The sequence below is a fragment of the Oncorhynchus gorbuscha genome, linkage group LG21, assembly GCF_021184085.1.
Source record: "Oncorhynchus gorbuscha isolate QuinsamMale2020 ecotype Even-year linkage group LG21, OgorEven_v1.0, whole genome shotgun sequence".
In the NCBI taxonomy this organism is placed as follows: domain Eukaryota; kingdom Metazoa; phylum Chordata; class Actinopteri; order Salmoniformes; family Salmonidae; genus Oncorhynchus; species Oncorhynchus gorbuscha.
In genome coordinates, this window is record NC_060193.1 from 22776403 (window position 1) to 22848491 (window position 72089).

Genomic DNA, 72089 nt, shown 5'->3' on the forward strand with positions numbered 1-72089 from the left:
GCTGGGATAGAATGGCTCCCACGCCTACCTCTGAAGCGTCAACCTCGACAATGAATTGTCTAGTGACGTCAGGAGTAACGAGGATAGGAGCGGACGTAAAACGTTCTTTTAGAAGATCAAAAGCTCCCTGGGCGGAACCGGACCACTTAAAACACGTCTTGACAGAAGTAAGAGCTGTGAGAGGGGCAGCAACTTGACCGAAATTACGAATGAAACGCCGATAGAAATTAGCGAAACCTAAAAAGCGCTGCAACTCGACACGTGACCTTGGAACGGGCCAATCACTGACAGCTTGGACCTTAGCGGAATCCATCTGAATGCCTTCAGCGGAAATAACGGAACCGAGAAAAGTAACGGAGGAGACATGAAAAGAGCACTTCTCAGCCTTCACGTAGAGACAATTCTCTAAAAGGCGCTGTAGAACACGTCGAACGTGCTGAACATGAATCTCGAGTGACGGTGAAAAAATCAGGATATCGTCAAGATAGACAAAAACAAAGATGTTCAGCATGTCTCTCAGAACATCATTAACTAATGCCTGAAAAACAGCTGGCGCATTGGCGAGACCAAACGGCAGAACCCGGTACTCAAAATGCCCTAACGGAGTGTTAAACGCCGTTTTCCACTCGTCCCCCTCTCTGATGCGCACGAGATGGTAAGCGTTACGAAGGTCCAACTTAGTAAAGCACCTGGCTCCCTGCAGAATCTCGAAGGCTGATGACATAAGGGGAAGCGGATAACGATTCTTAACCGTTATGTCATTCAGCCCTCGATAATCCACGCAGGGGCGCAGAGTACCGTCCTTTTTCTTAACAAAAAGAACCCCGCCCCGGCCGGAGAGGAAGAAGGCACTATGGTACCGGCGTCAAGAGACACAGATAAATAATCCTCGAGAGCCTTACGTTCGGGAGCCGACAGAGAGTATAGTCTACCCCGAGGGGGAGTGGTCCCCGGAAGGAGATCAATACTACAATCATACGACCGGTGAGGAGGAAGGGAGTTGGCTCGGGACCGACTGAAGACCGTGCGCAGATCATGATATTCCTCCGGCACTCCTGTCAAATCGCCAGGTTCCTCCTGAGAAGTGGGGACAGAAGAAATGGGAGGGATGGCAGACATTAAACACTTCACATGACAAGAAACGTTCCAGGATAGGATAGAATTACTAGACCAATTAATAGAAGGATTATGACATACTAGCCAGGGATGACCCAAAACAACAGGTGTAAAAGGTGAACGAAAAATCAAAAAAGAAATAGTCTCACTGTGGTTACCAGATACTGTGAGAGTTAAAGGTAGTGTCTCAAATCTGATACTGGGAAGATGACTACCATCTAAGGCAAACATGGGCGTAGGCTTGTCTAACTGTCTGAAAGGAATGTCATGTTTCCGAGCCCATGCTTCGTCCATGAAACAACCCTCAGCCCCGAGTCAATCAAGGCACTGCATGTAGCACCCGAACCGGTCCAGCGTAGATGGACCGACATAGTAGTACAGGATCTAGATGAAGAGACCTGAGTAGTAGCGCTCACCAGTAGCCCTCCGCTTACTGATGAGCTCTGGCCTTTACTGGACATGAATTGACAAAATGTCCATCAAATCCGCAATAGAGGCACAGGCGGTTGGTGATCCTCCGTTCCCTCTCCTTAGTCGAGATGCGAATACCTCCCAGCTGCATGGGCTCAGTCTCTGAGCCAGAGGAGGGAGATGGTTGCGATGCGGAGCAGGGAAACACCGTTGACGCGAGCTCTCTTCCACGAGCTTGGTGACGAAGATCTACCCGTCGTTCTATGCGGATGGCGAGAGCAATCAAAGAGTCCACACTGGCGGGAACCTCCCGAGAGAGAATCTCATCTTTGACCACTGCGTGGAGTCCCTCCAGAAAACGAGCGAGCAGCGCCGGCTCGTTCCAGTCACTAGAGGCAGCAAGAGTGCGAAACTCTATAGAGTAATCCGTTATGGATCGATCACCTTGGCATAGGGAAGCCAGGGCCCTAGAAGCCTCCCTACCAAAAACTGAACGGTCAAAAACCCGAATCATCTCCTCCTTAAAGTTCTGGTAATTGTTTGAACAATCAGCCCTTGCCTCCCAGAGATAGCTGTGCCCCACTCTCGAGCCCGGCCAGTAAGGAGTGAAATGACGTAAGCAACCCGAGCTCTCTCGCTAGAGTATGTGTTGGGTTGGAGAGAGAACACAATATCACACTGGGTGAGAAAGGAGCGGCACTCCGTGGGCTGCCCGGAGTAGCAAGGTGGGTTATTAACCCTAGGTTCCGGAGGCTCGGCAGGCCAGGAAGTAACAGGTGGCACGAGACGAAGACTCTGGAACTGTCCAGAGAGGTCGGAAACCTGAGCGGACAGGTTCTCCACGGCATGGCGAGCAGCAGACAATTCCTGCTCGTGTCTGCCGAGCATGGCTCCTTAGATCTCGACGGCAGTGTTACGAACGTCTGTAGTCGCTGGGTCCATTCTTTGGTCGGATCCTTCTGTCATGCAGGTGAATGAGGACCCAAAAGCGACTTGGCGAAAACAGAGTCTTTAATCCAGAAAAGTAATTCTACAAACATAAGACATAATTCCACTCGTAATGACGAGAACAGACTGGAGACTCGATCAAGAACTGCAGGTTGCCTCGGGAAGGCACTTGAACCTAGCAGACTCAGACACCTGCTCTCCACGCAGCATCTGAGGGAAACACGACACGACAGGGCGATACACAGACACAGCACGGTGAACAATAGACAAGGATCCGACAGGACAGGAACGGAAAACAAGGGAAGAAATAGGGACTCTAATCAGGGGAAAAGATAAGGAACAGGTGTGGGAAGACTAAATGATTGATTAGGGGAATAGGAACAGCTGGGAGCAGGAACGGAACGATAGAGAGAAGAGAGAGAGGAAGGGAGAGAGAAAAAGGGGAACGAACCTAAAAAGACCAGCAGGGGGAAAATGAACAGAGGAAAAGCAAAATGACAAGACAATCTAAGACAAAACATGACACAACGTGCCATTGATTTCAACACCAGTGTATACTTAACAGACTTTGACTCTGAGGACAGGAGAGAAATTCTCAAATGATAGACCTACACAAGAATGTACGCATTCACACGTCAATGACCATCGTCATGTCTGACAACTAATTTGTCTTTATCAGTCTTCGCAGCTGCACAATGTGTCTCTCTATCCAATGACAACAGTAAATGAGGACTGTGGCAAGGGTTAGACATCAATCTCAATGAACAGACAAGCTCCCTGTCAGTGAGTGGCCCACTAGTGGGATGCATAATGATTAGCCTGCCTAGAGATAATCATTAACAGTCACTGCTGATTGCCTGACTGCAATTACCTCACCTGTTGGTTGCTGCAATGCACAGCCAGCTAGGTCAGCATGTAATTAATAGCAATGACTGTGTCCCGAATGGCACTCCATTCCCTATATAGTGCACTTTAGTAGGGAATAGGGTGCCATTCGGGAAGTAAACATTGTCTATCTGGCGTGCATTTCAGATGACGCCATTGTAAATTGGCATAGAGCTTGGTCAGTGTCCTCAGGTAATAAGAAATCAAACACATTTACAATGTGTTGTATAAAATGTTAAAGTTGCAATTGTCCAATCCGGCCTTGTGGTAAGGACCAATGACAAATAGGTCAAGGCAGTGTAAGGATGTAGGTTGAAGTGCAGCTACTTTATGTGTCTGGTAAAGTAATCAGGCACAGGGGAGGTTCAATGGCTTTAACTGCAAGTGATTCAAATGACTCCTGGCTCTTTAACCTCAGTTCACTGTTATTTATAAATGTAGAAATTCATTCAAGTGGAACTGAGTAGCAATGATAGCTTAGCAAGAGCAACTTCAATTCCTTAATGCATTGCCCCCGAAAAGCATGTATTTGTTAAGTAAAAACCAAACCATAGAAACTCACGACAGCAGATTGAACAAACGGCGTTGTACTTCCTCTTTGAACAGAAGAGGCCCTCTGAGTCCTATCGGTAACAGGCTGCTAAGAGGATTTTATCTTCAGCACAAAGAGCTTTCTGTTAGGCCGTGGGGATCCTGGGATCCCTGGAGTCAACTGGGACAGGTGGCTATCCCCACGGGGAGTGTATGTGGGGGCTGGGAGGGTGGTTGATGGGCGGCTGTTAGTGTAATCAGAGACCAGCCTGAGACATAAGCACTGTGGTGGTGTCGGCTGGTGTGTGGTGTGTTTCTTGAACGGTTTCTAAATGTTCAACAACATATTTACCTTGGTTGGGTCAAAGGTGTTCTGTTCACGAATGCCCACTCAACCAGAGAGGAAGTGTGTATATTAGCAGTAATAAACATTGGGACAGTTCAAAATGGCCGCTAAGAGAAGGTGGTTACAAGGTTAAAGAAGGGTTAAAGAGGTCAAATGTTTTTTCCATGCTTAATTGCTTCCCTCAACAGTAGGCAATGACTTATGGCCACTTAATAGGAGAAGATTTAAAGTAGTTATAACCAACTTGATTTGCACAAATCCGCTTAGTTATCTATCAGGCTCGAGTATCATTATGCATATGTACAACTCATTTTAAATATGGTTCTTCTTGGAAAAACAGAAGCCAAGTAACATGAGAGTCTACAATTCAAAGTCTCAGTGTTCTTTTGAGATCTGACCTTACTGGGGTCCCACACCACAGAGGTCGTAGATGGGTCGTTGGTAGGTATTTGAACCTACAGACATTACGCTGCTTCTGAGGTGGACACTCCAAATCCCCTTCATGTGGAAACAATCTTTTTCTTTCTTTTTGAAATGTCCCATTTGAATGAGGAGGCTTTAGACCGTGCCAAATAACCATTGCAAGTATCAAGGCCTAATCTGTAAGGACATTAGAGGTTCCTTACCTCTTGAACCAAAGCACTTGGGAAGAAATAGCAAAGGTCCTGTTACACATAGAGAGTCTTAATGGTTGAGTGAGGATCAGACCTGGGTTGAAATAATACTTGAAATAATTGAAAATACTTTATTTGTGCTTTATTGAACTTGTCTGGCTTAATGGACCAATAGAATAGTCTCAAAACAGTAAACCCATTCAAAGTATTTGAAAGATTTCAAATAGCATGTGGACCCAGTCCTGGTGAGGATTGGACGCCAGGGTAGCTTTTTTTTATATACTACATCTGTCAGAAATGTCTAGCGATAGAAGGGGATTTTGTTGCAATCTAGCCTCAAATTTGATGAGTGAATTCCTATTTTTGGCACCCTAAGCCACACCAGGGGCAGCGGGATGGACAATCAGACCTTTGTCTGTTTCGCGGCGTCACATCATCAGACAGTAACAACTGGAGGTCTATGAAAGAGGAAGACATATACTAATCCGATGGAGTTAGTTACACGATCACACCAAAACCACTCAGCCAGTAGTGCTAAGAGGATTTAAAACTTAAAGACACTTATATTGCCTCTTAGGCCTAAAACAAACCAGCTCCCATCTGATATGATTGGGAACAACTGTGGTGATGTAATGATTGCAAACACAGAAAAATGTACAATCCACAATTTACACTACATCACCAAACAGATCTGAATATGTGTAAAATGTTCGTACTGTCCATACAACTAAGGTGAAATGATATCAGAGGTATCAGCCATCGGTTGGAAGAAAATCCTGAAACACATCCTGTGATCGAGATCAGAGGGAGGGATCTTGTTGGGAAAGACAGTGAGGGGGAGTGTAGTTTGTGCATCTTCCCAAGGGGATCATATCCCGCCAAGCGCTGTCAAAACGTTCCCAGGCAGGAAGATGCTTTTATGAGGTAGTGCAGACAGACAGCTTGAAACAGAGGATGATGGGTGCCCCATAATGACCTACCTGGAAATCTTTCAAATACATTTAGTGTTTGGTATAGCCTGCCTACAGTGCCAGATTGGTGGGCTTTGCACTTTTCCAACAATTCTATTGGTCCCATTGTGCAAGGCAAGCTCAATCAAGCCCAGCACAAGTACACTGAAGAAAAATGTAAATGCAACATGTAAAGTGTTGGTCCCATGTTTCATAACCTGAAATAAAAGATTCCCGAAATGTTTCATATGCACAAAAAGCTTATTTCTCTAAAATGTTGTGCACACATTTGTTTACATCCTTGTTCGTGTGCATTTCTCCTTTGCCAAGATAATCCACCCACCTGAGAAGTGTGGCATATCAAGAAGCTGATTAAACAGCATGATTATTACACAGGTTCCCCTTGTGCTGGGGACAATAAAAAGGCCACTCTAAAATGTGCAGTATTTTCACACAACACAATGCCACAGATATCTCCAGTTTTGAGGGAAAAATTGGCAGAACATCCAAGCGGCCTCACAACCGCAGACCACTTGTATGGCATCGTATGGATGAGGGGTTTGCTGATGTCAACGTTGTGAACAGAGTGCCCCATGGTGGCGGTGGGGTTACGGTATGGGTAGGCATAAGCTACGGTAAACGAACACAATTGCATTTTATCTATATCAATTTGAATGGACAGAGATACCACAAATGAAGAGATCCTGGAGGCCCAATGTGAGGCCCATTAAGGTGTCTTTGACCAACAGATGCATATCTGCATTCCCAGTCATGTGAAATTCATAGATTAGGGCCTAATGAATTCATTTCAATTGACCGATTGCCTCATATGAACTATAACTCAGTAAAATCTTTGAAATTGTTGCGTTTATATTTTTGTGCAGTATATTTAAATCAATTTCAAATAGTATTTGAACCCATTTCTAAGTGACAATAAGAAGACCTGATCTCCTAGTCCAAATGAACACATTAATACAACAGCACTTACACAAGCCCAAAAGAGTGACAGAACTAAAATGAGGTTGTGCAGTCTTAAACTGTATATTGTTCTTTCCACCATGCAGAGACAAGAGCCACAAAATGACAGTACAATATATAGTTTAATGAGAAGCATTACTGTAATGAAAATTCCAGATTCTCTGCATAATCAAAGAACATTCAGCTCAGGCACCCATACATACACCACAAGATATGCCACCAGGGGTCTCTTTAGTCCCCAAGTCCAAAACTATGTCACGATCGTTATAAGGTGGACCAAGATGCAGAGTGGTATGTTTCCATCCTTTATTGTGGAATAGAAATCTTGAAAGAACAAAACAACAAAAACAAACCGTGATGCTTCTATAAAGCTCACAGGCAACTATATATAGACAAGATCCCACAATGCACAATGGGAAAATGGCTACCTAAATATGATCCCCAATCAGAGACAACAATAAACAGCTGCCTCTGATTTGGAACCATACTTGGCCAACGTAGAAGTATAATTCACCTAGATAACCCACCCTTAAATCACACCCCGACCTAACCAACATAGAGAATAAAAGCTCTCTAAGGTTAGGGCGTGACAAACTAATTCATGGCAACGCAGAGTCGTGATAACATGGAACTCCCTTCCATCTCCAGTTACTTAAGCAAACAGAAAAATTACCTTAAAAAAAAGATTCAACATCTCATGGAACGGCATGGACTTTGAGGAGACACACAAAGAAACACACACACCCAGATACACATCATTTTTGATTGTTTTATTATTATCATTATATTTTTGTTGTTGTATAGTTTGTGTATTATTGTATTTTAAATTTGTGTTACTGTCCTTGTCTATCAGTGTATGAGTGTTTTGTTACTTGTCATGTTTTGTGTTTTTTGTGGACCCCAGGAAGAATAGTTGCTGCCTCTGAAAAAGCTAATGGGTATATGCATAAACAAATATGGCGTTCTGGAGGAATTCTCTGATGGAATGAAATAAATAAAAAAATACACAAATGCAATGAAGGTATGTTGAATTAGAAACACATAACATTTCATATTTGTATGTGTAATGCGTTTGCCACGCGGGAACACAGGAACATTCTAGAGTTAAATATAATTTATTTACCATATCAGTACAGAGTCACAAGTGCAAGCGCCTTGTGATTCAGAGGGGTGGTCATCTTCTACAGATGTAGCATCTTAATTTGAGCCAGTTTGCTAAAGCAGGAAAACAATCCTGCAGCAACTGGCAATGTGAACAATTATGTGGATTATGGACATTTGTTGTAGGGGTTAATACATTTTTCGTTAGTGCAAATCAAGTCGTACATTATAAAGTGAAAATTACAAACTTTAGCAGACTTTTTAGTTTGCAAGAACATTTTCATCGACAAAAGAGTGTTCCAATAAAGATCCTACATCTTTATAATGCAGGAGAGATGACTCAATTGAGTTCACCCTGGAACCTGTCGAAAACCTGATCAAATTCACTTGATCTGTGTAAGCCTGTCTTTTTTTTGTGGTGTCTGGCCTAATTTCACCTTAGGTTCAAAGGTGTGTCTGTGGTGTTGGGTGGAATCCCCAGCTCTTTACACTAATGAAGTTACACCTTTCTGCATTTGTCGTAGTGGGCATGAGAACATTTCCAAGATCGTGGAAATAATTGGCAGAAATTAGATGTGAAGTAGGTCTAAACCATCTTCTAGTTCTTCAAAGTAAACAAACATCTCCCCTCCCTTCGCTGAAATCTATTCCTACTCATGACACATAAATTAGCTTTCAAAGAACAGCAAAGTCTAAAGATCTGAAGGGGCTAAAATCCTTGAAACAGAGTCTTTGATTCCGAATATAGCCATGTAAAGGTTTCCGGGCCTGATATATTTTTTTTAAAGATCAAATGCAACCGGGAGTTTGTTTTGTTCTCTATATTTTTGACAGTTGAAGCATCCTGGCTGATGTCCCACTATGTTAAATCTACACAGTTCAGTGGATTGATCCTCTGGATGTGTACTAAATGGCAGTCTTTTCCCTTTAGAGTAGCGTTCTTTTGACCAGGGCCCATAGGCCTGTGGTCCAAAGTAGTGCACTTTATAGGGAATAGACTGCCACTTGGAACAGAGCCTCAGTACAGCGTGGTAGAGGAGAGAGTGCATCTATCCCAGACAGAGTTCAAACAGGACAGACACAGAGGGTGTTGGGAGGTGACCTGACAAACATCAAGGTGAAAGAGGTAGGACAGAGGGTCGGGAGGGATAAAGGGGTGGGGGTGAGAGAGGCAGAGCGATAGGGAGAGGGTGAGGTGAGGGACTAAAAGAGGAGGGAGGGAGAGAGGAAGAAGGGTGATGAAGGAGGGGTTAGGGAAAGAGGAAGAGGGGAGATTAGAGGATGAGAGAGGGAGAGAGGATGAGATTCTCTGAAAAAAGAGAGAAAATGGGAGCGGGAAATAGAGTGGGAGGAATAAAACTACACAAGAGTGAAAGACAGGGGGAAGGCCATGTAATCATTTATCTTCTTTACCTTGACAGAGATGTATCACAACATATTCCATACTGACTCAATCAGACGGAGATGACCTCTTTGTCCAATATTTCTGACTGTCAGTCCACTTCAGTGCACTTTGGGGTTGGGGACATATAGATTTTAATCAAATGGATGAGTACTTCAGATGACCAGGGGCGCAACTTTGGTTTTAGAAGTGGGGGAACATAATGATAAACTCAGCAAAAAAAGAAATGTCTTTTCACTGTCAACTGCGTTTATTTTCAGCAAACTTAACATGTGTAAATATTTGAATGAACATAACAAGATTCAACAACTGAGACAAACTGAAGAAATTCCACAGACATGTGACTAACAGAAATGGAATAATGTGTTCCTGAACAAAGGGGGGGGTCAAATTCAAAAGTAACAGTCAGTTTCTGGTGTGGCCACCAGCTGAATTAAGTACCAGCTCTTGCTGTGAGATGTCACCCCACTCTTCCACCAAGGCACCTGCAAGTTCCGAGACATTTCTAGGGGGAAGGGCCCTAGCCCTCACCCTCCGATCCAATAGGTCCCAGACGTGCTCAACGGGATTGAGATCCGGGCTCTTCTCTGGCCATAGCAGAACACTGACATTCCTGTCTTGCAGGAAATCACACACAGAACAAGCAGTATGGCTGGTGGCATTGTCATGCTGGAGGGTCATGTCAGGATGAGCCTGCAGGAAGGGTACCACATGAGGGAGGAAGATGTCTTCCCTGTAATGCATAGCGTTGAGATTGCCTGCAATTTCAACAAACTCAGTCCGATGATTCTGTGACACACCGCCCCAGATCATGACAGACCTTCCAACTCCAAATCGATCCCGCTCCAGAGTACAGGCCTCGGTGTAACGCTCATTCCTTCAACGATAAACTCTAATCCGACCATCACCCCTGGTGAGACAAAACCACGACTTGTCAGTGAAGAGCACTTTTTGCCAATCCTGTCTGGTCCAGCGACGGTGGGTTTGTGCCCATAGGCGACGTTGTTGCCGGTGATGTCTGGTGAGGACCTGCCTTACAACAGGCCTACAAGCCCTCAGTCCAGCCACTCTCAGCCTATTCTGGACAGTCTGAGCACTGATAGAGAGATTGTGCGTTCCTGGTGTAACTCAGGCAGTTGTTGTTGCCATGCTGTACCTGTCCCATTGGTGTGATGTTTGAATGTACTGATCCTGTGCAGGTGCTGTTACACATGGTCTGCCACTACGAGGACGATCAACTGTCTGTCCTGTAGCGCCGTCTTAGGTGTCTCATAGTACAGACGTTGCAATTTATTGCCCTGGCCACATCTGCAGTCCTCATGCCTCCTTGCAGCATGCATCACACAGATGAGCAGGGACACTGGGCATCTTTCTTTTGGTGTTTTTCAGAGTCAGTAGAAAGGCCTCTTTTAGTGTCCTAAGTTATCATAACTGTGACCTTAATTGCCTACCGTCTGTAAGCTGTTTTTAAAAATATATATTTTATCAGGTAACTTGACTGAGAACACGTTCTCATTTGCAGCAACGACCTGGGGAATAGTTACAGGGGAGAGGAGGGGGATGAATGAGCCAATTGTAAACTGGGGATTATTAGGTGGCCGTGATGGTTTGAGGGCCAGATTGGGAATTTAGCCAGGACACTGGGGTTAACACCCCTACTCTTACAATAAGTGCCATGGGATCTTTAATGACTTCAGAGAGTCAGGACACCCGTTTAACGTCCCATCCGAAAGACTGCGGCACCCTACACCGGGCAGTGTCCCCAATAACTGCCCTGGGATAAAAAAGAAATTTAGATCAGAGGAAAGAGTGCCTCCTAGTGGCCCTCCAACACCACTTCCAGCAGCATCTGGTCTCCCATCGAGGAACAGACCAGGACCAACCCTGCTTAGCTTCAGAAGCAAGCCAGCAGTGGTATGCAGGGTGGTATGCTGCTGGCTAATGTCTGTTAGTGTTTTAACGACCGTTCCACAGGTGCATGTTCATTATATGTTTATGGTTCATTGAACAAGCATGGGAACAGTGTTTAAACCCTTTACAATGAAGATCTGTGAAGTTAATTAGTTTTTTTACAATTATTTATAAAAAAGACAGGGTTCTGAAAAAGGGACGATTCTTTTTTTGCTGAGTTTGTACAGTACCAGTCAAAAGTTTGCACACACCTTCTCATTCAAGGGTTTTTCTTTGTTTGTACTATTTTCTACATTGTAGAATAATAGCGAAGACATCAAAACTATGAAATAACACATATAGAATCAAATCAAAATATATATATATTTTTTGAGATTCTTCAAAGTAGCAACCCTTTGCCTTAATGACAGCTTTGCGCACTCTTGGCATTCTCTCAACCAGCTTCATGGGGAATGCTTTTCTAACAGTCTTGAAGGAGTTCCCACTTATGCTGAGCAAATAGGGCTATCTTCTGTATACCACCCCTCCCTTGTCATAACACAACTGATAGGCTCAAACACATTTATGAAGAAAATAAATTCCACAAATTAACTTTAAACCAAGCACACCTGTTAATTTAAATGCATTCCAGGTGACTACCTCATGAAGCTGTTTGAGAGAATGCAAAGCTGTCATCAAGGCAAAGGGTGGCTACTTTGAAGAATCTCAAATATTACATATATTTTGATTTGTTTATCACTTTTTGGTTATTACATGATTCCATAGGTGTTATTTCATAGTTTTGATGACTTCACTATGATTCTACAAGTAAAGAAAAACCCTTGAATGAGTAGGTGTGTTCAAACTTTTGACTGGTACTGTACATTTTTTTATCCAGTTGAAAAAACACTACAAACAGCCTACCCGACCTCTCTGAGGCGTCCGCATGGTCCTAAAGTACACCCTCACCCCGTTTTGGCAGCGCTAAACCCGAATCAGTTTTTTTTTCGGCTGTTTAACTCCTATATCATCTCCATATTGAATCGAAATATGAAATTACAAATTCTGAAAAGTTTATGGATGTATTGCTGGCTATTTTCAATGCAGAAGGCCTTATTGCATGTCATTTTGAATATGGTTGTGATTCATGTTGCTGCTACTCTAATGCATTACTAATCAAAGCCATGCATTACTAATCAACACTTTCAACCAATGCTTGAGACGGGCTTTACTTGTGCTACGCTTGTGCATATTCATGTGGTTTCTGTATATTCATGTGCTACTGCTTGCTAAACTGCAGATAGGTCTAGGGCTCAGACACAGTATCTGGTCTTAAATGTTTACCTTCTATGTGTTTACGTTGCATGAAGGGAGACGATATTTAAACCCAACGCTCCTACAGTGATGACACATCTATCATTCACACATGGCCATTGTCAATTCAAATCTGGATAACCACATTATGGCATACAGTAAAGTCACCTCCAGGGCCACGTAGCCAAACATTGTTCAACACTGCAGATAGAAATGTCACGAAGAGCCAACATTTTTCATTATTCTACATGTCAGACAGCCAGGTTTTTTTCTACATAGCATGTTTCTATCTGAACATTCCAAATCATTGAGTCCTGCTGTACGTGCCCCAGATTATAGTTTAAAAAGAGTCAGCTGTCTATATCTATTGGCCAGAGTTCACATCCTAAGCCTAAATTGTGTGACTAATACTGACAAATTAGCCCATCCCTAGTCCCATAGAAACGTACCAGAACGGCTATGTCTCCCCAGAAATGTTCACTTTACTTTATGTCATACACTGGTTCTCCAGCTGAGGATGGAGTGAGTAGGCACACATCAGAACCTGGATTTTACATGAGTGTCTTGCATAATAGTAAACATGATAAACTAGCAGTGGGGGAAAAATGCCTATCATCAATTATATTTCCTGCATCGTATAATGTCACATTTGATCCGTACAAGTGTATAATTAGGTTGAAATGATAAATTACCATCACTGTGAAATATTCAATATGCTGCTGATTAAATTCCTATATTTTTCTCGCTGCATGCTACATTACTACTATTGTTATGCAGCACCATATCCCACACTATTTGTAATGACCACAAATTGCACACAGTAAATGAGGCAAGCACTACTGATCATGTTAATGTCAAAGTAAATGGGTGAATAGGTAAATAAATATACTTAACAACTCTCAACTAGAGACCTTAAGTTAACCTTAAATACCAGAGAGGAAGAATTGACCTTTAGCATTTCCTATGTCCTTCCCTTGGGAATGTCTGTAGTACTCAAGCGAAAATTACCCACTCTAAAATCTGATAAATATCTGCTTGTATTTAAAAAAATAGTCTCACAGAAAATGACTGTGTCCGGAATTCACCACGGCAGATTTGAGGGTAGTATGTTCTCAGGGTGGTGTGCACTTGTATACTTGAGCTTCCCATAACTTTACACAATCTTGTTTACAAAAACGTACCAATGGGAATTGTAATAAACCTCAAAGAATTTAGGGTCCGAGTCTCAGACCCCCATTGTTAGTCTCGCTTGTATTGCAAAAGGGCGATGGATGACTGTACAAGAAAGTATTTTGAGACGATTTCTGCCATGCTTGGTGAGACAGTTCCCCAAACGGAGTAATGGGACTACAGCTTGGACAGTGTCCAACTGGGGCTGTACTCTACATTAGAGATGCATTAAACAGCCCAAATGCTTGTGGGCTTGTGGGCACCACAGTTTAGAGTTTTCCAGTTATGTAAGGGGAGTAATCTAATTGGTCTGAAATATTCAGCTTGGCTGTAAAGTTGACTGGTATCGTCGGGCAGAAAATTACATGACAAACATAACACTGTGAAGTGTGGTTAACCTTGACATTCAGTAAGTATTTTTCCAAGTAAGAAATAAGATATTATTGGTAAAACACATACCACAGCTTGATACATCTCCCAACATGCACTCCTTTATGTCTGGGAAAGCAGAATGGTTGACACGGTGGATCCGATTTACTGCGAGGATCGCGGTTGCAAAAGAGTTAGCCAAACCAAGACCTACGGAATAAAATGTGTTTGAGCTAGGCATTGACACTAATACCTTGTTCAGATATTACAAATATTCATCCAGAAATACATTTTCTACCACTTTCAAAAGTCTCTCAATGCTGGGATAACATTGCCCCATTGATGTAGCAGAGCATACTGACAGGCACCTAATTAAATGACTTCTAAATTGACTTTGGATTCTTGTTTGAGTAGTCTATATCTGTGCCTTCCTTCCTGTGTTCAGGGGCCCGTACCTTTGCTGTATGGAAACCCTTGTCCTGTTGATCCCCATACTCCACTAACCCATATCATGTTGATCCCCCAACTCCACTAACTAATTTCCTGTTGATCCCCCTACAAGTTCTGCCCCTGAACAGGCAGTTAACCCACTGTTCCTAGGCCGTCATTGAAAATAAGAATTTGTTCTTAACTGACTTGCCTAGTTAAATAAAGGTCAAAAAAAAAAAAAAAAAAACTCCATTACCTAATTTCCTGTTGATCCCCCTACTCCACTAACCCACATCCTGTTGATTCCCCTACTCCACTAACTCATTTCCTGTTGATCCCTACTCCACTAACTCATACCCTGTTGATCTCCCTACTCCACTAACCCACATCCTGTTGATCCCCATACTCCACTAACCACATCCTGTTGATCCCTACTCCACTAACTCATATCCTGTTGATCCCCCTACTCCACTAACTAATGTCCTGTTGATCCCTACTCCACTAACTCATATCCTGTTGATCCCCCTACTCCACTCACCCACATCCTGTTGATCCCCATACTCCACTAACCCACATCCTGTTGATCCCCCTACTCCACTAACCCATGTCCTGTTGATCCCCCTACTCCACTAACCCACATCCTGTTGATCCCCCTATTCCACTAACCCACATCCTGTTGATCCCCCTACTCCACTAACTCTTGTCCTGTTGATCCCCCTACTCCAATAACCCACATCCCGTTGATCCCCATACTCCACTAACCCATATCCTGTTGATCCCCCTACTCCACCAACCCATATCCTGTTGATCCCTACTCCACTAACCCATATCCTTTTGATCCCCCTACTCCACTAACCCATATCCTGTTGATCCCCCTACTCCACTAACCCAAATCCTGTTGATCCCCCTACTCCACTAACCCATGAACTTTTGATCCCCCTACTCCACTAACTCTTGTCCTGTTGATCCCCCTACTCCACTAACCCGCATCCTGTTGATCCCCCTATTCCACTAACCCACATCCTGTTGATCCCCATACTTCACTAACCCATATCCTGTTGATCCCTACTCCACTAACCCATATCCTTTTGATCCCCCTCCTCCACTAACCCATATCCTGTTGATCTCCCTACTCTACTAACCCATAACCTGTTCATCCCCATACTCCACCAACTCAGATCCTGTTGATCCCCCTACTCCACTAACCCAAATCCTTTTGATCCCCCTACTCCACTAACCCATGAACTGTTGATCCCCCTACTCCACTAACTCTTGTCCTGTTGATCCCCCTACTCCACTAACCCACATCCTGTTGATCCCCCTACTCCACTAACCCACATCCTGTTGATTCCCCTACTCCACTAACTAATTTCCTGTTGATCCCTACTCCACTAACTCATATCCTGTTGATCCCCCTACTCCACTAACTCATACCCTGTTGATCCCCCTACTCCACTAACTAATTTCCTGTTGATCCCTACTCCACTAACCCACATCCTGTTGATCCCCATACTCCACTAACCACATCCTGTTGATCCCTACTCCACTAACTCATATCCTGTTGATCCCCCTACTCCACTACCTAATGTCCTGTTGATCCCTACTCCACTAACTCATATCCTGTTGATCCCCATACTCCACTAACCCACATCCTGTTGATCCACATACTCCACTAACCCACATCCTGTTGATCCCCCTACTCCACTAACCCACATCCTGTTGATCCCCCTATTCCACTAACCCACATCCTGTTGATCCCCCTACTCCACTAACTCTTGTCCTGTTGATCCCCCTACTCCAATAACCCACATGCCGTTGATCCCCATACTCCACTAACCCATATCCTGTTGATCCCCCTACTCCACCAACCCATATCCTGTTGATCCCTACTCCACTAACCCATATCCTGTTGATCCCCCTACTCCACTAACCCATATCCTTTTGATCCCCCTCCTCCACTAACCCATATCCTGTTGATCTCCCTACTCTACTAACCCATAACCTGTTCATCCCCATACTCCACCAACTCAGATCCTGTTGATCCCCCTACTCCACTAACCCACATCCTGTTGATCCTTACTCCACTAACCCATATCATGTTGATCCCCATACTCCACTAACTCATATCCTGTTGATCTCCCTACTCCACTAACCCACTAACCCATATCCTGTTGATCCCCATACTCCACTAACCCACATCCTGTTGATCCCCATACTCCACTAACCCATAACATGTTGATCCCCCTACTCCACTAACCCACATCCTGTTGATCCCCCTACTCCACTAACCCGCATCCTGTTGATCCCCATACTCCACCAACCCATATCCAATTGATCCCCCTACTCCACTAACCCACATCCTGTTGATCCCTCTACTCCACTAACTCTTGTCCTGTTGATCCCCCTATTCCACTAACCCACATCCTGTCGATCCCCATACACCGCTAACCCATATCCTGTTGATCCCCACTAACCCATATCTTGTGTGTCCAGTGTGTCACTTGGTGACAGTTTCCCATATACCACATGCACAATACCGTGTCTAATTCGCTAAAGTATCTCCTCTGGAAGCCCCTTTTCTTAGACATATGTCAGTGTTATTAATTGCTCCGGAGAAAAGTAATTGGGACTATGCCAACTTAAATTAATAAATAATTATATTGGACTTGTGTGATCTTAATGACTTGGGAAATGGCTAGGCCCCCTGTGTTTGCTTCCCATGCGTATCTTTCACGTTCGGATGTAGTTCAGACAATGGCATGACTTTGCTCTTATGGGTTCATTCCATGTGAAACTGGAACTGAAATGCCCTATGAAATTGTGTATTTTTCTTCAGTACAAATATGTATTTTGGAGGAAGGATCTTTGACATATACTTGGCATTTCAATTCAAAATTATTATGGAGACATACACTACCGGTCAAAAGTTTTAGAACACCTACTCATTCAAGGGTTTTGCTTTATTACATACTATTTAATATATTATAGAATAATAGTGAAGACATCAAAACTATGAAATAACACATATGGAATCATGTAGTAATCAAAAAAGTGTTAAACAAATAGAAAAATCTATTTTATATTTGAAATTCTTCAAATAACCACACTTTGCCTTGATGACAGCTTTGCACAATATTAGTGATCTAAGTTAGGATATCCCAGAAAAAGTGGCCTTACCAAAGCCTTAACAAAATGAATACGGAATGATTCTTTGCCAAACAGGTCCGATTTATGACTTGTAGCATCCAAAACAATACTAATTTATCTGCTTTCTGACAGACCACATGGTAATCATACCATTGTATGGCATGAAGAGGAAAAACAGTACATAATACAACAGTCATGACATGACAGCACTGAAGGGAGATGATTATTAAGATAGTCTATTCAACCCCCTGGCTAGTTATAATGTGGGTCTTTAAGAACTCTGGCCTGCAGTTTGAGCTGAATAACACCTTATTGATAGAACAAAATACTCAAGATTACAGAGCAGAGGTGCCAAGAAAAAAGGTTCTGCACTTTTCAGTCGTTCTTAGCTCAAGGTTCGAGGGGAATTTATTAAAGAAGCCTTCATAAACCATGTTCAGTACGGACTTTCTTGAAATATAAATTCATTCTGTGTTTACAATCTTTAAAACAATCTTTTTTATCCTACAGGCCTTTTTACACAAACACAATATACCAAGTAAGATATGCCTTTCTTTGACATCAACTTTTCTGTTCACATGAAGTTTTGCTCAAATAGAAGAGGCATATGTCCCGTGTGATTCATTGGGTTGGCGCGCCTCTGCTGAAGGTGTATACTTAATTAACAAACTGTATATAAACTGCCACGCCCCACTCCGTGTCAAAGAAAGCCCTCTGTCTTTGCATTGTTTACATGAGCAACCAAGACGATGTTTAGCTGAGTCAGTATTTAAAGAGAGACTTGACTTGGTGAATGATTACGTAAAAGAGAGAGCTTTAGAATATTTTGTCACAAAGGTGCTTAAGGAATATGAGCACATGGAGAGAAAGTAAGCCTTTAATCTTTGTCTTGGAAAGCAAAAATAGCAATGACTGTACATGGGTATTATACCCTGTCCCTTTTCTCAGAAAATCCAACACATAGAAGGGTTATTAGCAAATCAACCTGTTCTTGTTTATTGAAATCTTTCAATTACTTTATGGGCCAATAGGTCTAGTCATTTATTTTTCCTGAAGGGGATTGTCAAAGAATTGCCAATGGCGACACAGTTAAGCTTGTTCGACAGGAAATGATGAGCAAATGATATCTGTTTTAATGGAAGATAGTCAACCAGAAGTCACACTGTCATTCATCACTGTCATTCAAGGCTTTCTGGCTTTCTGGGGTGGTTATTTTGGCTTTGTTTAGTCTTGACAGGTGGTTTAAGTGTGCCAAAGGCACTAAGAAGGTGAATTATACCTAATTCACATAGGATATTTGGTGTGTTGCCTGAAAAGATTATTGGGCATAATTAGTCCCCTTAGAGATTTTTTTTTTTTTACCACAATCTTGTCAGCATTCATCTTTTATATCGCCATTGCTTGCCACAACTGATCAAGAGACCTTTAAAGATGCACAAAATCACTCTGCCATTTTTTGATTGCTAAAATTCTACGACAAAACAAGCAGTCATTGTGTCATTTATTCCTCTTATGGTGAATAAAAAGTTGGCTACAGTTAAAGTCAAACTGTTGTCAGATAGGTTCTGGTAATTTTATTGGGTCTTTTTGTGCAAATAAAATACCACGTGATTTTGCTATTTGTACCAGGTTGCTGCGATGTCATACAGACTGCCATTTTGTTTATGCTTTTTCATAATGAAAAGGACAAGTTTGATGTCTGACAACAACAGCAGAATGTTCATGGTTTAATGCATGCCAAAGATGGTAAAATGAAAGGTGATGTTTATACTGAGGGGTTGACATTACCGCAGTCATGACTACAGGCTTTGTTGTCTGCAATACCTTTCAAGGCTGGTGGGATGCTAAAGTTGGCAGAAAAAGGTATATTAGCTAAGGAAATTAGTTGGAAAATGAGTTAGTTAGGGGAATCAACAGTATTCTCAATTTGACCCTTTCTTAACGCAAGTACAGTGTGGTTTCAGACAATAAGGTGTGAGGCTGAAAAAGATGAAAGAGCTATATTAAGTGATAAACAGTATGTGACCAATACTTTTGAAACCCAACAATTTAGTACACAAGGCATAGACTTTACTGCAGCTAAATCAATACAAATCCTTGTGGTATTGACTGAGATATAATGTAATTCATACACTTTCATCCCAATCCGTATGCAGTGATTAATAACAATTTCCTATTTCAGTTTATATGGTGATTCTCTGCACCTTCAATGCTAAGGAAAACATGTCATTTGAACCAGGAAACATTATCATGCCCCGTGCAAGGGTATTTGTATTTATTTAGCATGCTAACCATCCTCAGAATCATCTATGACTCAGAGGCATATGTGACTACAATGGCTGGCATTGTAGTTTGTCATTTATGCAAAAATAAAGGGAGAAGTGTCATAGTATGCAGAGTTAAATAGAGTACTGGAGAGGAATGTCCTGGGGCTGCTCATTGTACCACAAGGGCCTCTGCTTTCCAGTCTTGAAATGCACTTATCCCTGTAGAAAAGCAACAAGCCAGTGAGAATAATTAAAATGGACATAAAAAAGCACTGTGGTTAGCATTCCTTTTCTGTTTCAGTCTTCTCTCTGGCGTACATTTGTTTTGATTTACATAATCCGGCTATAATATTTTGTGATGAATACTCCCAAGGTTTATGTATAGTAACGTGATGCCTCGTCCATGAGAAGTTAAGTCATGTCAATCTAGAGTGTAATCCAAAATGGGTTTCCTTCCACTAATAGTTCAAATGTTTTATAAAAGAAAATGTACTTTAATTTCATGAATTGAGAAGATGTAATAGCCCTCTTTGCTTTGTGTTTTTTCCAAGTAAGGCTTAGATTTAATCAGATCAAACGTTAACCGGCAATAGCATACACCCGCATAGCTGATGTTTTGACGGTTTCGGAGGTGTTCCTGCGTTGGAGCTATCCAATCGGTGAGCAGCTGCTCTTGTGATCATTGTTACAAAGCCACACCCACCCCACTTGCATTAGAAGTTTAGAACGATAAAGAGTAGGCTATATAGAAATAATGATGCTCAAATTGAAAATCATTCGACGAAATAAGGGGGTTTTGTATCAGCCTAATCGAGGTGTAGATTATGTCTCACATTCCAGAGTTTAAACTTGTAAACAAGGCTGCATGGGATTTCTCTTAATGTGATTGCGATTGCGTGCAGCAAAGCTTTAGGTATAATGCTGGGAAACGCTTGTAGCTCTAACACAGTTCCACCTCCGACACGTAAAAGCAACCACTATACGGGTGTCAGCTAGTGCGAATCTGATAGAATCTAGCCCAAACTGAGCACAATTTTCCATTGTACATTTTTCAAACGACCACGTTGGAACTTCACTAGTCTGACAAAAATGGAGCAGGACTGTCTCAGCATAAAAATGTGCATATGAGCGCTTCTGTGGTCTTACTAAATAATCCAAAATGGAGTCAATTTCTCTCCACTAATTGCATGTTACCACAAACAGACTATTAGCTGGCAATCATGCGAACCAGTGTGTGTGTGTGTTAGCGTGTATGTAGATTAAACTAAACAGTACACAGAAACTGAGAAAGAAGAAAATCACAATATATTATTTTCCCCAACAGACTTTTCAACACCAATAAAAACAATAAGTTACAATGTTAAAAAAGTAGGCAACATGAAGGGCACAACACACACAGGTCATGTGAAGACACAGAAAGTGGAATTTAAAGCAAAATCATTTTGTACAGAAATTAATGGCTTTACTTTTGTAATTAACTTTGTCAGTTTACCAGTCATTAAAGTGTTGACTAGCTCAAAAATTAAGTTATTAAACGTAATCAAAAAAAATACCATATAGCAATTCAATTAATTAAGTGTTGTGAACTTCAAGATTTCCGCTTTGGAACTTCTTTGCAATTAATCTCTTGTGGTAAAACAAAAAAAAACAAAAATTGTTGACCTGGGCATGGCAATGTTGACTGCAATCTGTCTAAATAAAAACAAGTAAGAAAGAGCAAAGTACCTGTCCAATGTTTAGCATGTAAGCACATAGCTGTCAAAATCATTTTTTTTATTTCAAATTGCACTTGGATGCTATAGCCTGAAGAAAACGTAGTATTTTTGCCCCACTAAACCACTCCAGACGATGTCTCAGCATGGATCCGCTAATGCTCCAAATTACCACTAATTCCTTATATACTACATTACCTTAGTTCTGATGGATGAATGGCTAACCGAAGACATGGTATCTAAGTGAAAAGGGAAACAAGACACTGAGGTATCAGATTCTTCGGAGTACAGTCAGTGTGCACTGAAAGAAAATTGTGAAAAATTCATCTAACTTTTGCCAAGTGAGCTGTGTCAATAAAAATAAAACAAACAGCAAAATTATTATTAAGAAGGTGCAATTCGTAAGTTCGATTTTCTGTTTAAAAAAAAGTGGACTCCAACGCTCCTGGAGAGCACTGCAAGCAACCACCAAGAATGAGGAGGAAGAGGGTGCACTACTTAGCATTATTTTGTATTTGTTTTAGGTTGATTGTGGTTGCAGTTCCTCTTGTTGGGACAGATAACTTACAAATTGCACCTTTAACCTCCTATCAATATGACAATTCAATCCCTAATTATGTTTAAAGCTCATCCTTACTTGTTTTTGTGAAGGGACAAGTAGCTAAGGTTTAGTGAGGTGTACATGCATTAGACAAAAATGAATTTGGTTTTAAGATACAAAATAGCACAACTGTGAATAGTTGCCCTTTGTAAAACCACTTAAATGTCACTGTGACATCACTGTAGAACACTTAGCAGCAGGAAAAGAATGTAGGTCATCAAGGCAACAAATCCATGTTCTATATTTCACACAGCAACTCAATGAACAAGCCACCTTATGAAACATTTCTAAACTACTCAAATTTCAACCAGTTGAAGTCCTAGTTCATAATTTAAAAATGTTATCAAAGTTACCATGCCAACTGTATTTGATTTGATATGAATTTGAAATCTTGACAACGCTAGGCAAAAATAACCCTCTGGTCTTTGTCTGCGTTTGTATTAATTAGCCTCATAGCCACACAGAGCTATCCAAAGCAGTAGTACTCATCGGAGTCCACTCTGAGTCGCATTGTTGGCTTGCTGAAAGTCTCGTCCTCTATAACAGGTTTATCAGAGAATAGATCAAGGTCCGTCGGAGAAGTGTGTTCCGAAAGGTCTTCGGCTAACTCATCCAACGTATCCAGATAACTGCCCACGGATATCCCGTCCAATCCATCGCTGTGTCCGTCGTGCAGACTGGTGAAGCTGCCGCGTGAAGAGGTGTCATCTTGGCTGTCCAATAGGCTGTACAGGCTGCCTGTCAGGCTGCTTTCACGACTGGCTAGGCCCTCCTTGTCCTCCATCACCCATTTGATGGATTCGATGCCATCGTTGATGGACATTAGCTGCTGCATCAGCTTGACATCGATGGCACGGAGGTGGGCCTGCGTTTGGTGTGAGAAGGAGATACATTTAAGGCCTTTATCGTTATAGATTTGGACTAGAAACTGGACAACTTGAAACCCACATGTATTATAAAGTCACACAATAACACACTTCCAACAAGTAGGCCTACAATATTGTTTATAAAATATATATATATATTGCTTTCCTATTCCATTTTTGTGAAATGCCAACACCAGCATGTCTTTTGGTAATGGTGAAAAGCAAATTGCCCCTGGGGGATAGTAAAGACACCACTCTACTCTTTGGAAATGACATGTAGACAAAGACAAACAGAACAGGATGCCACAGGAAATCCTTCCATCCTTGGCATGTAACAGTAGTGGCCTGTGACTGCATAGAAGGACATTCTCGCCCAGATGCCTATACAGTACCACCATTGATTTACCACCGCAGCATGACAATCCCCATAGAGTCGGGGTGGGGGGAGGTTGTCTATGGTCTCATTCTGAAAGATTCTCCCAGGCTACCAGCGACAAATAGCCAGCCATTTACGCCAATGGATAGTTAGTGGCAGCAGTCAAAAAGCATTACGCCTGATGTCTGATACAATGTTCCCGAACAACTGGCTTTATAAAAAAGAGCCCTTTCTTGGGAGTGGATCGTGACAGGCCCCGTTTAGCTCATAATTCTGCCAGTGTTTGCTTTGCTGATATAACCCATCCTCTATGTGTGCACACATGTTGAGCTGGAGCCTAGTGGAATTTTACAACAGTATTAGCAGTGTCAATTAAAGTTGGTTCGAATGGGGTCTTGAATCACAAGATAGGTTTAGCTAATGTGATTTACTGCTGCTTGCTTTTTAGTTTGTTAGTCATTAAACTGTATCGATTTAGCCACCCTTCAACAATACTTACAAGCGTTACGTTTAAGATATTTTCTGAACTTCGCTTAAAACAAGTTTCATTATTCTGGGCTTTTGTCTAAAATGGGGCTATAGGCAATTTTTTTTCAACAAAATGTTTTATACCTATGTTATAACAATATACATCATTTTAATGCAATATTTGTTGAGGAATACACAAGATTTACATGGGTACAGACAACTGGTTGAGTACCACCATATGAGTCATAAAACCCGGAAAAGGTTCCAATCGTTTTTACCATTCATTTTTTCATGTGGGACTGCTTCATATAAGGTCTGTGTTTAGTGTAGGCTTACCCTGGAGAAAAGCAGCCTGATTGGATTAAAGAATACATTGAGATTGTAAGAGGTGACAACAGCACAAAAGCCTTAGATGGCCCAAATGGGGCATTCACTATAGTAGGGAGGGAACACAGCAGAGTACTCTTGTTGTTTTACAGTGCAATTAGAAAGTATTCAGAATCTTTGACTTTTTCCACATTTAGTTATGTTACAGCCTTATTCTAAAATTGATTAAAATATCACTTTTCTCATCAATCTACACACAATTCCCCATAATGACAAAGCAAAAATAGGTTTTAATCAATTTTAGCAAAAGAATGGATGTCATAAGGTGAATGCACCAATTTGTAAGTCGCTCTGGATAAGAGCGTCTGCTAAATGACTTAAATGTAATGTAATGTAAATGAAAACTGAAATATCACATTTACATAAGACCCTTTACTCAGTACTTTGTTGAAGCACCTTTGGCAGCGATTACAGCGTTGAGCCTTCTTGGGTAAGACAGGTTTGTGCCTATAGACAGGTGTGTGCCTATAGACAGGTGTGTGCTTTCCTGCCATTTAGACGCTTTTATCCAGACTTACAGTGTGTGCATACATTCTATATGGGTGGTCCCGGGGATCAGGCACTATCCTGTTACAAACGCCATGCTCTACCAACTGAGCTACAGAAGGAATCATGTCCTATCATTTGAATTTACCACTGGTGGACTCCAATCAAGTTGTAGAAACATCTCAAGGATGATCAATGGAAACAGAATGCAGCACGTGAGCTCAATTTTAAGTCTCATTACAAAGGGTTTGAATACTTATGTAAATAAGGTATTTCTGTTTTTTAAATATTTTTAATACATTTGCCAATATTTCTAAAAACCTGTTTACATTTGCCATTATGGGGTAGTGTGTCGATTGATGAGGAACATTTTTTATTTCATGCATTTTAAATAAGGCTGTAACGTAATAAAATGTGGAAAAAGGGGAAGGGGTCTGAATACTTTTCGATTGCATATATATTTCCTGCTGATATGAAAGATATGTTCCTTATGTTTCCAGAACCGTACCGCAAGCGATGCGTCTTAACATTTATAGCAAGTGTCAGGGCTCTTAACAAATCTCCCCCAGCCAGAAGATACTACCGTCAAAAGGTGCTAAAGGTAGTTAGCTTCTATGAATGGGCTAACATGCGATCACAATTATAAGTAATCCATAAATTTATGAGAAGACAAAAGTATAGCCTATGAACACAAGGGCAATAAAGTTGGATTGCCATCAGGCGTCTGGAAGTTATTGCATAACATGCTGAGTTAAGATATCACAGGTCAGTGAACGTTCAATATTGCCTAAAGCAAACAGCTGCAATAACCTTGGACAACAACCAGACTACTGCAGCTAAAAGCTCTTTTGTTAGCTTGGATAAATTCATATACATTAAAACCAGTAGACAGTAAAAGCCCTGACAAATCCACGTATTCCTCTGGAAAACTCACGATGGCGCTTGAAAACCGGTAGTATTTGAATTTGAAGCACGCCATATTGTTGAATGGCAAAAATTTGCAGAGGTGGCTGTAACTAGCAAAGGATCATGGTTGATGTAGTCATTTTCATCCTGCTTAGAGCTGCTAGATAAAAAAATAAAAATAATTAGAGCTGCTAGATGCAGCCCCTGTGTGACGTCACCTGTAGTAGTATAATGGATAACTATTTCATTAAATATCTTGATTTGTTGTAAAATAATTCACTGCGAGGATATAACTTGATCATAATAAACTAATTTTAGAGCCCAAAGTGGCCAACTATTATTTATATATTTATATATATATATTTTTTCACCTTTCTAGCGATCCTAATTTACATATTCTTTCTAGGAAGACCAGGGCTTTTTGCACCACTCCGTTGCAACCAATAATTTATATATACACTAGATGACTATTTGGGAGTGCTGTGTTGAAGCCACCATGCCTCCATCTTGGCACTCCCTCACCGATGTTAAAAATATTTTGGAAGCTATAGAAATGCATTTACATTCTACATTTTTTTTGTTGCCTAATTTGTTTTATTACAGACACCTTAATGAATATTATGTGCGCTAAACATACAATTAAAAAATGAAATAATATATTTTAATAAATGTCCTTAAAGTATAATTATTTTAAATTACTAATGTTACTCTTTCCACTACACCAACAAAATGCTTAAATACATGTTAATTTAGTCTTTAATTTAAATACTGTTTCATTAATTTCATTTAATTCATTCCTATGAAGGACTGCTCCTACTGGGGAGTGCCAATATGGCTGACCAGCGGTTCAAAGCCTCTCAATGGCCAACACATATCATCCGAAATCCAGGGTTTATATATGTCATTGGTTGCTATGCAGTAGCCGATTAGCAGAGACTTCACGCTCCAGACCAGACACTGGGGGGCTGGTGTAAATTGCACTTAATGCAATGCATCACTGAATATAAAGAAAGGTTTTGAAAATGCAGTGAACTGACTTGAAAAAGCCTGGTCGAATTGCAACAGTACCTGTTTTGGATGTCTGCTTCGGTAGTCAAAAAACGTTATCAAAGGCTTACTGTATGAAGCACAGGAGGCTGGTGAGGGGAGGATGTTTCATAATAAATGCTAGAACGGAGCCAATGGGATGGCACATGAAAAATATGTGTTTGATGTGTTTGAAACCATTCCACTAATTCCGCTCCAGCCATTACCAGGAGCCAGTCCTCCTCAATTAAGGTGCCACCAACCTCCTGTGGTATGAAGCAACTCACTGATCCAAACCGACAGGGACAGACTGAATTAAATATATTTGTAAATATAGACGCATCTTTGGGACAATCACTTACCATTTCCTGTCTCAAAAATAACATCTTGCTCTCCAGTCGTTTCAAATCAGCAGAGTTCGACTGGTTTTTCGGTGTCGCCAATTTTGTATCCTCATGTTTGTCATGATGATTATTTCCTCCTGCAAGGGAACGAATGAGACTTTCAGGAACTTTGCGACCCAACTTTGTCTCGATATCTTTAAAATCGCGTAAGACGTGTTCCCCGTCCATTGTAGAATTACAGTAAGACTAGGCCTAGAAAACGGAAAAAAAAATATATATATGCTACGTTTTTCAAAATGTGCAATAGGAACAACCGAGAGAGCAAATTATAGGGTTCAGTGGCTTGAGGACTCGCGCTGACTTCACGTTCAAAGAAAATAAAAGGTCATAGCCTTGATGGTTTTAAACTTTCGAAAAGCCTTCTTATCCGTATGCGTCTATGAATGTTTTAGGATGGTCTGAGATCCGAGGTTGAAAGCGACTTCTATATATCTATCTATCTATAGGCACACAGTTGCAGAGAAAAGTAATTCAAAAACAAAGTTGCCCCATCCGATTATTCTCACCAATTCAAAATATAGTGTGCAATCCACAACAAAATAGATACATATCCCGTTATGATGCCTACTGCAAAGCCACTACACTCCGTGAAAATTGTCGTTTTGGAAGTCCCGTCCGCCGGTGTCAGTTGTGTCCACTGAAACAATAGTCGAACAGCACAGTTGGATAACAGCCACAGAGACACCCATATGGAGCTTATGAACCCAGACAGGTGGGACTTTGAAACCACGCCTGTTTGCTGTAATCGTAAGGCAACTGTCACAGCATATGTTTTGGTTAATTGTGCACAAAATACATCCATATGGTAACCTACAGTAATTTACTAATCATCAGTTCAATTATACAAACGACTAAATTTACATTTTATGCTAGCAAAGTAGGTTACAGTAAGCGGTCTTTCGTGCTGGATGTATTTTAATTCAAACCAATAGGCCTGTAGCCTATTTGCATAGTTGTAGGCTACATCGTTATTAGGCTACAGTTTTATTATACCAGCATAATAAAATCAATACCTTTTAAAAGCTATATTTTAAAAGCAAACTAATTAACCTAAGCTTGATCTAAGAAAAAAGTATTAAAATGTCTGCACTCACTACTGTAAGTCACTCTGCATAACAGCGTCTGCTAACTGACTAAAATGTTAATGTGAAATCTAATTAATGATCATATATATGTATTCAAAGCAACACATTTGGCCTTGATTGACACTGTCCTCTCCCTCACTACTCTGTTCAAGTTGTATTCAACTTCACTTCTACCACCTTGTGGCAATTCATGGAAATGTACATTTACTTACACCAGAGTGTGAAACGAGGCTATTCAACTTCTTAGATATGACCCTGTTGTTTTTCTATTCTTTAAATTATATTTAAGGAGAGTGCTTATGTATGAATTATGAGATTACACTCCACATGTGTTGCAGAAATTATAATAATACAAGAAAAATTCTTAATATTTTCTTTTCTTTAATCAACTCATATTTTCAATGGAATTAAAAAGGTTCCATTTTGAACCAAAATGATTCAAATAAAATGAAATATGTTTACACATTTACAGAAAATCATTGTTATCCTCAGAATATATAGTTATACAGGTCAAAGCATTCCGTAATAGTAACAGTAGAATGAGTGTCAGGGTCGATTAGATTCCATATTATGAGTAATACAGTCAATTAGATTCTATTTTATGGACTACAGCAGTTGTGGTCAAACTTGGCCATGAGAGGATGGGCCGCTGTCTGCAGGTTTTTGTTCCCGACCAGCATTAACGCACCTAATTCTACCCACACTGCCACCCTCCATTGCCAACATTTGACCACTCCCGGAATATAGTTTGTGACGCATATTATACGGCATTTGAAATGATAAAAACATGAATTTGTAATCTAATTACATAACTGCAAACATGTGACACTCAGCTAAGCCTGAATCAAGTTCATTAGTCAATAAACAAAAGAAAACGGACCGAATACACATTTTCTGTTGTGCCCTAATGAGCTTGACCCTGTAGTTTCACATTCAGCTCAGACCACGGATTGGCTTTTGTCGTCGTCATAGCGTTGGTACTGTTCACCCAGCAGGGGCTGGCGGCCGTCCAGTTTGCTGTAGGAGCGGGCGCGCACAACACATGTGGTGGCAGCAAAGATTACAGCCACGATGACCAGGGCCGCCACCATGGCAATGGTGATGATCTCGGTCAAAGTGAAAGGAGCAGCTATAGTGAGGAGACAAGATTTATAACAGTTACATTTGTAATTGTATGGAATGTGACACTAGCAAAGTGTCACACACAGACAGACAGATGGACTCTAACCGTGGTAAAAAAAAATATATATATAAAAAATAAATGTACCAGTCAAAATTTTGGACACACCTACTCATTCAAGGGTTTTTCTTTATTTGTACTATTTTCTACATTGTAGAATAATAGTGAAGACATCAAAACTATGAAATAACACATGGAATCATGTAGTAACCAAAAAGTGTTAATCAAATCTAAATATATTTTAGATTTTAGATTCTTCAAAGTAGCCACCTTTTGCCTTGATGACAGCTTTAGACATTCTTGGCATTCTCTCAATCAGCTTCACCTAGAATGCTTTTCCAACAGTTTTGAAAGAGTTCCCACATATGCTGAGCACTTGTTGGCTGCTTTTCCTTCACTCTGCGGTCCAACTCATCCCAAACCATCTCAATTGAGTTGAGGTCGGGTGATTGTGCTGGCCAGGTCATCTGATGCAGCACTCCATCACTCTCCTTCTTGATCAAAAAGCCCTTACATAGCCTGGGGGTGTGTTGGGTCATTGTCCTGTTGAAAAACAAACAACTGTCCCACTAAGCACAAACCAGATGGGATGGTGTGTCGTGTAGAATGCTGTGGTAGCCATGCTGGTTAAGTGTGCCTTGAATTCTAAATAAATCAGTGTCACCAGCAAAGCACCCCCACACCATCACACCTCTTCCTTCAAGTTGGGAACCACACATGCAGAGATCATCCGTACACCTAATCTGCGTCTCACAAATACACGGCGGTTGGAACCAAAAATATCCCATTTGGACCAAAGGATAGATTTCTACCGCTATAATGTCCATTGCTCACTTTTCTTGGCCCAAGCAAGTCTCTTCTTCCTATCGGTGTCCTTTAGTAGTGGTTTATTTTCAGCAATTCACCCTGAAGGCCTGATTCACATAGTCTCCTCTGAAAAGTTGATGTTGAGATGTGTCTGTTTCTTGAACTCTGTGAAGCATGTATTTGGGCTGCAATTTCTGAGGCTGGTAACTCTAATGAACTTATCCTCTGCAGCAGAGGTAACTCTGGGTCTTCCTTTCCTGTGGCAGTCATCATGAGAGCCAGTTTCATCATGGCGCTTGATGGTTTTTGCGGCTGCACTTGAAGAAACTTTCAAAGTTCTTGAAATGTCCGCATTGATTGACCTTCATGTCTTAAAGTAATGATGACCTGTCGTTTCTCTTTGCTTATTTGAGCTGTTCTTGCCATAATATGAACTTAGTATTTTACCAAATAGGACTATCTTCTGTATACCACCCCTACCTTGCAACACAACTGATTGGCTCAAACGCATTAACAAAAAAATTGTCATCAAGGCAAAGGGTGGCTACTTTTAAGAATAGCAAATATAAAATATTGTTTAACAGTTTTTTTTGGTTACTACATGATTCCATATGTGTTGTTTGATACTTTTGATGTTTTCTACAATGTAGGAAATAGTACAAATAAAGAAAAATCCTGGAATGGTGGACCATCCTGGAGGTGTCCAAACTTTTGTCTAGTACTGTTTAACACGTGGACCACATTGTTATATACATAGTAGATAAGACAAATATCCATAATGAATTTATATTGACAATACACATCTGGCCATCCAGCCTGTATTTATATTGGCAATACACATCTGGCCATTCAGTCTGTATGTATATTGAAAATACACACCTGGCCATTCAGTCTGTATGTATATTGAAAATACACACCTGGCCATTCAGCCTGTAGTTATCTTGACAATACACACCTGGCCATTCAGCCTGTAGTTATCTTGACAATACACACCTGGCCATTCAGTCTGTATGTATATTGAAAATACACACCTGGCCATTCAGCCTGTAGTTATCTTGACAATACACACCTGGCCATTCAGCCTGTAGTTATCTTGACAATACACACCTGGCCATTCGGCCTCGTAGGAGTAGCCAAGGTTCTCAGGGGCTGTAAGAAACATCTCAGCGTTGGTCACTGGAGGCCAGAAGGGAACCATGTTGTACCCCCTATTGTGACCAATGGGGGCATTCTCTGAAGGATAGACTGCAGAATCTGCAAAATATATCAGCTAAGAGTCAGCCTCTGAACAAATGGCCCTGACATACAACAACAAAAAGCCTCCCAGAGCTAAACAAATGTTGCATAGTGGTGTGTGTATTATGAATCTTAGTTTACAAAGTAATCATGTCATTGATGTGTTATTACACTTTTACCATGTCATTTAGAAGTAACTACAAGGTAAAAAAGCAACCTGTAAAATACAGCATAGTCAACAAACACATACAGTGAGTGTACAAAACATTAGGAAATCCTGCTCTTTCTATGACATAGACTTTCCAGGTGAATCCAGGTGAAAGCTATGATCCCTTATTGATGTCACTTCACTTCAAATTCACTTCAATCAGTGTAAATGAAGGGGAGGAGACCAGTTACGGAAGGATTTTTAAGCCTTGAGACAATTGAGGCATGGATTGTGTAAGTGTGCAATTCAAAAGGTGAATGGGCAAGACAAAATATTGAAGTGCCTTTTGAACAGGGTATAGTAGTAGGTGCCAGGTGCACCAGTTTGTGTTAAGAAATGCAAAGCTGCTGGGGTTTTCATGCTCAACAGTTTACGGTGTGTATCAAGAATGGTCCACCACCCAAAGAACATCAAGCCAACTTGACACAACTGTGGGAAGCATTGGAGTCAACATGGGCCAGCATAAATGTGGAATGCTTTCGACACATTGTAGACTCCATGCCCGACAAATTGAGGCTGTTCTGAGGTCTAAAGGGGGGGGGCTGCAACTCAATATTAGGAATATGTTCTTAATGTTTTCTACACTCACTAGTTGGCAAAAGGATGGAAGAGCATCATATTTTCAGACAAGCAAGCATAGACAAAGATACTAGCACAGGAAGACAATGATCAGGTCTTGAACATGACATCAGTGGTAGGATGGGATCTATTACCTGGGGCGTGCCTCCTGAGCCACTCGTCAAAGATGGCATCGGTGAAAGTGTGGAGCAGCACGAAGATGGGGTCGTTAGGCGAGAGGTGGGTCTGTCCGCCTGTTCCATTCAGAAACAGGTGGGCCAGGTTGTGAAGGCTCCGTACCACAGGGTCGTAGTTTCCCTGGGGGGCACTATAGCCTGCACACACAACACAGTAGTTTGAGATTAAATACAGGAAATCATGCTTCATGGATGTGAAACTCGCCCATAGCATTTTGGCTGGAGTACATCAGCGACATCATACCTTCCCGGAGATGTAAAGCTCACGGAATGACAGATTTGCCTCTTTCTCTGTTGGCTAAGACGGTTGTGTATGTCAGCATTCACAACAACCCTCAATGTTCAGTTGAGGGTTGTAAGCATATGTACAGTATGTGTAGGTGTCTGTGATATCTGTGTGCATCAATGTGAATGACTGCATCTATTGGTGTAGACCAGCAATAGCCACTCACCCTCGATGGTGTTCCTGAAGCTCTCTGAGGAGGTGGAGTAGTAGGGAGGGGTGTCAAAGGTGTTCACCTGCAGGCAGTCTGCCACATCCTGGGGCTCAGGGAGACGCTGCACCATGGGGCGGGCCACGTTACCTGCTGGGTTCCTTCTGATGGGGGTGGTCTCAGTGTCTGGGGGGGAGAGAGGAGAGGGTTAAGAGGGGTCTCAGTAACCTGGGCTAATAGAGGTGATAGTAAATAGGCTTGGGAAGTTTACAAGTGCTAAAGGACACACCCGGGCCCAGTTTAAATACTATTTAGATGCTCCTTTCTTTCAGTCTTCCTTCCATTCTTTCTTCCTTCTTTCCTTTCTTCCTACTTCCAACCTTCCTTCCAGGAATCACCCTATTGGAGAAGAAGTTCCAAGGCTCCCTCCGCTTTGAAACCCTAGTTTAAAGTTTTACTGTCACATTCACAAGTACAGTGAAATGCATTCTTTGAAAACTCATAACCCATCCATGCAATAATCAATAACAATGTAATACTCGGAAGACCACACAAGAAATAAGAAATATGAAGAACACAATAAGAAAGTAAACATAATATATACAGTTCCTGTACCATATTTACAATGTGCTGGGATACTGGTGTGATGGAGGTAGATATGTATAGGTGTAAGGTGACTATGCATCAGGATATAAGATGAGCAGAGTAGCAGAAGCTTGTATGTGAGTGGGTGTGTGTGTGTAGAGTCAGTATAAATGTATGTTAATATTATGTGTGAGTGAGCAGATGATGGAGTGAGTGAGTGTGTAGGGCTCTGTGAGTGTGCATAGAGAGTGCAGAAATGTACATAAAAGGTTAATAAAGACAAGGTTTACTCAGTCCGTGTAGCTATTTTGTTTGCTATTTATCAGTCTTATTGCTTGGGGATAGAAGTTGTTCAAGAGCAAGTTTATGTCAGACTTGATGCACCGGTACCGCTTGCCGTGTGTAAGCAGAGAGAAGTCTTTGGCTTGGGTGGTTGGAGTCTTTAACGATTTTCCAGGCTTTCCTATCACACTGCCTGATATAGATGTCCTGGATGTCAGGGAGCTCGGCCCCAATGATGTACAGTACTGTAGCGCTATTCGATTGAAGGTGGTGCTATTGCCATACCAGGCAGTGATGCAGCCAGTCAAGATTCTCTCAATGGTACAGTTGTAGAACACTTTGAGGATTTGAGGGTCCTTTCCAAACTTTTTCAACCTCCTGAGGGGAAGAGGCGAGGGTGTTTGGACCATTTTAAGTCTTTAGTGATTTGGATATGGAGGAACTTGAAGCTCTCGACCTGGTCCACTGCAGACCCGTCGATGTACCCGTTTCCGGTAGTCCACGATCAGCGCCTTGGTCTTACTGATGTTGAGAGAGAGGTTGTTGTTCTGGCACCCCACTGCCAGGTCTCTGAACTCCTCCCTGTAGGCTGACTCATCGTCGCCGGTGATCAGGCCTTTCAAACAATTGTGTTGTCAGCATACTTGATGCAGTCGTGGGGGAACAGGGAGTACAGTGTGGCGGAGGTGATGTTGCCTACCCACACCACCTGGGGTTGGCCTGTCAGGAAGTCCAGCATTCAGTTGCAGAAAGAGGTATTCCTCTTATCCGGGTGGGTGAGGGCAGGGGAGGGTGGAGAGCAATTGAGATTGAGTCATCTATGGATCTGTTGGGGTGGTATGCAAATTGGAGTGGGTCTAGGGTGAATGGGATGGTGGAGTTAATGTATGCCATAATAAGCCTCTCAAAGCACTTCATGATTACAGAAGTGAGTGCTACAGGGAAGTAGTCATTGTGGCATGAAGCCTTAGACTTCTTGGGGACAGGAATGATGGTGGTCATCTTAAAACATGTGAGGATTACAGACTGAGACAAGGAGAAGTTGAAAATTACAGTGAATATGCCTGCCAGCTGTTCTGCGAACGCGCCCTGGAATAACGTCGGGCCGCACCGGCCTTGCGGGTGTTGACCTTATTAAAGACCTTTCTCACGTTGGCCTTGGAGAGCGAGATCAACCAATCCTCTGGGTCGGTCACAGCCCTCACACCCGGCACAGTGTTGTTGTTGTCAAAGCGTGCAAAAACTGAGTTTGTCTGGTAGAGAAGCATCGTCGGGCAGATGACAGTTGGGTCTTCCTTTGTAATCTGTAATGGACTGTAGCCCCTGCCACATGTCTGTGTAATATGATTCCACCTTATTCCTATTTTGTCCTGTTGCTCATTTGATGACTCTGTGGCAGTCATAGCGAGACTTGTACTTGTTCATGTCCTCAGCCGTAGCCTCAGGGTTGTCTACAATAGCTCTGTGTGTGGTAGCCCTGTCCTTTGGTTTAGCTTCAACTTTGGTGTTAATCCAGGTCTTTTGATTGAGGAAGCAGCAAACCCTCACCGTGGGGACAATGTCGCTGATGCGTTTCCTAATGAAGCCAGGGATAAAGGTGGTTAGCTCGTCAATGTTATCGGCGGAGTCTTGAAACCTATTCATATCAGCGCTAGCAAAGCAGTCCTGTAGCTTAATCTCTGATTCTGGTGACCATTTCTCAACAGAGCGAGTTACGGGTACTTCCTGTTTGAGTTTTTGATTGTAAACAGGAAGCAGGAGTATGGAGTCATGATCTGATTTTCCGAATAGCGGACAAGGGAGGGCCTTGTATGCTTGCTTGTGGGTAGAATAACAGTGGTCTTTATCACCCCTAGTGGTGTTGGAGAAGTGTTGATGGAAGCTGGGCGTAGATTTTCTTGCTTTTTTTCTTGCTTTGTACAGTTCGTTAAATGCCAGTTTGTTATTTTTCTTGTCCTAAGGTGGAATGTAAACAACAGTCACAATAATAGCTGAAAACTCCATTGGGAGGTAGAATGGTCGGCATTTGACCATCAGGTATTCCAAGGTGGGTGAACAGTGGGTTGAGACTTCCACCGAGCTGGAGTTAGCACTCCAGTTGGTGTTGATATAGAGGCAACCCCCCCCCCCCTCAATTTCCCCGACTCCACTGTCCTGTCTGCCAGGTGAATGGAGAATCCATCGAGTAGGATAGCCATGGGGGGTATCCTGTCCGACAGCCATATTTCCGAAAAGCAAATAATATTGCAGTTTCGAGATTCCTGTTGTTAGGCAATCTTTGATGGGAAAATAAAGTAAAAATAAAGTACACAATAATCACAAAATAGCTAAATTGGGTCGGAGCTTGCCAAAGGGTGGCCATCCAGTACGGCGCCATTTTTGTCTCGTTGTCAGACAAGGTGTTGCGCCAATAGCACCAAAGTATGAATAGTGAACCGGGCGTAAGCAATGATAGTAATGATAGCAAACAAGTATCACAATATGGAATGGTTACACAGGTGTCCCTGTGAGCATGTTTCTATCATTTCAATTACTTTTACATATTTTAACATTTCAGGAGGGTGAGCTGATCCTAGATCTGTGCCTACAGGCAACTTCTACCCACCATATAGGGTGTTTTCTTTCAAACTTGGAAGGATATAAGCGCACTACTGAATGCTTACTGTTGCAGATGGTTCCCAGTGTGTCATAGTCCTCCACACTCTCACAGATCACCCTCCAGTTGGAGAAGATGGAGTTGGTGCTGATGGAATTCATATTGAGGTTGCTCCTCGCTCCCAATAGGTCATCTGTGCAGATGTCACAGGTGCTTCCACCAATGGCAAAGTTCCAGTAGGGCAGGGCAAAGGAAGGGTCTTGCAGCATATCCTAAATTGAGAGTAGGGTTAGAATGAATTACATAAAGGGCACACAATAACAATCATTAGTTTGTGCAATTAGAAACCACAATAATGAACTGCAAATAAAATTGTTACAAATGGTCATGGAGAAGTATATCGTGCCTGCATTATTTTAATCCAGCAACATACAGCTGTATCACAATCTCAATATTTAGCTGCACCTTATTCAACTTTTTCCATTGTATGAAATAATGATTTGTCTTTATTGCTGAGGCCTAATATAGCTGGCCAACTGACATCCAAGATAAAGATCTTTGAAAACAATAAACAGTCGTTTGTCACTAATGCCAATTAGTAATGCATAATTCAAGAAATAACTTGGGCAACAGATGCTCTTTTGTGCCCTATTAGATGGGAAATCTAGGCTCAGACTAGTAAACGCTTAAGCACATTTTCTGCAAAGCTTGCTTGATTATGGTACAACATTGCTTCATCTCTAAAGATATCCTCACGCTTAATGCGGCACTAATTCAAGCAAACAATAGGGAAAGTGAAATGACTATTGATGGGTAATAAATAGGCCCAGCCTACAGATTAAAATGGATTTTGCTGGTGGTGAAAATCCATCATACATAACAGACTATTATATTGTGATATCCAATTGAATATCAGGCACACTAAAAAAGTAGTTAATTGCATTATTATTGACTATTTCAGTTCATATTACATGCAGGGACATGCATGTAATTGCTGGTACCCCATCTCACCTGCATGTCGCGCTCAAGTTGGAGCAGGTGAAACCTGTGCCAGGTCACAAAACCGGGACCTTCGTGAGAGAAGTCAACTCCGCCAAAGCTCGGCTGGCCGGCCCCCAAGAAGGTCTTGCTGACCGAATAGTAGTGGGTCCACACAAAGTAATTGTAGATGGTGATGTTCTCAAAATGCGGGGTGTTTCCATCGGGTCCGAAGACATCCTGGTATCGCCGCGTAGCTATCACAATGTCAGGATGTACGGTGCGCTTGGCCTGGTCTAGTGCGGTCACGAAAGCTCGCTTCTGATCCGCACTTAGCTGCATCACGTTTCTCCGGACTGAAGAATTAAAGAGAAAAATAACATTTGATCAATTTAGTCATTCATACGTTAATGAGTACCTTCTTTTGAGGAGAGAAATTAAGAAATGATTTGGCATGTAACCTATCCGCAGTCACCGTTAATCTTCACGCATACACCATTGCCTGAATATGAGGCAAAAAGGTAATTATATCAAACATAAAATGCAGCTATATGTAACGACATTCGTGTCCTTTCAAAAAAAATTGTATGCTTTCCATAGTCTGTGTAGAAATGTGGCTTTCAACCAGTTGACTGGCAGTGCATAAAGTCAACCTTCACTCAATGACATAGTAAACGACAATCTGGGACTCAAATTAGTGTGATATGTTACATTTGGTATAATATTAATTTGTGTATTTCCATCATCATATGATATGCTACGAATTACAATTAATATAATATGTTACGAATTACAATTCGTACAATATGTTATGAATTAGCTATACATATATGTTTCAAATTCCAATTTGTTGTGGCTATGTTAGCTAGGTGGCTAATGCTAACGTTAGCTAGGTGGCTAACGTTAGGGGTAAGGGGCAGGGTGGGAAATTAACACCCATCACCAGCCAAATATGGGTAGATTTTGTTATTAGCTGGTAAGAATGTCTATTTCACCAGCCACGTTGGCGTGGCACACAGCATTTGGGAACCGTTTTTTTTCAACCCAAATGTAGAAGTTGGTCAAATTGACCTGAAAGGCTACTAAAAGTGTGACTTTGTCCTCCTGTTTCTTGGCTAGTTACATTGCTTTATTCAAACGCTAAATTGTTTTTCAATATTAATTTTGAGTTTGCTGCAACTGTATGCTGGTAGAGCAGACATGAGATTATCATCTCTGACAGACAGGGAGTGCCGTTACCATGGTAATGGCCACCCCTTAAAGGGGTAGCTGAACATTTTTATCAAACCTAATGACTGAAATATTTGGGGGTAAATTGTGCTTGATTGAACATGGAACATTCCAAAAATGTTTTATTCCAGTTGTCATTTCTTATCGTCAAAACACTCAAATAATCATATTGTGGACCTACATTTTTGGTTGTACTCCTAAATATCAATGTATGTACTCCTAATAAAATAAAATCAGCGTTAAAGCCCTGAACTAATACTAATAAATAAGTCGTATCACTCAGCATTTTGTAGCAGGGCAGGCACTTTGTTGATTCTTGATGTTCATTTGTAGAACTGTTTACATGTTTTACTTTTTACTATTGTATCTAAATTATTTATTTTAACATACATTGGTTGAAAGACTCAGGTCACAAAAATAAAATTGAGCAATATACCACATTACTTCTTACGACTAATACATTTCTTGTTTTAAAGCATGCTCATTTGTTATTTTTCCAACCTGGTTAGGGGTTAAGGTTAGGGGTAAGAGTTAGGTTAAAGGGTTAAGGTTAATTTTGGGGGATGGGTTAGCTAACATGCTAAGTAGTTGCCAAGTAGCTAAAAGGTAGTAAGTAGTTGTAAACTTGATAATTAGCTAAAATGCTAAAGTTGTCCGTGATGAGATTCGAACACGCAAACTTTGGATTTAGACATTCGCATCACCCTTCTTTCGTTTTTGCCTTAAGTAACCTTCTGTCATATACAACCATACCATACATCCAGGCCTACTAATTTTAGCGTCCCGGATTTTCGTCTACTATGTTACGTCTAGTCTATGACAACAGCCTGGTAAAGTACGGCGCATTGGTTCGGTGTATCGAGGTTTGTTTGTGATAGGCTATCATTTACTTATTTTCAGTAGTGGAAAAAGTACCCAATTGTCATACTTGAGTACAAGTAAAGTTACCTTAATAGAAAATGACTCCAAGTAAAAGTGAAAGTCACCCAGTAAAACACTACTTGAGTAAAAGTCTAAAAGTATTTGGTTTTAAATATACTTAAGTATAACAAGTAATTATAATTACTCAAATATACTTATGTATCAAAAGTAAAAGTATATAAATTGCATATATTATATTATATATTATTATTATTATTATTATATTATTATATTATAAAAGTATAAATTGTTTCAAATTCCTTATAGTAAGCAAACCAGACGGCACCATTTTTTATTTATTTAGGATAGCCAGGAGCACACTCCAACACTCAGACATAATTTACAAACGAAGCATGTGTGTAGTGGGTCTGCCAGATCAGTGGCAGTAGGGATGATCAGGAATGTTATCTTGATAAGTGTGTGAATTAGACAATTTTCCTGTCCTGCCTAGCATTCAAAATGTAACGAGTTCTTTTGGCTGCCAGGAAAAATGTGTGGAGTAAAAAGTACATTATTTTCTTTAAGAATGTAGTAAGGTTAAAGTAAAAGTAGTCAAAAATATAATTGGTAAAGTTAAGTACAGATAACCCCAAAAACTACTTAAGTAGTACTTTCAAGTATTTATACTTAAGGACTTTACACCATAGCTTATTTTATTCAACAGATATGTGGACTGGTGATTTCAATTAAATTAAACTGCAACATTTGATTATTTGTTTTAAAGTGGGATAAAACAAAACGTACCGATAGCGACGGGTTGGTCACAGTTTAACCCGGCCAATCCATGCATACAACGGCCACAATCATAACCGGTGAAATTCCCGTTGCACTGGCAGGTTCGGTTGAAGTAGCGAATGGGCCAACGTTCACGGTCATCCCGTCCATCGTGGGTGTACTGGGGGCCGTGTGGACTTGCGTCTGCCGCTATCGAAATACACTGTCCACGTCTTGTGGCGGACCCGCAGGCGTCATTCGCGACCCCAAACGGGGATGGACAACACTGACCACTCCGAAGTCCCTCCAGAGTCACACATTCCCTTGGAAACTGCCCGCGCACAAACAGGGCGCCGAAAAGCACCAACAAACCGTATTTCCACATAGGCAATGAATAGGCAAAAAGACGCACACCAGAAAGTTAGCTAAATGGAACAGTGGGATCAACGAATTCTCTTTCTTCAATCACACTCTAATAGAAGTCAGTACCTTACTCGAAACCACATCACTTCATAGTTGATATTCTGTGCGCACTTGTGTCCTCTCAGTGCGCACTTGTGTCCTCTTGTAGGCAGCTAATTGCCCACACCATCCAAATAAACCTCTATCCTTTAAATACCACATTAGCGCATGACTGGATGCCAGGATTTCTGATCCCCTCGTGATCACAGCACATTTCCTACCGGATTGAGAGGGATAGAGGCTAGGCAGTCATGCACACGATTTTACTACTAAACAGTTATGCACACTATTTTACTACTACGCAGTCATGCACACTGTTTTACTACTACGAGATACACCAACATTCCGAGGAGGATATTCTCAGGATATTTGAGAAGGATGTGATTTAACATGGTTATAAAGTACATAACATAGACCTAAAACAGAATTTAAGCACACGTCACCTGTGCAAGCTATTGAGTTAATGCTGTCATCCAGTTTTCACCACATCAATTAATGTTCATGAACTTCTAGACCAATTTCACCACATTTTGTCAAAAGGTATTACACTTAAAATTACATGGCCAAAATAGTATTTTCCTGGCAGGTTCATTGAAATCCACAAATTGGTATGGCAGGTGGTCTCTAATGGTATCCTAGGCCTGCCACTTTATGAAGTGATAAAGTACGCTGCAATAAAACTGTTTGCCTGCTACTTGGTTAAGTGTCACTTAGAATAAAATGGAACCATATTTACGTTATTATGCCTGCATATATTTATGTGGATCTTATCACTAATAAGACCGACTCAACTTCATGTTATTTTCTAAGATATAGCCCACCTAGCTAGGCCTGACTATCATTGAAATAGTGTTAATATCATTACGATATAATCATAATATTAGTCATTTTCTCAAAAAATAAATAAAATAAATATTTATTTCAACAGATAAAACGTTTTATACAAAGTTAAAGGTAATACAAGGTAAGGTAAAACAAAAATTTTTTTTACAGTGTAGGAAGAAAGGAAGGAAGGGGTGCTGCGTGAGAAGTCAAAAGACTGGTAACATGTTCACATTCTAACATGAACTCATGATCCTGTGTAAACTATTAGGAATTATCCAAAGGAGAGGCCTGTTAATTTGTACATATTTTTTCTATATTTATGAATAATGGTAGAATACTGTGAAATGACAGGGATACACTTATATTTAACTTTCGTCGTGTAGAATAGGAAATGTCAGTAAATGCGAAATACATGAAACTTCCTGTATTTTTACAAACATGCATCCCTTTTCCACAATAATAAGCTGTAGAAATAAAGTAATATACATTATAAAGAACTACATTTACCATTGTTTTATGGATAGTTTAGTTTTACATTCTAAATGCAGATAATTCGTTAAAAAATACTATTTCCGATGTTTATAAACAGTATAAAACTATGCAAGAGAATGAATGTAATACCACCGAAGGTGGCTCCCCTTCCTGCTCGGGTGGCGCTCGGCGGTCCTCGTCGCCGGTCTATTAGCTGCCACCGATCCCTTTTTCCTTTTCGTTTGTTTTTGTCTAATTGTTTTCACCTGTTCCTTGTTGTGGGTTTGGGATGGGTGTTATTGAAGTTCGTTTTGCCCGCTGGTGTTTGTGCGGGCTTGTTGGTTTGGTGATGTATCGTGTTTGTTTTGAGTTTTCGTTGTCCAATGTTTGTAACTAGGTTTTGGGTTTGTTTAGCGCCAGTGTTTTAGGGCATTCACCCATGTTTGGACCTGTTACGTTTTGAAGGACATTAAAGCGTTTTTCTCGTTCACTTCGCTTTCTGCATTTGACTCCTCACTCATTCACCCGACGTTACAGGAAGTAAAAATAAATAATCGTTATTGTCCCCTTTTGAAAGTCCATTGTCATTAATCAAGCAAATCAGAAACATACACTTCTGTAGTTAATTGGAACCAAGATTGAAATCTACAAGGTACTTTTTTTTCTTTGTTACAAGTAAGTTAATAAGTATAGAGAAATTGGGAACATGTCAGGTCTTTCCAAATAATTGGCATGTGGCCAATATGTATGCTGCATGCTTAGCTGCAAATCTCAGTTCACAAAATATAATGCTTTTAAAAGTCATATTCGTCATCATCTTAGAGAGTCTGCTGTATCACAATGTGACACAATGCAAGGGCCGTTTGCATGTTAAAACTATCTCTGGTCTGGTGTTGTCATCTAGGATGCCTTACTGTTAACTACAACTTTCAATTTCAAAACAGAACCACACCAGTCCCTTGTTGGCCAATAGAAATGTAGCATTTCAGAATACACTTTCTTTGCACCCAATATACTTTCTGGTGAAAAAACATTGTCGTTCCACTGTTTAACTGTATCATAGACATTTTCTAATATTACATTGCAAACATCCTTAATGTAGCCCCCTTTAAATTAGATTAATTGATTTTTGCAGGTACATTTTGTTAGTCAACAAATCAAATGATTGTATCTGAAGGGGTAGAGGACCACTGCTAGTGATTAAGAAGGGCGGACACACTAGTATAGAATGACATTATTTATGTTACTTCGTCCAACGCAGGTGCCTATTCAAGATCAACTCAGATAAGGGGTCCAAAGTGGAGAAGTCAAGAAAGCAGCATGCAATCAATCCCAAAAGTTATTTTTCTGATCTCAAACATCGCAGACTATGAATGGAGGGAGTAGCCTTGCGCACGCACACATACAGGTACTTAAATCCACCGACTGCAGCACGCAGTCAAGAAACAGGCAGATGATCAACACTTGGCCAAAATGATAGAACTGAATGTTTTTACATTAGCATGTTGTAAGTTGCTTTTAAGTGAATGTTTGACACGGTATATGTAAAGTTTGACTAGTGTTTTTGCACTAGGATCGATATACCTTGTCCTACCCCCCCCCCCTCCCCCTCCCAGATAGTTGTGGGTTAGGGTGACAGAATAATAACTTGACATATGTTTTATAACCAAAATGTCAAAATACTGATACAGTGCCTTTGCGAAAGTATTCGGCCCCCTTGAACTTTGCAACCTTTTGCCACATTTCAGGCTTCAAACATAAAGATATAAAACTGTATTTTTTTGTGAAGAATCAACAACAAGTGGGCCACAATCATGAAGTGGAACGACATTTATTGGATATTTCAAACTCTTTTAGCAAATCAAAAACTGAAAAATTGGGCGTGCAAAATTATTCAGCCCCCTTAAGTTAATACTTTGTAGCGCCACCTTTTGCTGCGATTACAGCTGTAAGTCGCTTGGGGTATGTCTCTATCAGTTTTGCACATCGAGAGACTGAAATTCTTTCCTTGCAAAACAGCTCGAGCTCAGTGAGTTTGGATGGAGAGCATTTGTGAACAGCAGTTTTCAGTTCTTTCCACAGATTCTCGATTGGATTCAGCTCTGGACTCTGACTTGGCCATTATTTTTGAACCATTCCATTGTAGATTTTGCTTTATGTTTTGGATCATTGTCTTGTTGGAAGACAAATCTTCGTCCCAGTCTCAGGTCTTTTGCAGAGTCCATCAGGTTTTCTTCCAGAATGGTCCTGTATTTGGCTCCATCCATCTTCCCATCAATTTTAACCATCTTCCCTGTCCCTGCTGAAGAAAAGCAGGCCCAAACCATGATGCTGCCACCACCATGTTTGACAGTGGGGATGGTGTGTTCAGGGTGATGAGCTGTGTTGCTTTTACGCCAAACATAACGTTTTGCATTGTTGCCAAAAAGTTCAATTTTGGTTACATCTGACCAGAGCACCTTCTTCCACATGTTTGGTGTGTCTCCCAAGTGGCTTGTGGCAAACTTTAAACGACACTTTTTATGGATATCTTTAAGAAATGGCTTTCTTCTTGCCACTCTTCCATAAAGGCCAGATTTGTGCAATATATGACTGATTGTTGTCCTATGGACAGAGTCTCCCACCTCAGCTGTAGATCTCTGCAGTTCATCCAGAGTGATCATGGGCCTCTTGGCTGCATCTCTGATCAGTCTTCTCCTTGTATGAGCTGAAAGTTTATAGGGACGGCCATGTCTTGGTAGATTTGCAGTGGTCTGATACTACTTCCATTTCAATATTATCGCTTGCACAGTGCTCCTTGGGATGTTTAAAGCTTGGGAAATCTTTTTGTATCCAAATCCGGCTTTAAACTTCTTCACAACAGTATTTCGGACCTGCCTGGTGTGTTCCTTGTTCTTCATGATGCTCTCTGCGCTTTTAACGGACCTCTGAGACTATCACAGTGCAGGTGCATTTATACGGAGACTTGATTACACACAGGTGGATTGTATTTATCATCATTAGTCATTTAGGTCAACATTGAATCATTCAGAGATCCTCACTGAACTTCTGAAGAGAGTTTGCTGCACTGAAAGTAAAGGGGCTGAATAATTTTGCATGCCCAATTTTTCAGTTTTTGATTTAAAAAAAAAGTTTATCCAATAAATGTCCAATAAATGTCGTTCCACTTCATGATTGTGTCCCACTTGTTGTTGAATCTTCACAAAAAATACAGTTTTATATCTTTATGTTTGAAGCCTGAAATGGGCAAAAGGTCGCAAAGTTCAAGGGGGCCGAATACTTTCGCAAGGCACTGTATGTTAAATATATATATATATATATATTGAATTGAATTTCTAATGTTTGACACCATAACTATCAAGTGTATAGTTCCAGAAATGTTTGTACACTGAGATTATCTTCTTAACACACCCCTCCCGTCCCTCTCTGTCTACCCCTTTACCTCTCTGCCATGCCACTGCACGCACAGGTTAAGGTTTGAACATGTATTGAATAACTTAATATACATCATAAATCTTATAATACATTTATAAGGAAATCCCTGTGTCATGTCCTATTTCTTTTTTTTGCTGGAGAATACTTTATTTTCACAACCAATAATAGTTACATTGAGAGTAGTTTTTTGTAATATACAATTATCTGTGTTCTAGCTATATTTTGGCATCAATTAAGGAGTAATGTCTGTTTTTTTTTCACTTAACAATTCTCTAGTTTCGCAACTGATGCCAGTTAGATCAAGGGTAAGTTTTTGTAATATTATGTCAATTATCTGTATTTTTGTGTAACTTTGGCATCAATTAAGGAATTATGTAAGTTTCTTAGCTGACCAATTCTCTATTTTCACAACTGATACCAGTTATATTGAGGGTAGGTTTTTGTAATATTATGACAATCATGTCACCCTGATCTGTTTCACCTGTCTTTGTGATTGTCACCACCCCTCTCCACAGGTGTTGCCCATCTTTTCCATTACACCCTGTGTATGTATACCTGTGTTCTCTGTTTGTCTGTTGCCAATTCATTTTGTTTCGGCAAGCCTAACAGCAGTTTTCCCTATGCTCCTGTCGCGATTGTTCCTGTTGTCCTGGTGTTGACCATTCTGCCTGTCTGCTGTCCTGTGCCTTTGCCCCACCTTTCTAGATTACTGACCTTTGCCTGCCCTGAGCCTGCCGGCCGTCCTGTACCTTTGCCCAACCTATCTGGATTACTGACCTCTGCCTGCCCTTGACCTGCATGCCCCTGTTAGATTAATAAACTGTTGTTACTTCGATGTTGTCTGCATCTAGGTCTTACCTGAAAAGTAATAAATTATCTGTGTTCTAGCTATATTTTGGCATCAATTCATGAGTCATTTCTGGGTTTACGCGGTCGGATTCTCTATTTTCACAACTGATAACGGTTACATTTAACAGGTTTTTGTAATATTATGATTATAATCTGTGTTCTAGCTATATTTTTTAATCAATTAAGGAGTTATTTATGCTTTTTAGCTGGCCAGTTCATTTTCACAACCAATGCCAGCAAAAAAAAAGAAGAGGATTCCAGGTTAAAATAGGAGTTAATGTTATAAAATCATTGTTTTTATATGGATTATTTATGTACATTTTGTCTGCAGTTTTCTGTCTTATTTCTGGCACTTGTGCTGCCAGAATTTTACCGTAAATTAACAGGATTTTACAGTGTACTTTACACCTCCACCCTACCTCCTTTCCTTCCTCGTTCCAATCCTTCCCTCCTCGTGTGAGCCAAGAACTCTTGGAGGCCCTTGTGATTTTGGCAGCATGGTATAGTGAGAAAGTGTTATATCTCTTACAGACCACAGCTTTACTTTCACCTCTAGGAATGGAGAGCATATCCTGTAGGACCTTTTTATCCAAACCCTCAGCTGGTGGTTTCAAATGACAGGTAGCATTTAAGTATTTTTAATGATCTTTTAGTTGGGACTACATCGTCATTCCCTTATCAAGCTCTGTTGGGTTCCATGAATTTTGAGCACATTGCAAAACAGCAGAATTTAGTTTGATATTAACCTAATGCAACACCACAATAAATTAATCACAAAAGGACAAAACATAACCTGCAAGGCAGATAATTAAAGATTCCTTTAGAGCATTCAACGTCACAGTAAGCGCAACTTCATCAATCCCACATTACCAATTGAAATGACGTGGAAACAACGTTGATTCAACCAGTGTGTTCCCAATGGGTATACTATTTGCTTGGCAGTAGGTTATTCTGAGGGCATCTCCGAATACAGACAATAGTTGTTCAGTTGCACTAATTAGTAGTCATTATTTCACAATAACTAGGACATGCACGATATCGACGTCCTCAGGAGGGTGAACACCTCCTAATTAGAGAACGGCCATTTTCTCGGTGCAACGGATTGAGAGATGGGAGAAAACATCAGATGAGTGCTTTGAAAAAAAAGTGGCAGGTTCTTAGCTTTCAATTACCATATGTTTGTTTCCCACTTCAAAGCACAGACAGCACTTTAAGAAATAACTTGACAGAAAGCCAACATTCCTTAAAAATTCTTAACAATTACAAAGGTATAGAGAGCCACCTCATTTTGAAAGGCAGAAGAAGGGTGTAGGCTGGCAAGTGTATACAGGAAGTAGAAATAATTAAACAAGTACATTTAGGGAAAGAAAAAATAACAAGTCCTCAATTTACTTCTAACTCTATCTGTAAGGTCTGAGTTAGATTGTTTGCCAATGGTAAAGATTCATTATGAATCCGCCACATTCTTTTCTTCATGTAGGCCTACAAAAGAAAGCCTGCCATTTTTCCAATTTAGCTAAAGTAGAAATAACAAGTATATTTAGGGGCGGAAAAATAACAAATAAAAATAACAAGTCCTTGATTTGCCAATGGAAAAAGTTAATTAAGAATCTATATTGCATATGTGCGTGGGAATAATTTGATGATATCTTAAATGAAAAGAGACACTTGCACACTGCCCTTCCCAGTATCACTTCAATGTATTAATCTTACAAATCAGCCCATGTAGGCCTACAAGAAAGAACCTTTCTCATCTGGCTGCCAGCACACATAGTGGAAGAGATTCAAAAAAAGATTCAAACCAGTCACATGCATTTCACATTGTTGGAGCCATATTACCAGCCAGTGTAATGTTTCTTAATTGGGTTGTAAAGATAACCAAGATGTTATCCCATTCTTATGAAATACCTATGAACATACATTCCTTAGGGGTTGTAGATTCACAGGTTACTGTGGAGGGAAATAGTGAATTACATAGATTAATTACAGTCTTTTCCTTTTATAATTTAAACAGGCACGTGTACAGATAGGTCTAAGGGTACCTGAGCACTTGGCCTTTTGCCCTCCTAGGAGAAAAGTGCCCTTTCAGATTGGCAGGCGTTTTTTTAATTACATTATAATTTCACTTTTATTTTCTCTTTTATTTAAGTTAATTGCCTATCACTAGCTAAGATTTTGTTTTTATAATCTTGGAAAATTCACCTTCCCCGGTTCTCTGTCCCGACATGAGCGCGCACACTGCACTACCCCTGCAGCTAGCTAACTAGTTGATTAACATAATCTACATTCGCAATGACCATAACCCTCTTGCCTTCTTTTTGATGGGGTCACTTTGAGCAACTGCCCCTCTAAAAGTCCGTGCATAGCCCCGAATTGAATCATCACTAAACCTCAATGTGAATTGGTTTTGAACTGTTATTCCTTTCTTTAACTGAAATGCAAGTACATTGTCATGGTTAAAAATATTTGATAATGTAATAATTTGACAAAATAAATATTTTCTCAAACAATCCTTAACTGTAATAATTTATTGATGCAATTGTATTTCATAGTAATATACATACATTTCATAATTAAACAAGCAATTGTCCAGGAAGATAATGTTCTCATGCATTTAAGCCATTATTATCACGTTCCAGGTAAGACCCAGATGCAGACAGTGTCGAAGTAACAAAAGTTTATTACTAATACAGGGGTAGGCAAAACGACAGGTCAGGCAGAGGTCAAAGGCTCCTGGAAACAGGAGACAAAGGGCTGTGAGACACGAGACATTTAATTCTGGACACATGAAAAGTGGGATGTATATGGAGGGTACAGGACAACAGAAGGCGAACAGCAGAGGGGGGGGTTGCAGGATTCCACACTGTGGGGCAGAACCCTGGTGGATAGCCGTACCTTCTGCCCGGTACCGGGGAGCCTGGGTCCGGTGGTGACCCGCTTGTCGTCAATACCTGGAGGTGGTCTTGAGAAGGGCTGACCGTGCTCTCTTCCAGGTACGATGACAGTGGCGGACAAACATCTGGGCCGATGGTATGCTGACCTCTTCTTTCTGCTCAGGGAAGAGCGGGGGCTAATACCCCAGGGAACACTCGATAGTCCCGTGGCAGAGCAAGGAAGGGTGCTGTGGGCGTATTCGACCCACACTAGTGGTCTTGAGAAGGGCTGACCGGGCTCTCTTCCATGTATGACGACAGTGGCGGACAAACATCTGGGCCGAAGGTATGCCGACCTTTTCCTCCTGCTCAGGGAAAAGTGAGGGTTGATACCCCAGGGATCACTCAAATGGCGATAGACCCGTGGCAGAGCAAGGAAGGGTGCTGCGGGCGTATTCGACCCACACTAGTTGCTGACTCCAGGTGGTGGGGTTGGCAAAGACCAGGCAGCGCAGTCGTCTCCAGGACCTGGTTGGCTTACTCCGACTGGCCGTTGGACTGGGGGTGGAACCCGGAGGACAGGCTGGCTGACGACCCAATGAATGTGTAGAACGCCTCCCAGAACTGGGACAAGAACTGAGGACCCTGGTCGGAGACCATGTCCACTGGCAGTCCATGGATCCGGAAGACGTGCTGCACCATGAACTCATCTCTTTGGCAGAGGGTAGCTTGGGGAGAGGAATGAAGTGGGTGGCTTTGGAAAACCGATCCACTACAGTCAGCACGGAGGTGTTGCCATCAAATGGGGAGAGACCCATGACAAAGTCCAGGGATATGTGAGACCAGGGATGTGAGGGACAGATAGAGATTGAAGGAGACCAGCCGGAGCTAGCCGAGGAATCTTGTTTTGTGCACAGATCGTGCATGTGGCGACGAACGCAGAGAGTAGGCCACCAGAAGTGTTGTCGCACAAAGGCCAGGGTCCGACTGGAGCCCGGGTGGCAGGCAAACCTGGAGAAGTGGGCCCACTCCAGGACCGAGGAGCAGACTGCATCAGAAATAAACATCCGGTTCTCTGGGCACCCTGCTTCCCTATTTCCCAGCTGAGTGCCATTGCCAGGCATGAGGTGGGAAGGATGGTCTCGCATTCCGGGGTTGTAGGCGTGGGACTATAGCAGTGTGACAGTGCATCCGGCTTACCATTCTTGGATCCTGGTCGGTATGAGAGAGAGAAGTTGAACCGGGTGAACAGCAGGGTCCACCTATCTTGCCTGGAATTGAGGCGCTTGGCGGTGCAAAGATGTTGCAGGATGGGAGCTGTGGTGAAGCAGTGTTTGAGATCCTGGAACGCCCGGTCAGCAGCTGGGGACCATGTGAATGAAACCTTGGGAGAGGTGAGTGCAGACAGGGTGTTGTAACGCCAGATAAAGTGGCAATAAAAATGGCAGAATCCTAGGAAACGTTGCAGCTGCACCCTGGACGTAGGCTGGGGCCAATTCACCACCGCTCTCATCTTCCCGGGATCCATCTGTACACTCCCTGCAGCGATGATGTAACCCAGAAAGGGAATGGTGGAGCGATGCAATTCGCACATCTCTGCTTTTATCAAAAGCTGGATCTCAAGGAGGCGTTGGAGAACCTGTCGAACTTGGATCATGTGTTCTTGGACGGAGCGGGAAAAGACAAGGATGTTATCGAGGTAGACAAAGACGAACCGGTTCATCATGTTGCGTAGAACATCATTAACAAGAGCCTGGAACATAGCAGGGGTGTTGGTAAGGCCAAATGGCATGACCAGATACTCGTAGTGACCGCTGGCCGTGTTGAAGGCAATCTTACACTCTTCCCCTTCCTGTATCCGCACCAGGTGTTAGGCATTCCATGGACCAGCTTGGAGAACACGGTGGCCCCCTGGAGGAAAAGTTATCCGTAGGGCCCACCAGAGTACTCTCTCCTGCCAGTGAGCCTGGTCTTTTAGTGGACTGGTGGAGACTTAATGACCAGTACTCCTGCAATACAGGCAACTCTTAGTGTGAAGCTTGTATAGCCATTCAGCTGGAGACAGCCTAGCTCTGCCTAGTTGCATAGGCTCTGGAAAAGGTTAATCGGCAGAGGAAATCTCAGAGGAAATCAGTTAGCATAAGCAACGGAGTCGTCATGGACTTCCGGGATGCCTCGGAAGCGAGGTGGAATCGACACTCCTCTCCTTACTTTGTTCCCGTGGTCGCCCATTGATCTCAATGGTCAAGGTGATGAGCCAGTTAATATCTGTTGGTGGTTCCCGGGTTACAATCTCGTCCTTTACTTCCTCCATTACTCCATGCAGGAACATGTCAAACAGTGCTTCTGGGTTCCAGGCACTCTCAGCTGCCAACGTGCAGAAATCCACTGCATAGTCTGCCACACTTCGGGAGTCTTGCCAAAGCTGGAGTAACTTCTGGGCAGCCTCTCTCCCGGACAATGGAGCCTCAAAAACCATCTTAACGTCCGCCACAAACTCCTCCAGACTGAAGCATACAACCAACTGTTGTTCCCGTACTGCCGTAGCCCAGGCGAGAGCCTTCTCGGACATCAGCGTGATGAGGTATGCTATCTTAGAGTGGTCTGAGGGGAAGGAGGAGGGCTGCAGCTCGATGATGAGTGAACACTGAGCGAGAAACGCCCGACAGGTGCCTGCCTCTCCATCGAAGCATTCCGGGGGAGGTAAGTGGGGTTCCTGGTAAACCGGGGTGACTAGGGAGGCGATGCTGCTAACAGCCGGGTTGCTGAGGGGGTGGGAGGTTACCATAATGGTATGCTGCCAAACAGACTACCTGCGGAATTGCTCCAGCAATGTGTTCAATGCTTTGTCATGGCATTCGGCCAAGGTCTGGAAACCTTCCATAAGACCATGAAGTAACTCCTCGTACCTTCCAATGGTGGCTCCTTGGGAGGAGATGGCGTTGCAGAGCTGGTCTGAGTCTGCTGGGTCAGTAATGGCCAGTTCGTACTGTCACGTTTCAGGTAAGACCCAGATGCAGACAGTGTTGAAGTAACAAAAGCTTATTACTAATACAGGGGCAGGCAAAATGACAGGTCAAGGGCAGGCAGAGGTCAGTAATTTAGATAGGGTTCAAAATGTCCAGAACGGAGGGCAGTCTCAGGGTCAGAGCAGGCAGGGGTCAATAATCCAGTGTGGTGTGGCAAGGTACAGAACGGCAGGCAGGCTCAGGGTCAGGGCAGGCAGAAAGGTAAAACTAGAAAACACTGGTAGGCTGGCAGGTTTCACGAAGCAAAATTAACTGTCAACAGAAGATGGGGAAGATTGGCAACACCTGGAGAGGGGTGGAGACAAGCACAAAGACAGGTGAATCAGATCAGAGGGTGACAATTATGAGGTAATATATATAGGTCAGTGAACCTTAATTCTGGTCCTTTGGTATCCATTCTGATAATTGTTTTAGTTGCAAAAAGACCTTCATTTGTATATCATTGATTAACTCAAGCAGGTCATATATTACAGTACCAGCCAAACGTTTGGACACACCTACTCATTCAAAGGTTTTTCTTTATTTTTTACTATTTTCTACTTTGTAGAATAATAGTGAAGACATCAAAACTATGAAATAACACATGGAATCATGTAGAAACCAAAAAAGTGTTAAACAAATCCACATTTATTTTATATTTGAGATTCTTCAAAGTAGCCACCATTTGCCTTGATGACAGTTTTGCGCACTCTTGGCATTCTCTTAACCAGCTTCATGAGGTAGTCACCTGGAATTAATTTCAATTAACAGAGTTACCTTTGCTGCAGAGGATACGTTCATTATAATTACCAGCCTCAGAAATTGCAGCCCAAACAAATGCTTCACAGATTTCAAGTAACAGACACATCTCAACGTCAACTGTTCAGAGGAGACTGGTTGAATTTCTGCAAAGCAACCACTGCTAAAGGACACCAATAATAAGAATGGACATTAGACCGGTGGAAATCTGTCCTTTGGTCTGATGAGTCCAAATGTGAGATGTTTGGTTCCAACTGCCGTGTTTTTGTGAGACGCACAGTAGGTGAGTGGATGATCTCTTTATGTGTGGTTCCACCGTGAAGCAAGGAGGAGGAGGTGTGATGGTGCTTTGCTAATGACATTGTCTGTGATTTATTAAGATTTCAAGTCACACTTAACCAGCATGGCTACCACAGCATTCTGCAGCGATACGCCATGCCATCTGGTTTGTGCTTAGTGGGACTATCTGTTATGCAGGTGAATGAGGACCCAAAAGCGACTTGGCGAAAACAGAGTCTTTATTCCAGTAAAGGAAATAGGCAATACTCCTGGACAATCAGAGCAGAAAACAAAACATAAAAAACTTAATTCCACTCGTAGTGACGAGGACAGACTGGAGACTCGACCATTAACTGTAGGTTGCCTCGGGAAGGCACCGACCGTAGCAGACTCAGACACCTGCTCACACGCAGCATCTGAGGGAAACAAGACACGACAGGGCGAGACAAAGACACAGCACGGCGAACAATATACAAGGATCCGACAGGACAGAAACGGAAAACAAGGGGAGAAATAGGGACTCTAATCAGAGGGCAAGATACGGAACAGGTGTGAAAAGACTAGATGATTGAGTAGGGGAATAGGAACAGCTGGGAGCAGGAATGGAACGATAGAGAGAAGAGAGAGAGGGAGGGAGAGAGAAAAAAGGGAACGAACCTAATAAGACCAGCAGGGGGAAAACGAACAGAAGGGAAAGCAAAATGACAAGACAATATAAGACAAAACATGACAGTACCCCCCCACTCACCGAGCGCCTCCTGGCGCACTCGAGGAGGAACACTGGCGGCAACGGAGGAAATCATAGATCACAAACGGTCCAGCACGTCCCGAGAAAGAACCCAACTCCTCTCCTCAGGACCGTAACGGAAAACGATAAAAAGGGAAACTAGGGTACTACTCTAAAAAAAAATGAGACACGGGTAGAGAACTGAAAGCTTTAGAGCAAGCAGGACCAAACAGGCCAGGAGAGTAACAACTAGGGACAGACTGAGACACAGCAAGGGCAGGAACAAGAACAGGAGAGATGCGGTGGCAGGGAACAGACTGAGACCCAGCAAGACCAGGAGCAGAAGCAGAAAAAAATTACCAGACTTATTCTGCGCGCAGTCCGAACACGCAGCCACGAAACGGCGCGTGTCACGCTCCTGAGTAGGCCACCAAAACCGCTGGCGAATAGAAGCAAGCGTACCCCGAACGCCGGGGTGGCCAGCTAACTTGACAGAGTGCGCCCACTGAAGAACAGCCAGACGAGTAGAGACAGGAACGAAAAGAAGGTTACTAGGACAAGCGTGCGGCGACGGAGTGTGAGTGAGTGCTTGCTTAACCTGTCTCTCAATTCCCCAGACAGTCAACCCGACAACACGCCCAACAGGAAGGATCCCCTCGGGATCGGTAGAAGCCACAGAAGAACTAAAGAGACGGGATAAAGCATGAGGCTTGGTGTTCTTAGTACCCGGGCAATAAGAAATAACGAACTCGAAACGAGCGAAAAACAACGCCCAACGAGCATGACGCGCATTCAGTCGTTTGGCAGAACGGATGAACTCAAGGTTCCTTTGGTCAGTCCAAACGACAAAAGGAACGGTCGCCCCCTCCAACCACTGTCGCCATTTGCCTAGGGCTAAACGGATGGCGAGCAGTTCGCGATTAGCCACATCATAGTTACGTTCCGACGGTAACAGGCGATGAGAAAAATACGCGCAAGGGTGGACCCCATCGTCAGTATCGGAGCGCTGGGACAGAATGGCTCCCACGCCCACCCCCGATGCGTCAACCTCGACAATAAACTGTTTAGTGACGTCAGGTGCAACAAGGATAGGAGCGGATGCAAAACGCTTCTTGAGGAGATCAGAACAACAATCATACGACCGGTGAGGAGGAAGGGAGTTGGTTCTGGACCGACTGAAGACCGTGCGCAGACCATGATATTCCTCCGGCACTCCTGTCAAATCACCAGGTTCCTCCTGTGAAGAGGGAGCAGAACAAACAGGAGGAATAGCAGACATTAAACACTTCACATGACAAGAAACGTTCCAGGAAAGGATAGAATTACTAGACCAATCAAAAGAAGGATTATGACACACTAGCCAGGGATGACCCAAAACAACAGGTGTAAAAGGTGAACAAAAAATCAAAAAGAAATGGTCTCACTATGGTTACCAGATACAGTGAGGGTTAAAGGTAGTGTTTCACATAATATACTGGGGAGAGGACTACCATCCAAGGCGAACATGACCGTGGGCTCCCTAACTGTCTGAGAGGAATGTCATGTTCCCGAGCCCAGGCTTCGTCCATAAAACAGCCCTCCGCCCCAGAGTCTATTAATGCACTGCAGGAAGCTGCCGATCCGGTCCAGCGTAGATGGACCGGTAAGGTAGTACAGGTACTTGACGGAGAGGACCGTCTAGTAGCGCTTATCAGTCGCCCTCCGCTTACTGATGAGCTCTGGCCTTTAACTGGACATGAAATGACAAAATGACCAGCGGAACCGCAATAGAGACAGAGGCGGTTGGTGATTCTCCGTTCCCTCTCCTTAGTCGAAATGCGAATACCCCCAGCTGCATGGGCTCAACACCAGAGTCAGTGGGGAAAGATGGTAGTGTCGGAGAGAGGGGAGACACAGTTAACGCGAGCTCTCTTCTATGAGCTCGGTGACGAAGATCTACCCGTCGTTCAATGCGAATAGCGAGTTCAATCAAAGAATCCACGCTGGATGGAACCTCCCGAGAGAGAATCTCATCCTTAACCTTAGCGTGGAGTCCCTCCAGAAAACGAGCGAGCAACGCCTGCTCGTTCCAGTTACTGGAGGCAGCAAGAGTGCGAAACTCTATAGAGTAATCCGTTATGGATCGATTACCTTGACATAGGGAAGACAGGGACCAGGAAGCTTCTTTCCCAAAAACTGAACGATCAAAAACCCTTATCATCTCCTCTTTAAAGTTCAGATAATCGTTAGTACACTCAGCGCTTGCCTCCCAGATAGCTGTGCCCCACTGCCGAGCCCGACCAGTAAGGAGTGATATGACGTAGGCAATCCGAGCTCTCTCTCTTGAGTATGTGTTGGGTTGGAGAGAGAACACTATATCACACTGGGTGAGAAAGGAGCGGCACTCAGTGGGCTGCCCAGAATAACATGGTGGGTTATTAACCCTAGGTTCCGGAGGCTCGGAAGACCCGGAAGTAGCTGGTGGCACGAGACGAAGACTCTGATACTGTCCTGAGAGGTCGGAGACCTGAGCGGCCAGGGTCTCAACGGCATGCCGATCAGCAGACAATTCCTGCTCGTGTCTGCCGAGCATCGCTCCCTGGAACTCGAGAGTAGAGTAGAGAGAATCCATAGTCGCTGGGTCCATTCTTGGTCGGATCCTTCTGTTATGCAGGTGAATGAGGACCCAAAAGCGACTTGGCGAAAACAGAGTCTTTATTCCAGTAAAGGAAATAGGCAATACTCCTGGACAATCAGAGCAGAAAACAAAACATAAAAACTTAATTCCACTCGTAGTGACGAGGACAGACTGGAGACTCGACCATTAACTGTAGGTTGCCTCGGGAAGGCACCGACCGTAGCAGACTCAGACACCTGCTCACACGCAGCATCTGAGGGAAACAAGACACGACAGGGCGAGACAAAGACACAGCACGGCGAACAATATACAAGGATCCGACAGGACAGAAACGGAAAACAAGGGGAGAAATAGGGACTCTAATCAGAGGGCAAGATACGGAACAGGTGTGAAAAGACTAGATGATTGAGTAGGGGAATAGGAACAGCTGGGAGCAGGAACGGAACGATAGAGAGAAGAGAGAGAGGGAGGGAGAGAGAAAAAAGGGAACGAACCTAATAAGACCAGCAGGGGGAAAACGAACAGAAGGGAAAGCAAAATGACAAGACAATATAAGACAAAACATGACACTATCATTTGTTTTTCAATGGGACAATGACCCAACACACCTCCAGGCTGTGTAAGGAGAGTGATGGAGTGCTGTATCAGATGATCTATCATCCACAATCACCCGACCTAATTGAGAAATTTTGGGATGTGTTGGACATCAAAGTGAAGGAAAAGCAGTCAACAAGTGCTCAGTATATGTGTGAACTTCTTTAAGGCTGGTGGAAAATAATTCCTCATGAAGCTGGTTGAGAGAATGCCAAGATTGTGCAAAGCTGTCATCAAGGCCAAGGATCTCAAATTTAAAATATATATACACTTTTTTGGTTACTACATGATGCCATAGGTGTTATTTCATAGTTGTGATGTCTCCACTATTATTCTACATTGTAGAAAATAGTAAAACTAAAGAAAAACCCTTGGATGAGTAGATGTGTTCTAACTTTTGACTGATACTCTACATATATATTAGACATCCTCTATATATTTGGCTATTGTTAGCCAATAATTTAAAAAGACCACACACACACACACACACACACACACACACACACACACACACACACACACACACACACACACACACACACACACACACACACACACACACACACACACACACACACACACACACACACACACACACACACACACACACACACACACACACACACACACACAAAATGTCCCCACTTGTCAGAATTGTGTGTTCTTGTTTTACTATCCTTGTGAGGACCTCTGGTCCCCAAAATAGTCAAACCAAAAACACACACCATTTTACAAACATACCCACAACCTTGGAATCCTCATGCATATTCATAGTTTAAAGTATCATCTTACATTATATATGAATATAAGAATGCACATCGGAAGTTGATACGTGGTTAAAATTAAGGCAATGCTGCCCACTCCCATGACAAAATAGGGCAACCTCTTACTATACATGTCAAAAATAATAACAGATACCCCCATAAGTATTGAGTAAATATCACCACAGGTGCAAGAGAGTCAACATGAAATTAAAACTATAGTTTTTTTCTGGATGGGTGCACATTAAATCCCAAAAGGCATACACATGCATGTGCACATCTCTTGACCAACCAGTCTCCCTCATTATCCCTCCTCTTAACTACTATTCTGTCTATGTGAAGTGTGTGAAGCAGCCTACAACCGTTGCAACCTCTTTGATCAAGTGAGATGTGACTGGAGCTTAATGGTAATCCTTGCCCTTGGTCAAAAAGGCACAGTGGGAGTCATTAACACTGCAACTAGGAGCTGTTCAACCTCTCGGTTGGCGCCCACTATCCCCCTCCCCTCTCTTCCTTCTTCTCCTTTTCCTGTCTCATCTCGTGATTAAGAGAATCATTCCTTCATATATCCAAGTTCACATGAATTCACAGTAGTTAAAGAGGCTATATGGAACCTTTGCGTCTGAGGGGTCACCTAAATGAAGAGAAATATTGGATAGAAAAATGTACTAATGGGGCACACCTTCCCACACAGTTGAGTAAGCACATGAATTGTTTGGCTAAAAATGAGCATTTGTATGGTTTTGAGATAATAAATGGATTAATATTAAGTCATTAATATTATAGCACATATGTACATTCTTCATACAAATGGGAAACCGGTGAGTGTGAAAAACCCCAACAGCGTTGCAGTTCTTGACCTAAACCGCTGGGCCTGGCACCTACTACAGTAACATACCCTGTTCAAAGGCACTCATATGTTGTATTTACCAGTCACCCTCTGAATGACACATATAAATAATCCATGTCTCAATTGTCTCAAGGCATAAAAATCCTTCTTCAACCTGTCCTCCTCCCCTTTATCTAGACTGATTGAAGTGGATTTATCAAGTGACATCAATAAGGGATCATAGCTTTCACCTGGATTCACCTGGCCAGTCTATGTCATGAACCACCACAAAGTAAACATGCATGCCAACATTTTGCAATTAACCAAACTTCCATAGTGTATGTAGTTGCATAAAACAATGGCTTATTGCTACAGTAAACACATGATTGCATTGGCCCATATTACATAATGTCTAGCCTAGTTGGCTTCAGAGAAAAAAACGGTCAGATTTTGTAGACCGCCTATTGGCCACATTCTTATATCTTGAACAAACACAGGAATGCCCTTATGGTAATAGTGGGACTGGCTTACAACATGCCTCCTTGTGATGCACTGCTGATGGAATGACCACGCCTCATGATCGGAGCTCGTCGGTGCCTCCTGCAAATTACACCACATTGTATCAGAGCTCTGCACTCTTCAAAAAAGGGGATCCCATAGGAGAAACCTTTCAGGTTCCAAGTAGAATCCTTTTTGGTTAAAGATAGAACACTTTTGGGTTCCATGTAGAACCCTCTATGGAAAGGATTCTACATGCAACCCAAAAGGGTTTTTACCTTGTACCAAAAAGGGTTCTTCAAAGGGTTCTCTTATTTGGACAGCTGATAGTTCTAGATAGCACATTTTTCTTCTAAGAGTGTACTGTGGTTCTGAAGGACTGCTCCTAGTCCTCTGTGTAGGCAGGTTTTCAGGAAATTCAAAGATACGGTTGTTCAAGTGAACTGATGTGGATACAACCTTATCAATATTTAGTGGTTGTTTTGCTCATAAACATGTTCTATAATCTATTATCCTGCATTTATCCAGGGAAGTCACGTTGATATTGACAACTCTTTTCCAAGTGAGCCCTCGCTAAGCAAGCAGATATTTTAGTATGTCATGCCTCATAACAGAGTTATGGACGTAGTATATGTAAAGTGACAGAAATGGTCATAAACTGCCATGAACCTCTAAAAGTCTAAGGGGGGGTTCTACTAAGCTGTCACGCCCTGATCTATCCACTCCCCCAGGTGTCGCTTATTTTCCCCAGTGTATTTATCCCAGTGTTTCCTGTCTCTCCTGTGCCAGTTTGTCTTGTCTGTTTAGTCAAGTCAACCCGCGTGTTTTCCTGTACTCCTTTTGCTATTCTCCTTTTTCTAGTCCTCCCGGTTTTGACCTTTGCCTATTTCTGGACTCTGTACCCGCCTGCCTTACCATTCTGCCTGCCTTGACCACGAGCCTGTCTGCCACTCTGTACCTCCTGGACTCTGATCTGGTTTTGACCTTTGACCTGTCCACGACCATTCTCTTGCCTACCCTTTGGATTATTAAACATTGTGAGACTCCAACCATCTGCTTCCTGTGTCTGCATCTGGGTCTCGCCTTGTACCATGGATCAGTTTGCTATTTGATTTGGAACTTTGGGAATAAATAAATAAAATATTGATTTTGACCTCTACTACTATAGACCTTAGAAACACATTTAATAACACATTTATAAATGGCCAAAAAGACAGTCAAAAAGTGAATCATAAGGAATACGGTTTTGAGGTGTCTGTCCTGTATCTGGGAGATATAAGAAAGCTTAGGAAATATATACAGTATGAGTTAAGTTTGCACACACCTACTCATTCAAGGGTTTTTCTTTCTTATTTACTACGTTCTACATTGTTAGAATAATAGTGAAGAAATCAGAATTATGAAATAACACATATGGAATCATGTAGTGACCAAATAAGTGTGAAACAAATCAAAATATATTTTGTATTTGAGATTCTTCAAAGTAGTCACCCTTTGCCTTGACAGCTTTGCACACTCTTGGCATTCTCTCAAACAGCTTCATGAGGTTCACCTGGAATGCATTTCAATTAACAGGTGTGGCTTGGTTTAAAGTTAATTTGTGGAATTTATTTCCTTCTTAATGCGTTTGAGACAATCAGTTGTGTTGTGACAAGGTATGTGTGGTATACAGAAGATAGCCCTATTTGGTAAAATACCATATTATGGCACGAACAGCTGAAATAAGCAAAGAGAAATGACAGTCTATCATTAATTTAAGACATGAAGGTCAGTCAATGTGGAACATTTCAAGAAAATGTATTCATGTGAAGTCGCAAAAACCATCAAGCCCTGTGATGAAACTGGCCCGCCATGAGAAGACCCAGAGTTACCTTTGCTGCAGAGGATAAGTTAATTAGAGTTACCAGCCTCAGAAATTGCAGCCCAAATAAATGCTTCACAGAGTTCAGGTAACAGACACATCAACTGTTCAGAGGAGACTGTGTGAATCAGGCCTTCATGGTCAAATTGCTGCAAAGAAACCACTACTAAAGGACACCAATAAGAAGAACAGACTTGCTTGGGACAAGAAACACGAGCAATGAACATTAGACCTGTGGAAATCTGTCCTTTGGTCTGATGAGTCCAAATTAGAGATGTTTGGTTACATCCGTTGTGTCTTTGTGAGACACAGAGTAGGTGAATGGATGATCTCTACATGTGTGGTTCCCACTGTGATGCATGGAGGAGGTGTGATGGTGTGGGAGTTCTTTGCTGGTGACACTGTCAGTGATTTGTTCAGAATTCAAGGCTCACTTAACCAGCATGGCTACCACAGCATTCTGCAGCGATACGCCATCCCATCTGGTTTGCACTTAGTGGGACTATCATTAGCTTTTAACAGGACAATGATCCAACACACCTCAAGGCTATATAAGGGCAATTTGACCAAGAAGGAGAGTGATGCATCAGATGACCTGACCTCCACAATCAGCCAACCTCAACCCAATTGAAATAATTTACGATGAGTTGGACAACAGAGTGAAAGAAAAGCAGCCAACAAGTGCTCAGCATATGTGGGAACTCCTTCAAACATGCCAGGTGACTACCTCATTAAGTTGGTTGAGAGAATGCCAAAAGTGTGCAAATGCTGTCATCAAGGCAAAGGGTGGCAAAGGATTTGTTTGACACTTTTTTGGTTACTACATGATTCCATGTGTTGTTTCATAGTTTTGACGTCTTCACTATTATTCTACAATGTAAAAAATAGTAGAAATAAAGGAAAACCCTTGAATGAGTATGTGTGTCCAAACCTTTTTGACTGGTACTGTATATACAGTATATACAGTTGGGAGAACAAGTATTTGATGCACTGACGATTTTGCAGGTTTTCCTACTTACAAAGCATGTAGAGGTCTGTAATTTTTTATTATATGTACACTTCAACTGTGAGAGACGGAATCTAAAACAAAAATCCAGAAAATGCTTTTTAAGTAATTAATTTGCATTTTATAAGTGCATTACATAAGTATTTGATCTGGTTGAATGAGTATGGGAGTGTGTCCACCTACCAACCAGTAAGAATTCCGGCTCTCACAGACCTGTTAGTTTTTCTTTAAGAAGCCCCCCTGTTCTCCACTCATTACCTGTATTAACTGCACCTGTTTGAACTCGTTACCTGTATAAAAGACACCTGTCCACACACTCAATCAAACAGACTCCAACCTCTCCACAATGGCCAAGACCAGAGAGATGTGTAAGGACATTAGGGATAAATTGTAGACCTGCACAAGGCTGGGATGGGCTACAGGATAATAGGCAAGCAGCTTGGTGAGAAGGCAACAACTGTTGGTGCAATTATTAGAAAATGGAAGAAGTTCATGACGGTCAATCACCCTCAGTCTGGGGCTCCATGCAAGATCTCACCTCGTGGGCCATCAATGATCATGACGAAGGTGAGGGATCAGCCCAGAACTACACGGCAGGACCTGGTCAATGACCCGAAGAGAGCTGGGACCACAGACTCAAAGAAAACCATTAGTAACACACTACGCCGTCATGGATTAAAATCCTGCAGCGCACGCAAGGTCCCCCTGCACAAGCCAGCCCATGTCCAGGCCCATCTGAAGTTTGCCAATGACCATCTGGATGATCCAGAGGAGGAATGGGAGAAGGTCATGTGGTCTGATGAGACAAAAATAGAGCTTTTTGTTTTAAACTCCACTCGCCGTGTTTGGAGGAAGAAGAAGGATGAGTACAACCCCAAGAACACCATCCCAACCGTGAAGCCTGGAGGTAGAAACATAATTCTTTGTGGATGCTTTTCTGCAAAGGGGACAGGACAACTGCACCGTATTGAGGGGAGGATGAATGGGGCCATGTATCGCGAGATCTTGGCCAACAATCTCCTTCCCTCTGTAAGAGCATTGAAGATGGGTCGTGGCTGGGTCTTCCAGCATGACAACGTCCCGAAACACACAGCCAGGGCAACTAAAGAGTGGCTCCATAAGAAGCATCTCATGGTCCTGGAGTGGCCTAGCCAGTCTCCAGACCTGAACCCAATAGAAAATCTTTGGAGGGAGCTGAAAGTCCGTTTTGCTCAGCGACAGCCCCGAAACCTGAAGAATCTGGAGAAGGTCTGTATGGAGGAGTGGGCCAAAATCCCTGCTGCAGTGTGTGCAAACCTGGTCAAGAACTACAGGAAACGTATGATCTCTGTAATTGCAAAACAACGTTTTCTGTACCAAGTTTCTGTGTTAAGTTTTGCTTTTCTGATGTATCAAATACTTATGTCATGCAATAAAATGCAAATTAATTACTTAAAAATCATACAATGTGATTTTCTGGATTTTTGTTTTAGATTCCATCTCGCACAGTTGAAGTGTACCTATGATAAAAATTACAGACCTCTACATGCTTTGTAAAAACCTGCAAAATCGGCAGTGTATCAAATACATGTTCTCCCCACTGTATATATACAGTATATAGCCCTTATTTTGACAAACAGCCCTGATTTGACAAACAGTGCTGTAGCTCTGCCACTTTCCACGGCAGATCTGGAAGGTCGACACAGGCGGATGTGGTGGATTGAGATGCAGCCCAAGCTTAAACTGACAGGCGCTTGATGACAACCTTATGAAGGCAATATGCTGCAACTGCATACTGATTCCTGTAATCCCTGCAATTTGACTGTGTTGAAAGAAAATGATCTAAAATATCCCTGACCTTTTCTCTACCAATACTACTTCACACAAAATATTTGGCAAGGGATAGAGGCAGCACAGTGAAAATATGTAGGGTTGGAGGGCAATACGTCAAGATATGCAGGCCTAGACAACAGCTACTTTGTTACAGTGCAACAACCAAGTCTCAAAAAGCTCTGTAGTGATAATCGTGCTAAGCAGTCACAAGTTACGCTAACAAATTGTTCCGCTGATAATCATAGTTTAGGTTGGCATTTCATAGCATTTCATTTGACCACTTAAATCCAGTTGGCAAAACAGTCTCGCACCTTGAGGGCAAGTGATAACCAGACCTGGGTTCAAACACTATTTGAAATCTTTCAGATACGTTGAGCGTTTGTTTTAACCTGCCATGTTGACAGGGTTTAGACTTTTGGGACTTTTCTATTGGTTCCATTGCCACAGGCAAGCTCCATCAAGCTAACAGCTAAAATATTTGAAATCATTTTAAATAGTATTTGAACCCAGGTCTGGTGGAAAGTTCATGTTGGTTATGGCCAAGTCTAAGTTGTCTAGTCAGTGAAGAAAATCACAATGGACAAAAGATCTGTTCTAGTTTATGTCCCGCCCCTTTCTGAAATTCAACTGATTATTTATTTGATTTATTTGGTTGCCGGTTTTAATTGGTGTTGTTGATGGTTTGTGTAATTCCAATCTAAATTTGCATCATCTCCATCAGATTCAAATGAGTAATATCACCCATTCACCAGCAGAGGTCCCTATTACCCCATATGTAGGGCTGTATTAATTTGGCACATCTCGAGACCAAAGTATTTCTCATTATTGATCCCACTTTGAGAGTTACATTTCACAACAGTTGGGCATCATTAAGACACTAAGTAGTGTATCTATTTGAAGAAGGGGAAGCACTTACTTCAAGTTCGTTGGCATACACATCTCAGAGGAGCTAAAATGGTCAAACCACACGGACACTGTGTTGAAGGCACAACAGTGACTCGTCAACCTTAGGAGGCTGAAGAAATGTGGTCTGTCACTGAGGGCCCTCACAGTGCTCTACAGGAGCACCATTGAGAGCATACTGTCACGCTACGTCACAGCCTGGTACAGCAACTCCATCGTCACAGACCACAAGGCGCTACAGAGGGTGGTACGCTCAACCGAATGCACAATTGAGTGCACAATGCCTGACCTACAGGACACCTACAACACCAGGTGTCGCAGGAAGGTCAAGTCGATCATCAGGGACCCCAGCCACCAGAGCCACGGACTGTTCAACCCCGTTTCCATCACTTAGACGTGGGCAGTGTTTATACGGGTAGCCAGGGGCACACTTCATCACTCAGACATCATTTACAAACGAGGCAGATGTGTTTCGTGGGTCCACAAGATCAGAGGCAGTGGGGATGACCAGGAATGTTCTGTTGATAAGTGTGTGAATTGGACCATTTTTTGTCCTGCTAAGCATTCAAAATGTAAGAAGTACTTTTGGCTGTCAGGGAACTGTATGAAGTAAAAGTACATCAGTTTCTTTCGGAAAGTTGTGAAGTAAAAGTACAAGTAGAAATAATAAAGTAGAGTACAGATAACCCCCAAAAAAGCACTTTCCACCACTGCTAAAGACAAGGCCTACTCTCAATGAGTTATAATATGCCCTTAAAACCCTGCTCAAAGACTTTTGAATGAAGACTATTGAGTTGAGCAGGCCAGTTCTTTATAAAACCCTGACCTTACTCATGGCTTATATCAGTCTGCTGGGGGGATTTAGCGTCTAATGATTCGAATAGGCGTCAGTGAGACAGTGAGACAGAATGTGATATCACAAACCAGATACTGCTTCACAATTCTCCACACTTTTCTCAAAGTGTGCGCTTGCAACTTAATCAAATGAAATTGTATGTCACATGAGCCGAATACAAAGCCCTTAACCAACAAGCCCTTGCAAGCCCTTAACCAACAATGCAGTTCAAGAAATAGAGTTAAGAAAATATTGACTAAATAAACTAAAGTTTAAAAAATCTTATAAATCAAAAAGTAACACAATACATTTACATAACATTAATGAGGCTACATACAGGGGGTTCCGGTACCGAGTCAATGTGTGGGGGGTACAGGTTAGTCGAGGTCATTTGTAAAGTGACTATATGTGACTAGATAATAAACAGTGAGTAGCATTAGTGTAAAAACAAATGTACAAAATGTACAACTTAAGATAAGGTTATACAAAGTAAAAAAAGGGTCATCTGTGTAACGGTTCTCTTTAGTTGAAGGAGAGTCAGACCAAAATGCAGAGTGGCTATTGCGATCCATGTTTAATGAAACAAAGTAAACACGAATCAAATACAAAAACAATAAACGTAACACGAAAACCGAAACAGCCTAATACTGGTGCAAGTAACACAGAGACAGTAACAAAGACAATCACCCACAAAACTCAACACCAAACAGTCTACCTAAATATGGTTCCCAATCAGAGACAATGACTAACACCTGCCTCTGATTGAGAACCATATCAGGCCAAACATAGAACTAGACAAACTAGACATGTAACATAGAATGCCCAGTCAGCTCACACCCTGACCAACCAAAACATATAAACATACAAAGCAAACTATGGTCAGGGTGTGACAATATGTAAACTCTTTAAGTACTTGAAAGTAACAGTGCTTCTGCAACACAGTCAAAACTTTGATTACAGGGCCCCATTTCAACACAGTAAGCAGAAACCACCATGTACATAAAGTATGGGAAGAGGGCTTCATTTGTTTCAACTTCTTAGAACATGGCGTCCACACACGCTAGACAGACACGCTGATAAATGAGCAGAGTAGGGCCCTCTCCAAAGCCCCCTCAAGTATCGGGTTCCTGTCCACTTAGTCTCAGCGCCTCCACCAGCACCTTAAATCTGCTGCTTTCCAATACGAAAGCATTTCAGGTGATTTACATAGCAATCATTTAAACAGTGCTGGAGCCATGACATGGCGTGAGCCATAAAACACGGAGATATACTGCCCACGACCGCTGCTATCACCTGATTGCTTTTTAACCCTCATTAGTCTTGAAGGACAGGGTTCTCGAAGCTGTAGCGCCGTGTGTGAGAAGTTACCTCACCGATATCTGGGCTAACGTGGACACGGAAAAGGATTTAGGGGAGAGTGGGGTAAGTTGAGCCATTCTTTGTATTCCGTATTTATTCTGTCAATAGTATTTTTTCTAACAAAGATATCTACATATATTTCAGGATGTTGTGTATCCCTGGAAATGAGCAGAATTCATAAACGTTACTGTTGTGAAAACATTATGTACATAGCTTGTCCAGAAAAGCGGTATCTTTTTTTGGTCAGGGTAAGTTAAGCCGCCGACACATTTATGTAGTGAATGAAATATTACCACTAGTTCTTAACAACCAGGCCTATCTTTATTTTCCAAACACAATTCAATACAATCACAATCACTTTTTTGTCTTCTAATAATCTTAAGCATATTTTAACACAGGCTTAACACATTTTAAACATGTTTAACATAGGCAAGGCCCGATATTAAGCCTTGCATTATGCCTGGGAAGAAAACACTTCAATTTGCTCAACTTGCCATTGGCTTAACTCACCCATGGCCATTACTCAACTCACTATTTTAGCCCACACAGCTAAAAGGATGCACTTCCATGCTAGGTTTAGGACCTCATATTGCAGCGTATAGAGTCCCCAACTGATGTATATAACAATCTTAAAATGATCTACTTTGGTTTAGATACAAGCAGCATGAAACCTCTAAGACAATACATTCATTTGACTTGGTGAACAACATGCTTACCACTTTTCCCATGTGGTTTCTTCCTTCACAGACTGAAATGATGACCTTTTCCTAAATATTTGGTCATATGATTAATTTTGTGTATGGTTTCCCAGAAACAAGGGTGGCTCAACATACCCCTTCGGCTCAACTTACACCAATAGGAGAGTCACACACACACAAAATTATATCATTTTAAGATTGTTCTACACATGAGTTGGGGTCTCTATAAGCTGCAATATGAGGTACAAAGAGAGTGGGATAAGTTGAGCCAAAAGGGTAAAGTGGAGAGAGAGAGAGAGAGAGAGAGAGAGAGAGAGAGAGAGAGAGAGAGAGAGAGAGAGAGAGAGAGAGAGAGAGAGAGAGAGAGAGAGAGAGAGAGAGAGAGAGAGAGAGAGAAGGAAAGAAAATGAGAGAAAGAGAATGAGAAGTATAAGAAAGGATAAATCAGCAGGAGGGAGGCTTGTTATGAAGCAGATTATTGCAGGCTGTGTTGGTAATTAGCGTGGAATAATGCTTAGCGCCAGTATGTGCTAGGAACCGACTGGGTTGGAAGGTTGAATCAGTCTGAGCCAATTAAAACGCAGGAGACAAAGGGAGGAGGATAAACGGGAGGAAGGTTATGCAACAGTGTGCTCAGCCATGCTTTTACGCCCCATAAGTCTAGTATAGAGATCACATAATAGGCTTTGATTGCAAGTATATCGGCATTATTAGCAATTTCTCTTACTCTTACTCACGCTGTAAGAAAAAAACACAAATCTAGTTGTTTCAGTGAATTATTATAAAGTAACTGGTTCCACAGCCAGTTGTGTCATACGTTCATTCAAATCTAAATTATTATTTGAGCATCTTAACTAAAAAAGACTTTGCAACTGGTTCCACACAAACAGTGTTTTCAACTTAAGTATTTAACACATGTCGACATTGTGCATGTTCATTCATAAAGTACTAATTATTCAACATTTCCCCAACTGGTCCTTCAACTGGGAATATATAGTGGGTTCGATCCCCGGGACCACCCATACGTATAATGTATGCACACATGGCTGTAAGTCGCTTTGGATAAAAGCGTCTGCTAAATGGCATATATTATTATTATTATTATATCAGTTAATCGGACTATTCTGTCATCATTGATTTGATTGACTTATTTTAGCAAATGTAGGTTTTTCTGTAAAGTTGTTTAATGTTAGTGGGGTATATTACTCTGCTTTAATGTTACTCCTTAATTACTATGATAAATTAGAGGTTTTCTTGAGTATACTTTTAACAGAGCAGAGATTTACTTTGAAGTGCAAAGTGAAGCAATGCAGGTGAAATCAGTTATTGATACAGACATGGTGGTGTAGCAGGTGAGGACATGTTGAGTATTAATTACTGTATAAATGAACACGCACAGTGTTAATGTGTGTCAAATATGTCAGTTGAAAACATTGTTGTTAAAAGCAGTGTGTAATTAGCTTCACAGCTCTTTATTAAGCTCAGGGCCCTGGGTCTGAACGCATCCTAATGCAACTGCAGTAGCGAGGGTCAACAGAGGACCTGACATGGACCAATCACACCGACACCATGGAAAAGGCGGCGCAACAAGCCTTCTTTAACCGCAGGCGACTGCAGAAATTTTGGCCCTTAGATCCTCAATAAGTTCTACAGCTGTACCGTCGAGAGCATTTTGTGGTGTCGGATCGACAGGCTCCGAGACAGCTTCCTCCAAAACAGCTATCCCTAGCTGTCTTCCTGCTTGGACCTGCACCTTAGAGACTCTTAGAGACTATTTGCTTCTTAGATAGTGTTTGCACTGAATCTCTATACACACGCACGCACGCACACACACACACACGCACACACACACACACACACACACACGCACACACACACACACACACACACACACACACACACACACACACACACACACACACACACACACACACACACACACACACACACACACACACACACACACACACACACACACACACACTAATAATAATACAGAATAGATGCTTGATATTTCAAAAATGGTGAAGTATCACAGTGCTCGTTAATGGATAGAGTACCAGAGGCCTTTGAGCTGGAAAGACCAAGACCAACTAAGACCGCCAACACTGTTATCAGGGATTGATTTATAAGGCGCTGTCCATGGTCCTGACCAGGCTGACCAGGCTATTTGTGGTGCTGAATGGACAGCTCCACCAAAACTTCTATATGGACCACACCTTCTCCAATGGCTACAATAATGTAAACACAGATCAATAACCATAACGTATATGACCAAATAAATGAATCATGACACATGGGCCTTAGAGTAACTAATGGTGGAACTGCCTATAATTACACTGTAACCTTTTCAACCAAACAGTGACAAAAATGACATTTTCAATACGCCAGCAATGATTTGAGATGAATGTACCACATGCTACTATATCCAACTATGCAGTGCTCTGATAGGATACCTTACCTGTGCAATCTATCGCTATCCTCACACAAGCTTTAAGTCGTGATTCCCTCATTAGGTGTCCGCTCACACGATGACACACACAGCTGCCATCTAAAGCATGCCGACAGCATGAACAAAGGGATCGGTGAAAAGAGAGAGCAGATCATGGGTTTGGATGAGGCTTTGTGAATTGCCTGACCTGGATTCCACAGTGAAAGATAGTGTCCATTTTGTTGGGCAGAACACAACGGCCATAGAGCGCGAGCGTAGAAGACCTAGAAATGTCATTTTGAATCCACCCTTTCAAAGTTGTATGAAAGAGGACGGTTGTTTCTTTTCAAAGGGGCAATTTGGGTTCGGTACATCAACTTTTAGATTTTTTAATTTGCATAGCTCTATGGCTTTAAAATGATTATTTTCGTCAAATAGATGGTTAGTCCTTGCATCCATAGCTCAGTCTTTGAATTTGAGAGTGGTTTCATTTCTCCAGCTCCATCCCTCATTTGTTAACCCAAAATGGCGGGGTGCCCACTATTGTTTAAATCCCAGATTACCACTTTAATGATATATGCAGTATCTTTCAGGAATATAGAGCAGAGTGGACAGTATCAGACGGTGATGTGTGCCGACTGGAGAGCATGTGGTGAAGGAATGGAAGTTTCTACTGTGTAAGGGAAGTGTGTGTGCACGTAATGCATTTGAAATGAGCTGTCGTCTTTTTGTTCATCCGAGCATAGATAGTGTGACTTTTGAGGATCGCATGACAAAGTCGTATTCTGTTTGTGCTGTATCACATCGGAGGGAATGAGAGTAGCCTACGTTGGATGACTGTAACAGTTCTAAGAGTTCCAGAGACATAGGATGTGTCACAAATAACACCCTATTCCCTGTATAGTGCACGACTTAAGTAAGTAGCGCACTATCTAGGGAATAAGGTGTGGGCCCTGGTCAAAAGTAGAGCACTGCGTAGGGGATAGGGTGTTATTTGGGGATAGGGTGTTATTTGGGACACACACATACCACATGTCTTTTCTCTTTGCAGACATTACTTTGGTGTTCCCAGTGGATTTAATACTTAATCAACCCTACTATCAATCCGTGTGACAAATAAAGAAAAAAGAAAAAACATGACTTTTAATACGTTATTCTAAATGCAGCAAACACTCACATGTGCCAATAATAGCATGTGTTGTATTCATAAATGAAATCAATTTACACAAATCAAATTCAGAGTCAGACGAGCAACGTTTGAAAAAACTCCCGTTTTGGTCTGGATGCATCAATGTGTAGTTCATACATGCATAATCTATGAGCAGTATTACTGTTTTACCACAATTAGCCACAAAACGCCCTGGTTTGAAAGCAACAGTTGTTTTTGCTGTGCCATTCCATTTTCCCTACATTTCTCCCCATATGGGCCAGCCCCCTAGCAATTCGAGTTTTAGCCAATGAGTTTCAGCCCTTCCTGGTGGGGCTCTGTTTTTCGGCTTGATCATTAATGCAGCGGCCATGACTGACGCCAAACGAAAGTAGTCTTGGGGGAGTGGTTTAATGTGGGCATCTCTTGTGTGTATGTGTTCGCACATGGCAAGCATTTATACATTCATTCTGCCAATACAGTACACAGGTTATGGTCAGTCACCCTTCTAGATAACTTGATACAGTCTAACTAGGCCTTGTGTCTTGAAGCCGCCTAGGCTAGCTAGCCTATTTCTTTTGCCAATTAGCTTCAGCCAGCTGGTGTGCAGCTATGGCAAAGTTGGTTTGACATTGGATAGCTTATCTCTGGGGCTAGGGACCGTCAATAAATTACACAATGTACTGTAAATGAGACAATATTTTCATTTTTCACATCTTTTAATTATCTCATTAAAAGGCTTTCAATATGTGTATATGCATTTCCACAATTTATAGTTGTTTTGAGGTTTTTAGGTAATTGAAATTTGGAGGTATTGACATTTTAAAATATTGACCCATGTACATTGTGTAATTTACTGATGGTTCCTCTCTAACTGGTCCTATAGGGATATTGAATGTCAAACCAAATTGACCAAATTGATTGGGTTGTGTGCAGCTG

The 72089-nt window shown here is 42.0% G+C and overlaps 2 protein-coding genes and 1 long non-coding RNA gene across 4 annotated transcripts; 1 reads left to right on the top strand and 2 right to left on the bottom strand.

Annotated features, from left to right (window-relative positions):
* Positions 1 to 21151: 21151 nt before the first annotated feature.
* Positions 21152 to 27774, bottom strand: LOC124008798 (leucine rich adaptor protein 1-like). The gene is made up of 2 exons (XM_046320356.1): positions 27059 to 27774; positions 21152 to 23046 (listed from the first exon to the last, which is right to left on the bottom strand). The coding sequence occupies exons 1-2, from the start codon at positions 27266 to 27268 to the stop codon at positions 22648 to 22650; spliced, it is 609 nt and encodes a 202-aa protein (XP_046176312.1). The 5' UTR covers positions 27269 to 27774; the 3' UTR covers positions 21152 to 22647.
* Positions 27775 to 28552: 778 nt separating this feature from the next.
* On the bottom strand, positions 28553 to 40724 carry LOC124008475 (5,6-dihydroxyindole-2-carboxylic acid oxidase-like). The gene is made up of 7 exons (XM_046319772.1): positions 40142 to 40724; positions 37280 to 37602; positions 36336 to 36540; positions 32824 to 32991; positions 32330 to 32509; positions 31280 to 31426; positions 28553 to 29314 (listed from the first exon to the last, which is right to left on the bottom strand). The coding sequence occupies exons 1-7, from the start codon at positions 40494 to 40496 to the stop codon at positions 29124 to 29126; spliced, it is 1569 nt and encodes a 522-aa protein (XP_046175728.1). The 5' UTR covers positions 40497 to 40724; the 3' UTR covers positions 28553 to 29123.
* Positions 40725 to 42168: 1444 nt separating this feature from the next.
* Positions 42169 to 46138, top strand: LOC124007947. Of its 2 annotated transcripts, none has more exons than XR_006834039.1 (4): positions 42169 to 42544; positions 43131 to 43277; positions 45581 to 45609; positions 46010 to 46138. It is a non-coding gene; the product is annotated as an uncharacterized LOC124007947 (long non-coding RNA). The 2 variants fall into 2 exon arrangements; XR_006834038.1 differs by having other exon boundaries at positions 42169 to 42521.
* Positions 46139 to 72089: the final 25951 nt, after the last annotated feature.

Excerpts from the sequence above, each read along its gene's own strand:
- LOC124008798 (XM_046320356.1), bottom strand. The coding sequence starts at position 27,268 with ATGGACGGGGAACACGTCTTACGCGATTTTAAAGATATCGAGACAAAG. Across the intron at positions 23,047-27,058 it reads TATTTTTGAGACAGGAAATG|GCCCACCTCCGTGCCATCGA; the intron begins GTAAGTGATTGT and ends CACCAAACGCAG.
- LOC124008475 (XM_046319772.1), bottom strand. The coding sequence starts at position 40,496 with ATGTGGAAATACGGTTTGTTGGTGCTTTTCGGCGCCCTGTTTGTGCGC. Across the intron at positions 32,510-32,823 it reads CTTCAGGAACACCATCGAGG|GCTATAGTGCCCCCCAGGGA; the intron begins GTGAGTGGCTAT and ends TTGTGTGTGCAG. Across the intron at positions 29,315-31,279 it reads CTACGAGGCCGAATGGCCAG|CTGCTCCTTTCACTTTGACC; the intron begins GTGTGTATTGTC and ends TCCTCACTATAG.